Genomic DNA, 72,089 nt, shown 5'->3' on the forward strand with positions numbered 1-72,089 from the left:
GAAATGCTCTGGCAGCCAGGTGGAGAATATAAAGATACTTAGATTTATTATGCGAGAATGAAATCTGTAAAATCAACATTACATCCTTGCAGAAAATAGAGCTTTCTCTAAAAATGTTGCATTCAAAGTATCTACTCTTGAATATGGATAAGAGAGATGTCTATGATAATTTGTGTAGATTTCCTGGTTATTAAGAAATGATATATGTAATTGCATATTCTGGAATGATAGCTGTGGCACTAACATTTTTTCTTTTTGCAACTGCTGCTGTTTGCAACCAGTTGGGAGGGAGTCTTCATGCTCTGCGAAGTTTTACATGGCGTCTTGATTGTAGGAGCTGGCAGTGGTAGTTGGAGGGGCAACCTTTGTGATGAGAGGCTGGGGCTGCCCCGCACCATACACAAATTGTGCCAAATGGCTACAACCAACTTACTGCAGGGAACAACTGAGCCCCTTAGCCAAAATGTTGGCACATCAGAACAATTTTTTATCACTGTTAGTTTAATTGGCAATAAATGAAATTAATTTTCCCCAAGCTGAGACTGTCTTGCCCATGATGACAGCAGTTAAAAGATCTCCTCATTTTTTTCTTGATCTACAAGCTTTGTAGGCTCCTTTCCCTTTGCTTTTCTGTTGAGGAGAGAGAGTGTGTGAGTAGCTGGGCAGGATCTGGCTGCTGGCCAGCCTAACTCACCATGTCTGTACATGTGGAATTCAGAATTTATTTGAACCAGCCTATTTATTTTGGTTTGTCCCTTTCATTTTGAAGTTTGAATTACTATAATCTTGAAAAACTGAATCTATAGATGTTTCCTCTTCTCTGTGTCTGGCTATCATTCTGAGAAGTACTTGCCATTTAAATATATGCAGGAATAAAAAAGAGAAGGAACATCAAAAAAAGAAAAGTCTTGTTTCCAGATTGGGAGACTTATATTTCCAAGCTGGTCTAGGACCAAGTCTCTCTTATATGGGATAGAAATCCACCCTTTATTTATGGCAATAATGATGTCACTGTAAAGACAATTATTAATGATAGAAAGGTCAAATGTGTCTCCAAGATCCATGAGTTTTAATGAAAGAAAGTAACTTCCATAAGCACTTGGTTCTTAAAGGACTCTGCACCAGCTTTCAGTTGATACTATGGTTGGTGAAACTTTGCAATCAGTTCCTGACTGGACACTCATTGTGTGAGCACCATGGGACATCCAGCATATCTGTGGGAATTTGTCTTCCCTGGACTTGAGTAGAGGGGAGACACCACTCTTTACTGAAGCTGATGTTCATGGGGCCAGAAAGTCATTATTTCTTCAGTATTGCATCAATACCTTCAAAAGACAGTAAGTCCAAATTTCTCTCGTCTCAGTATCTCAGTGTCAACAGATCTGTGTCCTGCAGGTCTTCTGGCTTCCTCCCAGGCTGAAGAGCTTCTACCTCTCTTTGCTTTTCAGGTCAGAGAGCCAGCTGCAGTACTCACACAGGATCCCTCTTACTACAAGAACACTCAATTTGTACATATAACTTGTGGACTCTCATTGATTTCTCTCAGACATTATGGTTGTATGAGCTAATACTAAGACCACAGCTTCTTTAATCTGTTTTGAAACTCTCTCAGTCTTGAGACTTCGGATTTATCCTTGTTTCAGTTCCTTTACTGGAACAACCATAAACCTTGGTTGGCTACCACTGTACCTCACTGTTGGGCAGAATGGGAGCAAGTTGTACCTGATCTGACCTGAGCTTCACATATCCCAAAGGTTTTTTTTGACCTCCTCAGCGCTTGTTGGTTACGTTTAATTCAACAAGGAGCAATGGAAGTGGATCTGTGGTGAGAAATGGTACCAAGAGCCACTTGTCCACAAGTGGCTTTTCAAGAGTTTTCCTTTTGGCTGGCTCTAGCCTGGTACTGTGGACTAAAAGCTCATTTGTGGCTAGGGTACATTAAATATTCTCCTGGAGAGTGTCTCTGAGAATACCTCACTTCAAAGGAATCTTGATCTTGTGCTCTGTTGCTGCATCAGTGTGTGGCAGTGATTTTTGAGCAATTCTTGTCTTGAACTAAAATGCTGATGCAAATGTACCACAGGCTGTACATGAACAACTTCTCTAAGTTGTAATGAACTTCTGTGTTTACTGTGAACGTAGCTATGACTCAGAACTGCTTTAATTTTGTGCGTCTTACTTTTCTGACATTCATCCTCGCAGACAAGAAGGCTGTATTTATTTGCTTCCAGAAACAACACAGACTGAAAAGGAAAGCACATGATAGCTCAATTTTGATTCCCTTTTTAAAGCCTGAGAAAAGTTGAGTGCTTGTTCGGTGTGGAGGAAAACAAAATGTTTAGTAATCAAACAGAAGATAGCAAGAAATGTTATAAGAAGGGCTTTGTTGCCCTGGCAAAGTTCCCTTTATTAAAGCATCCCCTTTCCAAATATTTATTAAGATCTGAGCAGGTTAGGAATTGTAACAAGTTAATGCTACTGTTTCTAGGAGAAGATAGGTATGTGGGGAAAAAAAAGATGAAGATTTTCTGCTATTCAATGGATTCACATTTTAAAAAGGAGATCTCCTATAGATTACAGAAACATTTCCAGAACAAAATTTAACTGTAGAGATTTCACTGCTCCTGAACCATTTGCCATATTTAAAAATCAACCCATCTCCCCCTAAAAACATTCTAGGTTCTTGTGTCTTATGTCCTGGATGTACTGCTGTAAACTGTAAACCATCTAACATGTTTGGAAGTCAGGTCAGCAGCATCTTTGCACCATGGAGCTCTGTCATCCATCACTAACTCAGGCAGTAAGGAGAATTTGCAAGACTCAGATGCTTCTCTTTGAGCTGCTGTGCTGGGTGTCTGTCACATGGCTCATTAATGGCAAGATGTTGACACACTGTCATTTTTCACAAAGTTGTAGGTGAGCTATGAGCCAAAAGCAGATAAAGAGACGAATTAACTCACGAAGCATGCAGCACTCTGCCCATGATCATCCTTCCTTGCCTAGAAAGGGACAAGACTAGAGCAATGTTTCCAAAAAGGACTCATTATCGTTCAAATTTCTCAATGCAGCAGTGTTGAAGTGTGGTTGCATAATATTTATGCAATGTTGTGTTAAGAGAAGTGCTTATCACAGACCTGGAACCTCAGTTTGGAAAAATAATGGTATTGCATGTTTGATTAATGCTCTTCTCTGATACTGATCAATGGCAGTGCAGTAGGAGAAGCGTGGGCTTTCTCAATCTGCCAACAAGAAGGTCTTTCAAGCTTGCCAAAAGAATTGCTACTGTTTGTGCCCAGGCCCCAGCCTCGCAAGCTGTTCTGTGCGGGTGGACCTCAGTGCTTCAGAGAATCCTGATGACTTTGTTGACTACAGCAAAATGGAGAATTTCACAGCAGGATTACAATAAATTGCTGATTGCTTGGGAATGGGCTTCAGATCCCTTTGAAGGACAGCACAGCCCACTTGTAAAATGGACTTGTTGCAACAGGAATTGGATTTGACAATCTTTTAAAAAGGGCATCTCTGCAGACCTAGAATACATGCTTGATACATATTTGCATTGTAAGCTGAAATTCAAGAAGGGATGTGATGGAAAGACGAATTTCTTAGCAGATTCTGCCATGTCAGAATCATACAATATGTGTGTCCTGCTTAATAGACAAAGCTTAAACTGGCAAGACGAGCACAACTCAGTATGTCTTCTATACAATTATTATTTTTATGACCAGAATAAATTGTCTCTGTGTATGAGGAGCCTGGACCACAGGTCAGGAGCCCTGTATACTACTTAACACCATGTGGACACACAAGGAAGAATTAAGAGCTGTACTGAGGCTGTCTTTTGGTTTGTTAAAACTAAGATTTCTGAGAAAGACAGAAACAGAGTTTGACTCTGTCATCTGGCATTTGGGTACATGTTGGTGTTTGGGTGTATGCTGGAGTCTGGATAAGCACTGGCACATCCACAGGCTTCAGACAGCCTCGCAGGCTCAGGGATGGTGTGAAGCCTCTGAGGATTCTGAGGAACCTTGGTACCCCATTTCCCATGGGATGGTGTTTGGACTGGATAAATACCAGAGGGTTAAAGACACAGACACTTCTGTCTCTTGGTATGTCTCACTTCTGCCTCCCAGGGTCAGCCAGAAACCACGCAAGCAGCAAAGCAGATGAAGCACCTAAGACTGTTAACAAGCTGCATTATCCAATTTTTGTTAAATCTGTATAGAGCATCCAGAAGAATCACAGTAAAATAACAAACCCCAACTTGCTTCGGACTGGGTTTCAGAGGGATTTTTCTTCCATTCTTATATGGATTGTATGTTTAATTATTATTTTTTTCCATATTACCTAGTGTAATAAACTCATGATTCTTCTATATAGACAGTGAAAATAGTGGATGGAAGGTGATGGCCATGTTTGCTATGAAATAGCTTTTTTTAAAACTAAGATTTGAGAAAATAGAAGAAGTATTCACAGAACCAAGGAAAAGAACAGGTTTTTGTGCCTGCAAACATTTACATTACTCTGGCCTATTTGCCAACCAATTATTACAAGAAAGTGTGGAAAATTTAATTGCTACAAATACACTACGAACAGCTGTGAAAACAACTTAGGTTTATTTCCACAAGCCATAACTAGAAAAATATGTATTTAAACATGGATTAGTCTCCATCTATAGAGTTCTAAAATTAATTCCCTCCAGATTTATTTTACTTTTTTAATATATATTTCCCATTTGTATTAGTCAGATTTAATTATTTAGAACTAAGTATTTAAGTTCTGTTAATATAAATTTACCAGTCCCTGTGCTGTAAATTAAATTTTTATTTTATTTCCATATATGGTCTCTCTCTTATTTTAATGCCAAAGGTTTCTGTGTTATCTAATGGCTATAATGAAAGCTTTTACTGCTAAATTAAAATAAAATGAGTTAATGGGTACCCAGTGCCTTGTTCTAGTTAAAATGTGCATCAATTTGCAATGACCACTGCTTTGGGATTGTAGCATGTGTTTTGTCTTAGGCAAAGTGTAGCGAGAAGTGTGAAATTTTACTTTGAAAGTGCCTTATCTGCTCTTCTGTGAGTGTATGTATAGTTTATTTCACTTACTAACAACCTTACCACACATTATCAAGTCACACAGAAATTTTCCATGGTAGATGATAGCTTCAGATTGACTTCTTACAGTGCTATTGAAAATGGTTTAGACATTCATAAAAGAGGAATAAGTGATTTAATATAATTAATTTTTTAAAAAATTGCTTATGTATGTTGTGAAACAGCAGTAGATTTTTCAAAAGGACTGCACCTATGTCAAGTGACTTTCACTATGTCCATAAATATCCACTCAGATATGAAGGAAATAGGATCCTTAGACAGAGGAGAACAAATTTAATTTGAAGTGTGTTCGTTTAAAGATAATGATGATTTCCAGATTTTTTGCTGTTTCTGAATCCCTGTTTCTCCTTATTATAACATTTAGTGTGAAACTGTAGTGTGGATGGGATTTTGTATAATACATGTAAGCAATTGAATGGATGAATTCACCTTTCTAGCTTGGTATCACTTTCAGCAGGAACAGGTTTGAACCCACTTATTCTCAATCAGATTTAAAAAGACAGCACCATATATTGCCACTAATATTCCATGAGCACTATCTGCAAGTAAAATAATGCACCTCTAGGAAATCTTGGACTTGGTTTGGGGTTTTTTTGGTGGGTTTTTTTTGTTTTCTTTTGTTTTTTGTTTTTTTTTTTTTTGGTAGGAAACGTGTATAGTAACTTCTCTGAAGCTTCTTGACATCTAAAATAACTGTCCACAAATCATTGCTATTCTTTGCAAGACTTGGAGGTTTGATGAAGAAGGATTGATGAGATTTGTGAACTGTACATTTGTGTACAGCAACTTCATCTTTGGGCAAAGGAGACAGAGAGCACAGTGCATGTCTGCACTAATCTCAGGATGGGCCCTGAAGCAGTCTATGACTCCACACTAGAGCAAGAGTCCCTGCACTTAAATTCTTGAGAAGCAAAATAGCAGCTCCAGGAGAAAGTAGTAAAAGTGCAATGGCTCTGGACTGGGTCTTATCATTTTTACCTGCAAACTTGTAGTTAATCAAGTCAGATGCTCCTTCCAGACAATTTAGGAGGCCTTGGTTTCAGAACATCTTGCACCTCATCTAATCATGCCAGATCTTCCAGATGTCACTGTAATGTCACAGAATCACAGAATTGTTAGGGTTGGAAAGGACCTTTGGAGGTCATCCAGCCCAACCCCCTGACAAGGAAGGGTTACCTAGTGCAGGTGACACAGGAACGTGTCCAGATCAGTTTGAATGTCTCCAGAGAAGGAGACTCCATGACCTCCCTGGGTAACTGTTCCAGTGCTCAACATAAAAAAGTTTTTCTCATGTTGAGGTAGAATTTCTTGTGTTTTTTTTAATGGCACTTACTCCCTGTCCTGTGTCTGAGCACCACAGAAAAGCGTCTGTCACTATTCTCGTGGCACCCACCTTTATATTGTTAGTGAGATCTTCTCTCAGTCTTTCCTCTAGACTAAGAAGGGCCATCTCCCACAGTCTCCCCTCATAATAGAATTGCTCCAGACTGCTCATCATCTTAGTGGCCCTCCACTGGACCCCCTCCAGTAGTTTCTTTCTTGTCTTTCTTGAACTGTGGTGACCAGAATTGAACATAATACTTCAGATGTTGCCTCACCCTTGACCTGCTGGTCACATTCTTCCTGAATCACCCCAGGATGCCACTGGCCCTCCTGGCAGCAAGGGCACACTGCTGACTCATTATCAATTTGTCATCCACCAAGATTACCAGGTCCTTCTCACCAGAGCTGCTCTCTAGTAGATCAGTCCCCAGTCTGTACTTGGACTTAGGGTTATTCCTCCTCAGGTGCAGGACCCTACACTTTCCTTTGTTGAACTTTATTAGGTTTCTCTCCACCCAACTCCCCAGCCTATCAAGGTCCCACTGAATGGCAGCACAACCTTCAGGTGTATCAGCCACTCCCTGCAGTTTTATGTCATCAGCAAACTTGCTGAGGTTACATTCTATCCCTTCAAGGTAGCTGATAAATAAGTTGAATAAAGTTGGATGGACCCAGTGTTCATGATCCCTGGGAAATGTCACTGATTCCAGGCCTTCAAATGGGTTCTCTTCTACTGATCACGACCCTCTGATCTCTGCCATTCAGGAAGTTCTTGATCCATTTCACTGTCCATTAATCTAACCCACATTTCCTGAGCTTATCTATGAGGGTGTTATGTGAGACTGTGTAAAAAGCCTTGTTGAAGTCAAGGTAGACAACATTCACTACCCTGTCCCTGATGATGGTGACCCATCCTGCCATGCCATCATAGAAAGCTATCAGATTGGTCAAGCATGATTTCCCCTTGAAGAATCTATACTGGCTACACCCAGTGATCTTCTTTTCTTCTGCATGCTTGGTAATGACCTCCAGAATGATCTGTTCCACCACCTTTCCAGGAAGGAAGGTGAGATGGACTATCCGGTAGTTTCCTAGGTCCTCCTTGCCCTTTTTGAGGATGGGAGTAACTCTCGGGACCAGGTAGGAGCGACTCCCAGAATAATCCAGACACACGCAGGGGTCGTGAATCACACCAAAAGCCTTTATTTCTGGTCGGACCAGAGTCTTAAGGGTATGGATAGGGGTGCGGTTTGGAGGGGATTGGCTGAGGACAGGATTATGCTTGTGTACTGGGAGGAACCATATGGGGATGTCCTGCAGGGGGAGAAACCATAGGGCTGCAAGCAGGAGGCAGGTGGGACTCAGGAAAAAATCTCAGGGAAAAAACACAGAGATGGAAAGAACATGAGGGGTATGAGTTTTGGGTGTTGAACCCCGACAAGTAACATTGGCTTTTCTCCAATCATCAGGCACTGCTCCTATCCTTCATGATTTTTCAAAAATGATAGAGAGTGGCTTAGAAGCAACATCTTCCAGCTCCCTCAGCACCCATGGGTGCTTTGCTTCAGGGCCTATGGATTTATGGGTGTTAAGTCTGCTTGGCTGATCTCTAACCCAGCTCTCTATGATGAAGAGAAACTCTTCCTTTCTCCAGCCTTCCTTTCTTACCTCCAAGGTCTGGGATTCCTGTGGGCCAATCTCAGTAGTAATGACTGAACAAAGAAGGAATTCAGTAATTCTGCCTTCTCTCTGTCCTCCATTACCAGGACACCCATCTGATTCAGCAGTAGCCCCACACTCCCTAATTTTAATTTTGCTGCTGATGTACTTGTAGAAACCCCTTTTAGTTGTACTTGATATGCCTTGCCAGACGCAATTCCGACATACACCTTGCTCAACTGAGCTGTCTAGTTTTACGCAACACCATGTTCTGCTCTGGTCTCCACTTGGATCAGATGCATTTGCCAAAAGCTGAAGCTTATATTTTATAAGGAAAACATTGGCAAATGTTCAAATGAGCTCAAATAAAGGTTTGCAACAGTTTATTCAAATTTGGACTCTTATTGACAGACACTGGGGTTTGTTACGGGGCTGAATCTTAGAAACTTTTTGTGAGGAAATACCAAGCTGATTGTTTATACTTCAACTTATGGAAACATATGAGCACATAGATAAGTTTGTAATTTGTGGTCATTTTTCCCATAAAAAAGATGTGTTGGCAGATCTAAAGAGCCTCAGTTCAAATGCAGTAGAAAGATCTTGTTCACTTGGACCTTAAGATATTTGTATTAGCTAAAAAATGCTTCTCTGCTAACAAGAACATCTAGAGGAATAATTTATTTAAATTTGTGAAATAAGGCATATTCTTTGAGTAAATTATATATGACCTATCGTATTCATTAGTCTACCAATTATGTGGTTGGCTGACACATTATCTAATGATGTATTAGATGATTATTGTCCATCAGCGGGTCAATACATTATTTAAAAGATGGGACTTTTCTGCATTATTTAGTCATAACTTTTAGCAAATATATTGTTTAATGAAGTCACAGGACAATTTATGCTAAATGATATTTGACTGATTATGTTGTGATTTCCAGGCTGCTTTCCGCAGCAGTATTGCAGAAAAAAAAGTCCTTAAATGCTTAGTCTGCATTAATTTATTGTTATCCTTTTCCTCCTCAGTTCATAAGACACACTTCCATTTATGTTTACCCTTCTCTATATTTCCATACGAAAACAGAAGAATATGGCACCACTTGGGGAAAACAGACCAATCAATGAAGCTCTCAAGATGTTATGCATAACCTTCTGCATTCCAGGACATACAACCTTTCCTTTTTCACACTGGAAGCAAATGAAATATTAATTAAAACCCAACTAAGAAGATTACCCTCAAACAAATCAAATCTGCCAGATACCTTGGAATGCCCTTTTGACTTACCATGGAGATTGAATTTCGATTCCTCTGGCAGTTCAGAGGGGGAAAATGACAGACAGTGTCAAAAGAATATCACACTTTTTCACTTTTGAAGAGTTTTATATAGTGTAATAATATTTTTTTCTTTTCATTATACACAGGAGACAAGAGTGAGACTTGGCCTCTTGCTGAATTCCCTGCTGGCATTCAACTCTGCTCCCAGCAATTTGTAACTCCACTCCTGGTGCCCTGTGCTCAAAAGAGAAAGTCATTAGACTTGGCCATTTATCCAGTTTCAGTAACTTCCTCTTTTCTCCACAGTGCCAATGTGGCTCTGAGGCAGCAAGGTGAGGATCTGGATCCAGTTCATACTGAGGGATGAAGTCTGGGGATGTGTCTTTCAGGACAGTCTCTTTATGTCCTGAGGGGCAGTGGCACTTCAAAGTGACAAAATCCGTGGGCCCATTCTCAGGAAGGAAATTTGCTGACCAAGTTGGCCAAAGTCTTATTAACATGTTCAGAAGTTTTTCAAGCATATTGCTGCCCACAAAATGCAGTGCTTCCTCAGTTTTAATGGGGTCATGAGGTGGACTTGTTGGGGACACACACACTGCAATCCATTAAAGACATTCTGCTGGCAAATGTCCAGGCTGTCATTTCTTCTTTGCAGCAGAACAGCAGAGTCTGAGGATAAAAAGCTCCTCTGAGATTCTCCTTTGCAGATGTAGCTTTCCCTTTCAGGGATGAGGGCCATAAAAGGCATGGTGTGATGATCTCTCCAGCTTTGCTACCCACACTGTGCTGCACTGCATATCAAGAAATACAAGGGGTTAATTCCCCTCTTGGCCTGACCTGGAGGAGTAGTGGAAACCAAGAAAGCATTGAAGAGACAGAGAGCATCAAGGCAGTGAGGCATACTTACTTACAGTGGTCCGGGCTAGAGGGAAGAAGGGAAATACATACAAGAAATGGGAGAGGATTCTGAGATAGGCAAGGATCACATTAATAGCTTGCATTTTTTGACCCCTTTTGGTGAAATAATCAAAATTACTCGGTGCACTCCAAAGTGTCAAGTTAACTGGACAAATTCCTCTCCTGAGACTATCTTCTGCAGCCTGCATCTGTACAGTAGGGGTCACAGTGTTTTCCCGCCTCACTCTGGGACAGAAAAATCCCATTCCCTTAGAAGTGCTAAAGCATACTAAAAACTGGTCAGGGTTGCTTGTAACCGGTTTTTCTTCTGTTCCAAATAGTGCTGTGAAAACCACTGCTATATTCTATACAAAGAACCCCCGGGTGATGAGGTAGTTACTATGAAAAAGTAAAAATCCTAGAAACACAGTATTACAGAATCGCAGAATGATAGTGGCTGGAAGGCCTCTTTGGAGATCATCTAGTCTAACCACACTGCTCAAAGCTGGGTCAGTGAAAGAAGGTTTCTCAAGGCCACATGTGGTCAAATTTTGAGATTCCACAACCTCTCTGGGCCATCTCTTCCAGTGTTCAACCACTTTCATAACTAGAATGCATTATTTTTCTGTTTAAATTGAATTTCCTATATCCAGTGCCTCTTGTCTTGCCTTGTCACTGGACAATACTGAAAGGAGCCTGGCTCCATGTTATTTACCTCCCTGTCAGATACTCATACACATGGATAAGATCACCCTCAAGTCTTCTCTTCTCCAGCCTGAATGGTCCCAGCTCTTTTATGCTCCCCTCATATGTCCAGTCACTTAATCACCTTCACAGTTCTTCACTGGACTCTCTACAGGTAGTCCACATCTCTCTCATTCTTGCAAACCCAGAACTGGACACAACACTCCAGGTGTGGTCTCACCAGTGCTGAAAGGATCACCTCTCTTGGTCTGCTGGAAATATTTTGTTTAATTCAGCTGAGGATGGGGCTAACCTTCTTTGCAGCAAGGGCATGTTGCCAGCTCATGTTCACTTTATTGTCCATCAAGACCCAAAGGTCCTTTTCTGCAATCTGTTTTTTGTCCAGTTAAGTCCCAGTGTGGGTTGTTGCCTGGGGTTATTTCCCCTTTGGGGTAGGACTTGACATTTCATATTATCACCCCAAGGGAAGGAGTCCATGGCATGCATGCTCATCCATTTCTTTCACAGGTATGAGTGTGCACAGCCTAGATAGTGTCAGTGTCACTAGTTTGGTGCATGGAACAGTGGGCAGCATGAAAATAATCCATCTCTTTTTAGCCTCCAACCACTTGTTACATAGCTTGATCCTTTCTTGTGCATCTACTGCAAATACTTGGCCTTGGGGAGTCTAGTGAGCCTGCCACAAGCTGTTAAGGATCACTAAAAGAGATGCTGGTGGATGGCTCTGCATTGAGAAAGCTTTCTCTTCCTCCCTGCCTCCATCTGTCTGAGCAGTTGAAGAACTTCAGTAAACCAAATTGCTTGTGGGGAACCCCACTTGAGAGTGAGAGACTCATTACCCCACAGCTCTGAAACAAGTCCTAATGGTCCAATATTTCACAAAGAACTCCTGTTCACTATGGACTTCTAGGTATTGATTTAAATTTGTATGGATGGGTTACTGTCCTCTAAGCTGTTTTACTGGACTTTATTCCAGAGTGGCTAGATAAGAATATAGTGTGTACTTCATTTAAGATTCAGGTAAACCCAGTCTTGCTCTTAGCAGTAAGAGACTAAAAATCAGTGCCAAAGTCTGAGAGGCTGGCTCAGGAGACAAGACTGTTGACAGAAATTGCCCTGAAGATTTGGAAATTACATAGCAGAGCTATTTCACCAGTTTTCACCAGTTTGTTTGTTTTAAGGAGCAGCATGATCAACTGATGCATAGATGTTTCATATCCTTAGGCATCTGACCTGGACCTTTTTAGGTTGTTCTTACCTTCTGGCTCCCAAGCCCTTGGGCACCCAGCCACTCTCAGCCCTCCCCTGGGCAGGCTCTGCTGTAATTCTGCTCTGTTATCTTTATCCTGGTGCTCAACCCTGCAAAGTTTCCTGCCAGTCCCTGACAAACTGTTACCTTTTGGTAGCAATTTTCAGTAAATTCAGCCACAGCTGACTTAGCTGCTTATGCTTCTCACTCTGAAACCCAAGCCAGGGAGACTGGCAGTTTACCATCATGGTACTCATGCCAAAGTCATGGTGTTTCTAACTCTGTTAGCAGTGATAATAGGAAATTGGATTCAGTAACTCAGGAGGTCCCTTCCAGTATTACATTTCAGATGAAATCTGCTAGAAAAATTTCAGACAAAAATCCGTTCCAGACATCTCTGGTATTCCCATAATTGTTCATCTGCCTGTATTGGGATTATAACTTCCTTTTGAGTAAATGCTATGAAGGGCTGCCAGTCATTTCAAGGTAGCTTATGGCAAATCACTCAAATACTTTGCAATTACCTCGAGGTATGTCTGTAAATTTGAAAACAGTAACAGCTGTATTCTCAAATGTAGCATCTTTTCAACTCACTGTAAGTGCATGCTCTGACTGGGTCAACAATGTGCACTGAAAGCAGAATGGATTTTCCAGCTGCTGTGGTTTCACAGAACTGATGGCCAACTCAGTTATAAGGTAAATTTGTAAGATGATTTTTTTTAAAGAAGTTAACTATCAGAATTCCCTATTTTACCTTTGGATATTTTTGTTTTTCATTTGGCCTCTGTCTAAGGGCTGAGCTGGCAAAACACCAGCTGTTTAAGACAGAGAGAAAGGGTTCTCCCCGCCCCTAACCAGCCAAGGGAAAAAGAGGGAGAGGAAAAAAACCCTCCAAATTCTGTTTGTGCTTAAACTAGCTACATATATTTATACAGAAAAAAGAAGAGTAAAACTACAATATAACATATACTTACACAAGCTAAGAATAACAACAATTTTCTACTTCCCCACTCACTAGTGAAAACAGATTTTACCACTGTAGTTTTATAAGTACTTCAAAAGACACCTAGCAAAGAACAGAAAGAGTAACAACAAAATGTTTCTACTTCCCTGAAACTCAAACAAAATGCAAGTAGCAGCAGCAGGAGTAAGGCCTAGCACAATAGAAGAGCTGCAGCACGTCCTTCTTCTACTTCAGCCATGATGGAACTGACTGAGCAGCTCCTACTCCTGCACACATATTTTAGGTTTGCGTCATCCGGTATGAAATATTTCCTTGGTTACCTAGTCAGGTGATGGCTGTCTCCCAATCTACATAGATTCTCTGAGTCTGCTAATTTGAGGCTTAGCTAAAACCACTACGGCCTCATTCGTGTTTTCTTAGTTAAAAATATTGATTCTAGTTTTGCAAAGAAGGCCAAACAGTGGGCAGCTTATTTTTATCCTTTGATCAAATAGAGTTGGACAGGAATCAAATAATTTAGTCACGATATTAACACAAGTTTGGGATGTAAAGTTGTGCATTCCATTTTGATGATCTGTTTATGAAGATAGCTAAACTCAGTCTACTCTCTAATAAGCTCCAAGACTGCACAGATGCCCAGACTATGGTCCTTGTTGGATGGTTGCCGTTTTTCTAAATCAGCAGCAAGAGACAACATCAAGAGGCACCATCTGAACAGCAGTCCCACCCTAACCCACTGGCTCAGGAGCCTTGGTGCTTGGCCCTAGCATGAGCTTCATTGTGACTGTGGTGTGCCTGGTCTTGTTTACTTGACTTTGTTGCTTGCTGTTGGACATGCTCTTGTCACTGGGAATGTGCCTGGTGGCAACTGGGGACTGAAACAGGGACTGCTGGTGGATCTGCTCCACTTGCCTTGTTTTGGCACTTGTAGGACTGCACTTTTGCTGGAGGGGCTGTTGTCCCTCCCTGTCTCCAGGGAGCTGTCCCATTACACAGTTTAGTGCAATGATCAAATACGGAGCAATTATGTACTTGAATAATCAAATCTTTTCCTTCCTAAACTTTTTTTAGGTCCATAGAAATGAATAAGAAAGGTGTTAACCCACTGCTATGAATATCAGCTACAGATATATGTGATACACAAGCTGGTGCATGGGGCTGTTGATGAGCTTGTGGAAGTACATTGGCCTCAACAGCAAAAAAATAAGGGAGCTCAGTTTTGTGATTTTTTCTGTAAAATTCACTGCTTTTTACCTTGCAGGACATAGATGCTTAGTGTGCTGACTGCTTACTAATTGAGTGATTTAATTGCAGAAATGTCTTCTTTATAGCATCTCTAATTATTTTGCCTTTTCATAGAGGTAGTTTGTCTGGTCGTGAAGCTAGTGACAGTGGTATTGGTAGCATAAGATACTTAATGTCAGCTAAATTCTGACTTTTTCTCTGGCTGTGGTTCATAATTTGTGGATCACCATCCATTTGAATTTGTTTATCCATCTGTTGTATTTGTTCTCGTTTGAACTCTAAAAATTATAAAAACACCTTTAACCACATGAATATTGATATTGCTAGAATTATCTTTTTTCCCTCGATTTGTCTGTTCTAATTCAAATGCTAGATAGAGAGCTTTGGGATAAATGGCACTTTGTTTGCAGTCTCAGTGCGTGCTAACAATTGTGTTGGAGTTGCCATAACACTGTTGTCACATTTATAATAGATCATTAGTGGGTAAGCATGGAGTTAGCTTAGCTTTAAATGTTACCCTTGTTATTACATATTCATTTTTAAAATTAAAATCTGAATAAAATTGACGTCCTTATTAGACTCTAACTAAGCAAGTTTCAGTGCTCACTGAAGTCTGCCAACCAAGTTAACACTAGAGAAACAATAGGACTTTGTTTTCTAATTTATGTTTGGGTTTCTTTTATGATATTTCTTGGAACTATTTGGTCTATTGCCCTAATTTAGATCTATTCTGAGTATCTTGAAGCCATGAAATTATATGATAGGTTTCGTTCTTTAATAAAAAGTAAATTTAGGATAGACAACACTAAGTGCTAAAGAAAGGAGATACATCTAGGTTTTCCAATGATTCATAAACTCAGTTCTTTGTTTGCTGCTGGCAAATATTTGAACATAAGAAAAATGCAGAAGTAGTCTGACTGGGTGACAAAAAGGCAGGAAATACATTTATGGGAAAAAGGAAAGAAAAGGAACAAGGGTAAAATGTGCAGGATAAGACAAACCCCAAATTGTGCCTGGAATGCCTTCAATTTTTTAAGATAAATTCAGAAATAAATGGTTCAGATGGGAATCTGTGATTAGAGTGCTGCTCTGTATTACTGCACTAGTAAAGGGTGACTCATTCTACACACTATAAAATTTCAGCTCCCAGAAATGAATACATTTTTGCTATAAAAGTTCTCAGTAGGCTGATGGTTGTCAGACTTTTCAGCCCAGGAGAAGAGTGTTTAGTATTTAGTTTCTGTATCAAAAGCAAAGTTTGGCTGGAACAATTGCAGGTGTGTGTTGGTTCCAGTCAGTGCTCAAGCTTCTGTGTGAAAACTTCTGTGGAAGTTCTGCCAGTGCAGCACCAGCTGTGCAGTGAGAAGCTCTGTGATGAATTGTTCTCCCTCAGGCTCTGCAGGAGTAGTTTAGAGGCTGTAATGAAGTCACATACAGACAACCAATGCTATTAGTGGATACACTTCTCATGTGAGCACACTTTCTGTGTTGTTGTCCTGTCTCCTAGTTTCAGCAGAAAAGGACCTTCTGTCCATAAATGACTGAAGACCTTCACCACTGGAGTGTCAGAAATGTTTTCTGCCCCTCTTCCAGAAAGCAACATAACACTAATGGCTCATGGCTTGCCCCTTAGGACCCAGAAGTCAGAGAATAACAACTGGGTTGAGGTCTATTGGTTCATTTCATCACTTGCCATCCAAAGCCCCCACAGTAATCCTCACTGGGCAAGATAGTGCCATAGAGTTTGTCTTTCTCCTCTGAATGCTGTAAATATCACAGTCTGAGTTCATGCTCCTAATTCCACTGGCTAAGAACTGCATAGATAAGAAATTAATTTTTATGGCTTGATATTCAATAAGTATCCCTGAAAATAAAGCTTCAGCTCCTTTTCATGCACGGTTTCTATTCTCTCCCACTCAAATGATGTGTAGCAGCTTTCCTGACTTTCTTGCAAACTGTCAGTACCAAACTGATCTTGATTCTTGTAAGTTGGTGCCAAAATATAACATCAGTATCAAGGGAAAGCAGAACTGGGCATAGACAGAGCAAGTTTTATGCAGGGAGTAGCCACTGTATAATAGTTACATTGTCATATTCTACAGAAGGTTTTAGTCTGCTTCAAAATGCAAAATTTTGCCTTCAAAAGAATAACTGGACTGTGCTTTTTGTTTGTACTTCTTCAGATTCTGTATAAACATTCATTGATCTTAGCAGGGCATTTTTACTGCTAAAAATGGATATATTAGCATGTAGGAAAGCCACACTAGACCCTTTTTGGTTTTGTTTTTGGAATAAGTTTGAAAGGAACCCAAGAATGGAAATATGCTATATTTAAACTAAAGACAATATTAAAATGATTTCTTTTCATCCTTGTACTAATTTTGTATTCCAGTGTGTACCAGTACCTCTATTTTTTGGTTGCCTGTGATACTAAGATTTGCAACTTTGGCATCTGATTTCTAGTAAAGAGATCCTAATTAATAAACATTGTCTTTTACTACCGGGAATATCCTCATTTTTTATGAGATAAACAGTAGTTTAATGTCAAATTCCTTATCAATTCAAATTCAATTTTAAAAACTCCAGTGAATTTCATAAGACATTTGTGGTTTTTTTTGACAGTCTGACTGTGCAATTAAAAACAATCAAAGATAATTCATGTGAGATTAATTACTGTAAATACAGAAAGTTGCATGGGGTGTTGCACCAACAAAAAAAGTTTTAGTTCTATCTTCAATTGCCACAACTTTGCAAAGAGTTGATTTTCATTAAACTCTAAAATAGGTAGTACACGTCTGTAAGCACACAGCATGCTCTGCCTTCCTCCTGCTTTTCTACCCTGTAAGGTCTTTATGGGAAGCTTGCACACTACTCATAAAAAATCAACTGAGATGAACCTTTTGATATCTTGAATGACTGTCATAGTCATGTCTGAGCTGTGGTTGTAGGTTCGCTGTCTTCAGGGTCCATGAGCCTGCCCTTGAAGGTGGAGTTACAGAGATATAAACTAAGCCTTGATGACCTAGATGATGGGCAATGCACAAAAGGATCTCAGTCTGAAATTTAGATTCTCAAAATTCTTATCAACTATCACCTATCCAAGATGTTCTCAGAGATCATTGTTCTGTTTCACAGTTATATTTCTGTGGGTAGCATGGGTTTTGTCTCTGGTCGCACTGAGAAGTCTGTTTTCTTGGCATTGTTCAGTAGATCCCAGCGGCTTCTTATACTTGACTTTGTCAGGTTTCAGACTCATCTTCCATGGCTCATCATACAGTCCATTGAAACACTCTGACTGCTTAGAAAGCACCTTTCCATCTATAGCTGTACTCAGCAGCCCACAGGACACTGAGAAATCCATGGATGCCTGTATAGGGGTATATTTGGCATAAGCCACAGTTTATGACTGTAACAGGCACTCTCCTAGGAGGGATGAGATCTAAATCTCACTGTTATCCCATTTTTCCCTAGCCATCTGGGATCAAAATTAGGTTTCACTTGTATGTCAACTGCCATGGAAACCTCCAGAAAATGAGAACTGTTAATTAGAATCCAGTCTAAAGTGACTCTTGAGTTCATGTCCTGCTATGATCATGTCATATGAAGTGAGATTTGATCAGATCATAGACTGCTGCCACAGACTGATCCAGGTTCTGATACTGCTTCTCAAGTGCTTCCTGTTGGTGATGTTAGGTCAGGATCACCTTTTCTGTAATTACCTTTTCTCTGTCAGAAACTGTATGAGCTCATGGGTGCTACGCATAATGAATTTATTTTGTACAGTTAGGACTTTATGATGACCACTGCAAAAAACCCCACTTCACATTCCCTACTGTTTCCTGTGTCTTCTGAACTATCTCCAATTAGTTCCATATCACTGAGGCTCAGTACAAGGTGCCCATTCTCTGTTATCATGTTGCCTTCTAATTAATTTCTTATTTTCCAGGCTAAATATTAGTTCTTGGATCTCCAATATCACACATTTCTCCCTGATTTTGTTCAGCTCACTTGTGACTTCAGATGTTCTGTAAAACTGTAGTTGTGCTTACAGTACCTCCACAACCTCAGGAATATTGCACAAAAATTACCTTTGTCCAACATCTTGGATTTTTTTTTTGTATGGTTCTTTTCAGCATAGTAGTTATAATCTGGGGCAGAAAAAATATTTTTGTTTCATTGTTATTGTTTTTTATTTCAGTCTGCTTCTACCTAAAGGTCCAAAAGTAATTTTAGACACTACTGTAAATCTCATCAGATGACAAAGTGGTTCTTTTAGCTGCCTAAACACCTTTTAAAATCTGATTAGGTATTAATTGTTTGTCCTTTCTGCTAAAAGAGTCAAAAGGTTTTATCTATTGCCAGCTTCTCTTGATTAGTTTGTAGACCTCATTTTATTTTCAGGAATCATATACCTATAAATCAGGAAGACAAATTAGTGCAAGTTCCTAATTATCCTGCTTCTGCTACCCTATTTGTCCACAAAGACATTCACAAAATAATAACCCACCATTTAAATTTAATTCCTGTCTTCACAGCTGTAATGGATGGTGCTTGGTTGCCCCAAATCAATAATATCTATTCAGAAGTCTCATATCACCAAATAACTACATGGAATAACAATCAGAATAATTTAATTTAAATGGATACAATTAGTACTGGAGAGGAAGCTATTATATAAAGTCCATTGATTGTTTATCAGGCACTGAGGAGAGATAATTTAAGCATGCTCACTGATAAAAGTGATAGATAAATTGCTAGCATGTTAGTATGCAGATACTACATCTAATATTAATTAACAATTTAGCTTATTTTTAAATTTCAGTGACAAAGGTAAGGAGTAAAACTTATCTGAGATTTTTACCTCAAAACTAACTCAAGGACCCTGCAGATGCTTAACTGACAGACACAGGAGTGCTAACAGAGTAAAAATTTGTTCTTTCAGAGGTTATAGTCTGCTTTGGATGGATTCAATATATAAAGAAACTTTTCAGTAAATATCCCCTATAAGCAGAAATGCTTCAAATGTGTGTTTTATGTATCAAAATACATATATTTTTTCCCTTGTCAAAAAATTTTCTTATAGAATCATTAAGGTTGGAAAAGACCTTTAAGATCATCAAGTCCAACCATCAGTGTAGCCCCACCATGTTCACTGTAAAACTATGTCCTCAAACGCCATATCCACAATTTTTTGAACACTTTCAGGGATGGTGATTCCACCACTCCCCAGGCAGTCTGTTTCAAAGCTTTACAACAACTCTTTCCATGAAAAAAATTTCCTGATATATAATCTAGACATTCCCTGGTACAACTCAAGGCCATTTCCTCTCATCCTGTAGAAGGAACTTTGATTATTAAAATGAACGAGTATTTAAAGTTCAGGATTCTTCTAACCCAAAACTAATGAAAACTGATAAAAATCCTTTCATTTGTTCTAAAACACCTCCAAATTCTGGAAATATGAAGACAGAGCTAAGCTCATTATAGAATTCTTTACTGAACATTGACAAAACCTTCAATGCTTTTGTCCCGTAAAACTTTATTCTTTATACTAGCACTGGTTCTCTGAAGAGCTTGTGAGATCAGACTCTTGGCTGCCACACTTTTTTCCCTCAAATTAACTCACACTTAAGGACATTTGCTTGCAAAGCAATTCAGTTTTCCTTTTTACTCTCACAAGGCAAAGAAGATCAGGAAGGATCTGGATCTTGTTCAGATTCTGCTCAAGTGTCCTAGTTACAGGAACCAGGACCAGCTTATCACTGTGTGAGTGTAACCAAAACTGTATATTTTACACCCTCTATGTAATTTCTGGTGAACTGTTAATAATGAATGATTTGCAGCAGCTGCCCAGGGCACACCTGACCCCTCAGGCTACTAGTTGAGTGTTAAGCCTGTGAAGCATGTGACTGTTCCTGTCTTCACACTGTGTTAACATCCCTCCATGGAGTTATTAGCACCTTCACACCCAACCTGAGGGGTCATGTCTGCTAATGGGCCATTATAGGTTCCAAAAATATCCCGAGATAAATCACCCACTGTGAAAGTCCTGCCCCTAGGGGAGGTACTGGGCATTTCCACCTGAACTTGAGCATATATAATCTTGGAGTTTGGGGACTTCTGGTACCACTCGTTGGATCCAGAGGAGGATCAGAACCTCAACAGAGCTGCAACTGCCACTCTTGACCAGATTGTGGCCATCATCCTCACCAACAGGTTTTCCTTTCCTTTTACTTTGGACTCAGGGATACCCTGTGGTGCTCAGCACGGGGGCGAATGATCACCATTCTGTTTGTGCTTCAGGGTGCTGGGTTATACACCTGTTCTTCTGTGGGTTAAAAGCAGCTTTTCTCAGTATCATTGTATTGAAGCCAAAAAAGACTCAAAGTAAATAACTGCTAAGAGACTTTTCAATTTTTTTTAGCAGCAAAAGTATTTATTAGCAATGTTCAAGGCAAGTCAGTTCATACTGGGCAAAACCTGCCTGGCCAGTATGTGTAAAATAATCCATTTTTACAGTTTTGGGTTTATAGTTACACCTTCTAATTTCCATATTAATGACTAGGTGGAAACTCGGGAAGAGCTTTCCTTTGGCCTGAATTTTGGGTAGTAGTCTCCTGAATTCATCTCTCTGGTGGTCTTGAAGCATCTTCATCACTGTTGGACTTCTGCCTTTTCTTTGTTCAATGACGTGACCCATCAAACTTGCAAAATCTTGGCTTTAACTCTACAAAATCTTGACTCTGGGCTCCCATACCTATTTTAAACATCTAAGTTTACTTAATTTGTGGCCCAGAAGTCTATTGTGTTAGACTTTGGATAGCACAGAACTACCTTGGTAACATAGACAGAACATGCCTTGAGTAATTTTCTTCTCTTAGCAGAACTAGGCACTTTAACTCTTTTAGGCCTTGATCGGCCTTCAGTATTTATTGTAATCTTTTTATTAAATTGTAACTCTGACTTGTAATCTCTTTTTGAGTTAGGTTAATTTCTCCTGACAGGTTACCTTTAAACCAGCACATTAAGTTATTAGAAAAATTCCCAGTAACTCAGACAGTAGAGGAAAAAAAACAACAGGAGAAAATTTGGCAGCTTTTTCATGGGTTCTGGAGTGGGCCATGGGTCAGGTGGTGGGACTGGGGGAGAAAGCTGCTGTCTCTTACCAGCACGGCTCTGTGGCAGGCACTTCTTACAGGAATGCTGAGAATTTTGAGGTCATCGAATAAATTATTTATAGAAAATCATTTGCTGTGTCTAGTCATTCCCTAAAACACTCAAATGCATGTCTCTAATGGGGTTATAAAGTTGTGATGAGGACAGCTGTTGGAAAAAGTCATCAGTGTATAAAAGGGCAGATGATTTGAGCTGGCTGAAGACTGATTTGCAAGGTTCTTTTGAGGAATACCTCTGCAGAAGAATACCCTGTTCTCTTGCACTTGATGTTGGAAATAAGAATTCCCAGAAGCTAAAATAACCCCTGTTTAATTTCTTTGTTTCAGTTTCCTTCACTCTCCATTTTCTCTTTGCCATAAAAGAAGAAAAAGGGGTGGGAAATAAAATATAAATAATCTTTGCCTCTTATGTTTGTTAGTATATTGATTTTTTTTATTTTTATTTCAGGATCACATTCCTCTGACAATTTGAATTTAACTGGAAAGAAACAGCTGAAATAAGCTGAGAGGGTAAGATCCTTTCTATGTGCAACTTCCTGCAGTTCTGTTTTCTAATTAAAGAATAAGCTAACACGAGTGAAGCCACATGCTCACGGTGCATAATTTTTGGAAAGGCAGCAGCAATTTAAAAGTAAATTTCACACCAGCTCTGAGGCTCATGTCAGATGCTGCCTGCTCACTCTAGTTCATGAAGGCCATTTATATTCTAAATTTAAAAATAACTTGGTGCTGGCACATTCCATTAATAAATTAGGACTAGAATTTTATGTTTTCAAAGGATATGGTGAGGTATAAATAGACTTGCTAAAAACAGCTGAAACTGTTTGAGTGTTTCTCTTTCACCTGCATTTATTTCAATCTCATATTCCACTCTCTGCCTTCCCATTTCTGATTGAGAGTCTAAGTCTGAAATCCCTTCTACATGGTGATAGAAATTTTGAAGACAATATCACCTGGGAGAAGATATTGGGTGAAAAGGACTACCAATAAACCCACTGTCCACCTCAATCAAGGATGAAAAGGAGAAGGTGAGGTCTCCAGATGATTGATAATTAGTTGGCATGTGCAGTCATGGTGTCTAAATGTCCAGCTAGAGCAGCTTTGCACACTTCTGCTTGCAGTGTTTTTAATCAATGCAGCTCCTTGCTTCTTGGACATGTGCCTATACCACAGCGAACATTTCAGAGCTCTGCTTTCTATTTTTAGGTGAAAAATAATAGATATCTGCTATAACCTGACAGATGCCAGAACTTTTCTGTGCTTAGAGGATGGGTTTCAATTTCATTCATTTTGGTCATGAGAACTGGAGATGTAAAGCTGGGACAAAACCCAAAGTCCTCAAAAACTCAAAAGAAATACCAAATTAACTATTTGTGCCCCAAACAAAAAACAGACAAAACAATCCTAAACAAACAAAAAGGGATTTTCTTTTCAACAAACCACCCAATTTAGAATTTTGAAACATTTAGTTTGAATTTTGACTTTTGAAAAAGAGATCCGATTTGTTTTCCTGTTGGAATTAAAATATTGTAGAAAGTTTCTTTAGACCAGAAATTCCATAACAAAGTCCAATATTCTGACAATTTCTAAATACTGCAAACTGTGAACAGAGAATTTTTCCACAAGCAACTTATTTTCACAAAATATATTTCCTGTTTGAGTCATACTCCTCCACCCATCACAAGATGCTTTTGTTCAGACTTGTGGTAGTGCACACTAGTTTTATGGACATGGGTATGACTTCTTGGGCCTTGCAGATCTACCTGGTCTGAGAAGTGTGAGAAGCTTGTATACTTCTGAGTGAATGAAACTAATAGTTCCACAACACCTTCCTGTTGGTATCATTTATCAGACTGATGACTTTCTGTTCTTGACAGTTCCAAAATTTTCCTTTAGAGACCAATTTCTTTGGAAAGTACCCACTTACATCTCAAAACCTACAGAGAAGAGGTTAAAGTCAGCACAGAGGTATTAATAAAAGAATAATCATGGATCAAAATAAAATAAATCAGTTAATATAGATGATTTTTCAAAAACAATTACTTCACTCAAAATTTCTCCCATTCTTTCCAAGAAAACATGATAAATTGGATGCCTGTGTTTTGGTCTTTTTGCCAATCTTTCCCTTTCATAATCTGAAGAAATGTGACTACTTTCAGTGAACAGGATAGGAGAAAGCATAGGGTCAGGGAAAAATGAGTCTTTGTTTTTTGTTTTGTACTTCCTGGGCAGTGCCAAGATCCCAGGAGGATTTCTAGCAATGTAGGTTGTAGGAAAAGTCATAAATACTTTATCTGCACACATTTGTGACTGGAAGCATTTTTAGTGAGTACCTAGCAAAGAAAATATCCTGCATTGGCTGACATAAGTAAGCGAGGTATAAGCAAGCTGAAATGGCCTCCTCCTTCTTCATAGGAAAGTGAAATTTTGTTCTGCACATTCTTGAAAAACAGAAAAGACCCATAGCCTTACCAATATGCTATTCATGGAGTCACTGAGCAGAAATACATGTGAATGAAAATTATAGATTCTACATGGCAGTGAGTCAACACAGCTTGTACGTCACCTGACAGACATTACTTTCCCCTTTAGTTTTCTCTAGACATTAGTTGGGATTTAATGAGTACTAGTTAGGTTGACATTCTGACATTTTGAATGTCTACATGCTGGTAAATCCCAGAGTTGCTTATTCTATGCTCATGATTTAAACTTCACATCAAATGCCCCTTTCCTTCTAAAAAAGGGTTACAATTGAGGTGTCCAAGTTGTTTTAGGATCTATTTAGGAAGTACTAATATGTGGCCTTTATACAACCCATTTATCGTAGGCCACTCATTTTCCTGCAAGTAAAAACGTAGAAGTCTCTATGGAGCAAGTAATTACTTTGAAAGCAGTCAACATGAGATGTTTAAATGCATCTATTTGTGTATCTAGGCCATATGTGGAGCTCTCTAATCTCCAACTTGCTCATGTTTGTTTTGCAGATGCAGCAATACAGTGAGACTGCAGTTGTGGATGGGATGCTGGGACTCTGGTCTTACTCCCTGCTTGGGTTTAATTGCAAGTGTTTGATGATTTGCTTGCACTTTTGCAGTTTTATGCTTTGCTACCACTGAATGTCTTGCTAAGTAATACGCAGGAAGAATCTAATCAGCCACTGTCTTGGTTTGAGATAAGCAACTGCCAACCCCCCCAAGCACAGAGAGAAAAGCCTCCCTCCTAACACCAGGGAAAGGGCGGAAAAGAGAGGGGAAAGAAAAAAAACACTTCAAACTGCATTTATACTAAATCTACATATATTTTTCACAGAAAGAAAGAGATAATTAGAAGAGAGTACAAATATACACTCACACAAGTCTGCAACAACAAGTTCCCCACCTCAACTTCTTAATGAACACACAAATTCTACTGTCCTAACTACACATTACTTAAGAAGAAGCTTATTCCCTAGGGAGACAAACCCAAGCAGAAAGGAGAGACCCAGAACAACACATTTTACTTTCCTGAGGTACCCTGTGAGCCAGTGGTGGGCCTGGTCCTCTCCATCCCCCCTGGGACAGCATCGTGCGTCCTCTCAAGAGGAGGGCTGAGAAGCGACTGCCTTAACCACTCCCACACTGGTTCCTGCTTCCCTGGAGATGATGTCATAATGTGGTATGGAATACAAAGTTACTGGCTAGAAGAGGTCAGCTGTTAGCTCAGCCCAGCTCAAGTCAGCTGACAGCTTCGGCCTAGTCCAGACTTTAGAGCCCAAATCTAGGCCCACCTAGGTGAACCCATAACATTATCCACCCCTTATTCCATACCATATTATGTCACTCATATCTTAGGTTCTCATGCTTAAACACTCTTTGCTTTTCCAGGGCTGTTTTCCACCCCTCCATAATGTGGCTAAGAGTCCATTAGGATGGGGTAGATATTTCAGATGGAAAAAAACAGGTCAACTCAGGTCATCTTATCTGATGGTTCATGTCTTTCAGTAGGGTTACCATCCTCTCTTCAGGAGTCTCTAGTTTCCCACTGGGGTTAAACTAGTGTTCACAGTCAGATCCACCCCTTGGCCTCATCCACCTACAGGTGGTCTGAGGCATCATAGGCCCACTGAGCCAGGAACAACCCTCCCCCAGCCAGTCCAGGGTGTGATGTTCTTCATTGGCTCGGCTCTTGGGCACATCAACACTCACACGATGGGTTTCAAAGATTCAACTCAAATGGCAGTGTCCCACCACACATCAACAGCTTACACAGGCTTCTCTTCATGTCTTTCTCCTCGGTCACACAGAAGTACTACAGTTCACCATGTGAGCCATCCCCCTTAGCAGCAGTCCTAACAGCTTTGGCAGCCTCAGAAGCAGCCCCGACAGCAGCACAAGCAAGCAGCAGAGGCAGCAGCAGCCCCAGCGGCTCGCCAGCCCTGGCTCGGCTTGCAGCCTCTCACGGCTCGCGGCCTCTCATGGCTCGCAGCCTCTCAGGGCTCACAGCCTCTCACGGCTCGTGGCCTCTCATGGCTTGTGGCCTCTCACAGCTCACAACCTCTCACGGCTCGTGGCCTCTCACAGCTCACAGCCTCTTACGGCTCGCAGCCTCCCCCGGCTCGCTCGCAGCCCTGGTGGCAGCCCCGCCAGCGACAGCTCTGGCTCCTGCGGGTTGCTCAGCACTGCGGGCGCTGGTTCCGGGCGCCGCATCTGTAGGGTTCTCTGCAGGGGGTTCCGCAGCTCCTCTTTTCCCTGTTCACTGGGGTCTCACAATGGCAAGCACGCTTCACAACTGTGGATAACCTTAAGAATAGTGTTCACGGTTAAATCCACCCCTTGACTTTATCCACCTACAGGTGGCCTGAGGCACGATGGGCCCATCGAGCCAGGAACACCTCCTCCCCATGCCAGTCCAGGTGAGATGCTCCTCATCAGCTCCTGGGCACATCAGCATTCACATGATGAGTCCTCAGGGATTCAACTCAAACAGCCGTGTCTTGCCACACACGAACAGCTTACATGGGCCTCTCTTTTCTGCAGTGGCTGCATTCACAGCAGGCACCAGTCAAGCTGTTTGAACTCACAAAGACAGGGAAACAGTGAAAACGAGCATTCAACAGCAAGGGAGAGTTGTTTACATTTTCTGTTCTGGATGTACTTAAACAAGGCACTTATCAATCTATGTTTCTACAACAATCCTCCCGGGAAGTCTGCCAAGATTCTGGGACACCTGCCAAGGTCCTCCGTCGCTCCCGGGTTTCGGCACCATTAACTGTCTTGGTTTGAGATAAGCAACTGCCAACCCCCCCAAGCACAGAGAGAAAAGCCTCCCTCCTAACACCAGGGAAAGGGAGGAAAAGAGAGGGGAAAGAAAAAAAACACTTCAAACTGCATTTATACTAAATCTACATATATTTTTCACAGAAAGAAAGAGATAATTAGAAGAGAGTACAAATATACACTTACACAAGTCTGCAACAACAAGTTCCCCACCTCAACTTCTTAACGAACACACAAATTCTACTGTCCTAACTACACATTACTTAAGAAGAAGCTTATTCCCTAGGGAGACAAACCCAAGCAGAAAGGAGAGACCCAGAACAACACATTTTACTTTCCTGAGGTACCCTGTGAGCCAGTGGTGGGCCTGGTCCTCTCCATCCCCCCTGGGACAGCATCGTGCGTCCTCTCAAGAGGAGGGCTGAGAAGCGACTGCCTTAACCACTCCCACACTGGTTCCTGCTTCCCTGGAGATGATGTCATAATGTGGTATGGAATACAAAGTTACTGGCTAGAAGAGGTCAGCTGTTAGCTCAGCCCAGCTCAAGTCAGCTGACAGCTTCGGCCTAGTCCAGACTTCAGAGCCCAAATCTAGGCCCACCTAGGTGAACCCATAACAGCCACTGCAGTGGTTCCTCTGTTTAAATTTAGCTTGGAGCTCTTACATGCAGATTGTATCCCAGATACTCAGTGTCTGGTTTTTGTTACAGCAGTTTGGGCTCTAAACAGCTTCCTTTACTCTCTGTGATGTCAAGAAGAGAGTTGAAGGTTGTGAGAGGAAGGCAAAATCTGCCTTGAGCGACTTTGTGTACTGTAAGTTTGTCCTAAATAATAGTAGAGGGCTGACCAAGTCATATCTGTAAAGTTTTGTAAAGTGTTACTTTTTATTTGCACCAGGAAAAAAGGTTGAGTTCAGCAGTATAGCACAGCGTGTGCCCATTTAGCAGTAAAGATAAACAAATAGTGGAAATTTTCTATGTTTCTTTTATACAGGAAATGAAAGTTGAATGAGGGGATGTCATCTTCATATGAAAAAAGTCAGTTTAAATTCATATTATGGCCCATTTAATGTGTCTGGTAAAATGTCTTTTTAGGTAAGATAGCTCCTTTAATGTGTTCCTGAAACCCACCCCTTTAACAGCAGATGAAAGTTACCTGAATTCTGACTGGTGGTCACTCGACCTTTCCTGTGCATGCAACCTGTTGCTAGTAGCTGCAGAAAAAGAAAACTGAAAAACTGACAATAAAATACCCCTAACAAAATAGTTAGGATCTCTGTAGATTATGAATTTTTAAAGGTGTAGGTAAGAGGAGAGGAAGATAAAAGAACAAAATGAAGGCACATTTTTATTCTGTAAGAAGTAAAGGAAATCATTACTATTTTCTTTATCTCAAAAGCTGATCCATAGGTCCTTAAATCTCTAAATTGGGGAAAACATCAACCTCTAATCAAAATACTTCTGTATCTACATGGAGAGTTTACGTTATATGCAAAAAAAGAAATCAGCAAAACAGGAACCTGAAAGTTTGTCATACATTCCTTTTTGCTTGTTTATTGAGGAAAACAAACAGGGGTGAAAAAAATCAGAAGAAAACTTTAAATTTTGTCAAACATTTCAGGGCAAAAGTCATGAGGTCAATTTATTTGAATTTGTCTTCTTTACAGGAAAATGCATGGTATTTTATTTCATATCTAAGTAGTGTGGAAATCTATGAGTTTAAACATTATGCATGACTTTCAGAACTAAACATGGCATCTCTTTAAATCCTGCCCTTTTGATTTTTGGATTTCTCTCTTGTTCCCAGGCCCTTTTTCAAAAAAAAAATTCAACGTGTTTTAAAGGAGCATCACCAGAAGCTGGAGAACAAGCCAAATGGATGGCTTTTTTTTTCCTCCTTCACATTGTTTAGCAGATGTCATGGTCTGAAACTGGGTCTACACAATATTTACACAAAATCACCCAGGTCAAGTATATGCTTACCTCAGTCGAAAGCATATGTAACAGCAGTTGTGTTGTAGCTAAATAACTATGATGTAACAGGCATCATCAGCTTGTCACCTTATTTGGGATGCAGGCTCAGTGCATAGAACATGCTTTATTTCAGAGGTACCTATTGAATTCAATCTTGATAAGCTCCTGCTTAGGGTTGCCTACTGGTTTTACCAGCAAATGTGTGTCATTTTCTTATCAGCTGAAAACTCACCTCTGGAACAGAGCTGAAGAGTCTGAGCCAAAAGAATCTCATCAAATTAATAAAGACAGCGTTAATAATGCACTAATACTTCTAATAGTAATACAATAGTGTAGTAGTAGTGGTGGTGGTAATAGCAACACTGGCAATAATCTATAACAATAAAAAGAGCCTTTTTCAGAATCATAGTGATGTGGACTATTTTAAAAATTAAATTTGAATAATTTTTTACAAGATTCTACAAAATTCCCATGAATTATGTCTAGAAGCCATTGTGGTTTAGGTGGAGATGTGGCTCCCTCCTTTGTGTGCTTTTAGAGGGAGGCATATTAGTAGATTTTAAAAGAAGTGCATTTTTCACTGCTCCCCCTCTTCTCCTCTCTCTGCAGTAACAAACTGAACTAGTTCAACCAGGCAAACTATTTCCTTTCTCTTTCAAAAACTGTGAGGGTGCTACACATGCCTTCTGTATGAGAAATGTAGCTTGACTCAGAATCAATGTGCTTGCCAGCTCTTTGCAAGGTATTGTTCCCTTTCTATCACCTAGTCCAGCACCCTGAGTGGTTCTCTAACTGCTGGAGGGAATGGGCACATTGTTTGCTGCAGAAGTGGATGCTAGATGATGGGGGAAAAGGAAACTGAGCAATTTATTCATTTTTATTGAAAATACATTGCTTCAGTTTTCCCAGAGAAGATGTTCTGCCAATTCAGTGGTGACCAGCCTCTCTATAAATAAACCCTAAACAGTATAATGACAATGTCATTAAGGAGAATACAGTCCAAAATATGCATAGCAATTTCTTCATTGTTACTTTTGCTTAAAAAGGAGAGTGGCTGAAGGCATATTAGATAGAGCCACATCCTTCTATGTCCTTATATTCCATGTTGAAATCAATGGTCCCCTTTGCCAGACATAGGACTCCAGAATAACGCTCTATGCAGCTTTGTCAGTGTCTTAGTTTGAGGGAAAAACCAAAATGTTAACCAAAAAAAGAGGAGAGGATTCCTCTACAATAATCACGTCACTCCTTATTAAATTTAAGAAAAGGGAACTTTAATTAGAAAATGGATATAAGAAGGATAGCTGTTCTTAACTACTATATATATACATATATATGTAGATATAGATATAACTGTAAACAGACTAGAGCAAACTACTCCCGCAGCACCAAAAGTAAAAACAACAGAGAACAACCCCCAAATGGTGGGTTCCTCCTGGACCAGTTATATTTATGGACAGTGTCACACCTCAGCTGGCTGTGAGGTGAATTCTCAGTCTTTCCCAGCGAGGCAGAGACAAGGAGTGGGCATTCACGTGGACTCTCTCTCTCCTTGTCCTTTGTTCCAAATGAAGAAGGAAAGGCTGGGAGTGGAGGGGTGGTGATAATTCCCAGGAATCTCCTTGCAGTTTAAGTTGGTGAAAGAAAAAGAAGTCTGCAGTGTGTTTCGAAGCAGCTGTGACACTCTCTCTCTCTCTCTCTCTCTATCTCTCTCTCTCTCTCTCTCTCTCTCTCTCTCTCTGTCTCTCTCTCTCTCTGAAGCTCAGAGTGCCCAGAGATGGAGGGGGAAAAGCAAAGAGCAGAGCCAGAAAAAAAGCCCAGCAAGCAGTGGCTCTTTTTCAGCAGCTGCCCAAAGAAAAGCCCCAAAAGTCAAGCCAGCACACAGGGCAAAATAAATCTTTACCCACCCCCAGGTGCTGGGATTCTGTTTTCTCACCTCCATCCCACCATTCAGCTGGAATCTGAAAGAAAAGTGCAATTCAGAGCCATTCTTTGACCTCAGTCCTGGCCCTCCAAGCCCAAATCTTCGTTGGTAATGTGAGAAAAGTTCTCTGAGGGACTCCTCCCAACACCACCTTCCTGTATTTGAACCTTTAACTGTCAGCTTTTCATTCTTTGTTTGATACTGTATTTGTGTGTCTGGAGAGCTGGCTTACTCTGTGCCATTGCTACAAAGTTTTAACACCAGTCAACTTGCTGTTCACAGCCCTTACCTGTTCAGGGAAAACCTGAAAACCCTCTCTGTAATGTCTCGGATTTCTAAGAAGGAATATTCAGGTGGTTGGAAGTACATAGCGTAGTAAGTGAATTTTTCACCTGAAGAAATTTGAAAACCAGCAGGGATTTTTCTAGCTTAAAGGTGCATTATCTTTTTGTAAAACCAAACAAGTCTTCCATTAACTTGCACACAGAACCAAAAGAGCATATGTTTATCCATTTTCACATGTAAATAAGGTACTTTGAAGAGAAAGATTGCTCAGTATTGCAATATTTTTAAACTTTATGTTGCCTTCAATATTGTCCCTAGGTTATATACTACATGAAGAAACAATATGTTTCATTAGAGAAAATAATATGACATAGCTGGAAAAATATTGGCAAACCTTTTGTATTTAGTTGTTCTTCAGGTCCATGAGGCACCTGAAGAATTTTGAAGGACTGTAGAAACAGCTCTTCTCAATCAGCCATTTCAATGGTCTTTGTTACAATTTGCTTATGTGTTCTTAACAACTGATCAAAATCTTAGAGAAAAACATTTGGAATAGGACAAAAAACATCAAAAACTATTATCCATGTTCCCATATCACATTGGTCTTTCTGCCTCTATTTTCTTAGGCTTTACTGTTCCTGTTTTCTATATGGTCCTCGTTATGCACTGATCATATGATTCCAATGTGCACACATGCAGAGCAGAAGGCCATGTATCATTTATAGCCAAAGAAAGAGATTTAATAAGAATATTCCTTATCAGACAAAATGCCTCTTCTGTTGAGGAAACAAGCTTTACCATGGTCTACAGCTGAAGAGTTGGAGCTTACAGGTATATTCTGCTATATGGAGGAATGGCTAATGAGTATTTTGTTTCTTAGAGTAATGGGGAACTTGCAACATGTGTTGAAAATTGCCCAGGGCATAAATGAGTGCTTGGAAATAAGGCAAGAGACCTAAAGCTGCTCCCTTGTGAACATCAAATTATGCTTCAAGCAAAGTAGTCTGTCTGTTTAAGGTGCGAGGTTGTTTGCAAAGGGAGCAAGTGTAAAAGTTTGAAATCCCATAACCATACTCTTTCTAGTAATATAGAAAAACAGGTGAAATGTCTAGTGATTTAAACATTATATCTGGACAAAATTCCTGGGGTGGACAAAATAAATCAGTGCAAGAGGTGGAGTGGCTGTGAAAGTGTCATGCACAGGTGCTCTTACACAGGCATATCTACTCCTGCAGCTACTTGCACTCCCCATCATCAGGAAAAAAGAATTCTTATTAGTTCTGACAAAAAGGGTACTTAAGGGGTTCAGATTATCACCTGCTGTGAGTGAGGTGAGGCTGTTTCTGTAGGCCCCTTTTACAGTTTCTTGAAGCTACGTTTCTCCTACTATGGACTACAGTGATACTGGGCTAGTGATTCTCCAGTAACATCCACAGGACTACATATACTGTTTACTGAGTGTTAAATTTCAGTCAAGAAATGTAGTTTGAATATGTTAACTTCTGATGAAGTAGCACCTATTGGTGATTGGTGCAAATTGAAAAAAATATTTCTTACGTGTAACTGGTTACTATACACCAGAATTTTCCATTTTATAGGTTTCAGGAGGAAAAGGATGATTATTGTTTTTATCACTAGTAAATGCATGTTTCTGAGGATTTCCTGGTGCTATGTGCCACACTTTTAAGTAAAACAGGGTTGGACTATAAATCATGGTGCTAAAAACAGTCATTAAAACTAGGTCTTTAAGTAGTTGAGAACTAAAAGAGAAAACATTCTTAAGACATAAAAGAAAGGAAACCTATGAGATGCAATGCCTCCATTATTCCCGACATTTTGCCTTCTATGATAAGGTCTAGTGTATTTCTTAATGCTTCAGCTGCTGAAATTGTAACTGAAATAGCAAATATCCATTTATTTAGTAAAGAGGCTATACTTCATTTTAATTTTAAAAGAATTGTTTCTGAACTCTGCCCTTGAGGAGGAAAAGTGCAATTCAGAGGCATCTTGCAAGTTCAAAAGCAGAGGACAAGTTGATAATTTGATATGATAATTTGATATAATATTTTGAAATGCTTGAAGCATTGTGAAATTGTTGAATTAAAATGAGTTTTGTTTCCCTACTCTGTGAGTTCTGAAGTTGATAAAATGGGATTTTGGTTGATATCCTAACTTACCCACATATAACCTTTGGACTTTCAGTATCTCACATCATTGCCCTACACCTCAGGTATCTGTAGAACTGGATTATGCTTCTTTACTTCATAGCAGAATTGTGAGATCAAATTGTACACACACACACCTACACCCCACCCACCCTCCTTCCCCCCCATGGCTTGTTTGGTAGAGAGGTATTGCAGTGTAAGTGGCTCAAGAATAATCCAGAGAGATCATGCTGGATATTACATTTAAAGTTTAAAAGCATGTTCTAATATTCTCTCATATGAATATAACGAGTTTTGTCAGCTTCTTTTAATGAATTTTCTCTCCTTTGCTGCCTGCTAAGATCTCGTTTCATTTTGTATTGCATTTATGCTAAGAAAATTGTTATACATTCAAAGCCAAATATCCAAGGCTAAGGAAAGTCTTTTTCATATTGTGTATGAACAATAATGCCACTTTGACTTGTCCAGCAGGCTTTTGTGGTGTCTCATACCTGATAATCACATTGGAAATGTTTTCTTCAGTAGTTGTCCTTTAGATTTGTATTTCCAGTAATCTAGTAAGCACCTAATTTAGAGACTTTTCACATACTCCAGGAATAAGGTTGATTACAAGTTGTTCTGTATTTGCATGAAAGAATTCTGTAGTTTTGATAATTGTGTGGAAGAGCATTAACTTTTGGAATTTCACATTGAGAGAATACAGAATCTAATCACTGTTACATGGTTGTTTGCTCCTCTGTATGCTTTAAATGTAGTAGAACAACTCTAATTGTTCAGTCATAATTGAAATGGTAATTGTAAAATGCTAATTTGTAAAGATTGAAAATTATGTTACAATGCTAGTTGAAGCTCAATTTTATGAGTCCACTTCTAGTATCTGCTAGAGCTTGGAGTTTCCAATAAATTCATCATGATTTGCCTGCTTGTGACTTCCCTTCAATTCTGCTCCATTACTGTTGTTCATACTAATGATGCATTCCTAAATAATTAATTCCCACTCTCACTTATTGCACTGTATATCTGTCTTGGAGAGAGCTCTGTATATTTAGTCCTGTTAGCCTTTCCTTGGGCATACAGCCACATTGTGTCAGCCAGCACCAGGACTTATGGGTTCAACTTCAGAAAAAATCATGTTGGATTGACTGACGCCAGGGTTTCCTTCCTAGCTATCAATTTCTATTCCTCCTAACAGCTCTTTCCACCCTCTGAAACAGAAATGCTAAACCAATATACATCTCTAAGTTGTTCCAGCAATTTTTGGATGTCAGGCTGCCACCTTCCCCTCTTCTCCCTTGTCTTCTTGAAGGGCAAATCAGCTGACTTTCTAACTTTATTTCCCTAGGACCAGCTATAATGCTCCATCTCTTCTACAAGTTTTGAGGAGACAGGCAGATCTTCCTCTGAAAGTAAAATAAAGAGGAGTCGAACAAAACTCCTAATGCAGAGACAGAGCAGTTACTGGCTTTATTTCTCAGTAGTGCATTTCCTAGCACTGCTGATCAAATCAGTAAGTGGGCTATATTCTTAATACGAAATAGATTCCATTTTTGAAAACTATTTTTTGGATACTTCAATAACATAAATATGAATATTTTCAATAACATAAATAAATAAAGATCTTCTGTTGTCAGTATTGGCTCAGTTTGAACACTATTTGAAGACGTAATTGAAAAACTCCAGGATCAATTTTCATTGTTTAAGAGCTGCTTAGTAGTCTTAATTCCTTAGTAGGTTTAATCCTTATTTAAACCCTGAACTTTTTAGTACTCATGCACAATACTTGACAGAACAAGATAACAACATTTTAAAAATCTGCCTAACAGAATAACATACAAGTGCAGAAGATTTTATGCTAGTAAACCTTTTATTTTTTTAAAGCTATTGAGCTGATATTTTACACTAAATTCTGCCAAACATTTTTCTCCCTGGTAGATGACCATTTCAATTAATTAGAAAAAATTGGCTGTCACCTCTAAAAAGTGTTTTGTTGAAGGCTACTGTTTTTCCTTTTGTTTCTAAAGAAAGCTGGAAGGCAGAATTTAATCCTGCTGTATTATTGCCATTCTTTTCAGTTCTTCTCAGATAATGGTGTGTCTTTAGCAGAAAAAGAAGTAATCAAGGTCTGTTATTTTACATTCTCTAATGTGTAGAAAGTGCTCCACGGAAAGTCAAAATTTAATTAAAACTGCAAATAAATCTAAGCACATTTAATACCTGAACTAAATAATTGCATTATGCTGTTATTTTAATAGCTTCTTTTCCACTTTTCCTGTACCAGATGTAGATGAACATTTATGGAACAGTCTGTAGATCTGATGCGAATTTGCTTAGCAGCTTGTGAAATCCCATTTGTTATGTTTTTAAACAGATATTCACATATTTGATGTGAAAGATCCCTACTTGAAATATTATTACCTGTTCATGTAAATGTGATCTTTGTATTCGTGAAATAATTTCTGTGATTTCAAAGTTTTGATGCTTTTATTATTTATGTTATCATTTGAAAGCCAAGGCTCCATATTACTTATTCAAGGATATAATTAAACCTTAAGTCAGCCTGGTGGTCACAGAAAGAGTATGAAAATAAAGCTTGTTGCAACAGTTGAATGAATATGGAATAATATGTGAAAATTTATGTACCAGTCAGTGCTTTCTGATATTGTTGTTCTAGGTTTTTTAAAATATTTCTGAAACTGTAATTCAATCATAATTCCTATGTAATTAATATTTGTGCTATGTTTAGATGGAACATAAACATATAGTATATATATGTATGTGTGCATAAATATGTAAATTCGAAAGAAGGTATTTGCTTGCTATTTAAGCCAATTTTGCTTATACTTAATTTTACTGGACTTTAGTGGAGTTCATAGCATTTACACATGTCCAAATTGTAGCCATATAATGGCTACTATAGGCTGTTAAATGCCACCCTGACACCCGATCCCATCAGATTTCGGGAGCTAAGCAGGGTCAGCCCTGGTTAGTACTTGGATGGGAGACCTCCTGGGAATACCGGGGGGCTGTAGGTTCTAGTCCTGAGGACTTCACTGTTACTGTCCAAGCTCGCTCGGCCGTGACAGATGAACCTCAGGACTTAAATGGTGGGGCCAGTTCTGTGCACGCTGTGCCTCACCTAAAAAATCCACTGCGCAGGCTGGAAGGGCACACCCACGTGGGGAGAGGGTCTTCTCCTGTTACTTCAGAATGGATTACCTTTCTGTTTCCAGCTGATACTAGGATGCTTGAGGCTTTATCTGACAGTGAAGTGCATTGGGAAGTGGAAATGCTGTCTTGGCTGGTGAGGGAGAAAAGCCCCAGAGGTGAGACAGCATGGTCTGTTCTGCAGGAAAGGTCTTTCACACAGCTACTAACTAAATGCTGAGCATACAAGTCCCTAAACTCAAATCCACCTCTGTTTGCTGAACCATGTTTTTCTAATAATTACAATGCTGATTGAGTTGATTGCCTGTATTGGAGCTGCTCCAGTTTGTCTTTCCTGGCTTTGATCCAGGATTATCTCTTGGCTTTAGTGGCCTTTCAGGCTTAATTTTGTAATTAAAACAGACAGTCCCAAAGGCCTTCTGAAATTGCTGTTGGACCCCAAAGATCATCCACCTGCCACACTGTGTTGGTGGGGCTCAGGAGTGCTCCTTTGTCAGCAGTCCATATGCCAGGTATGGAGTGTAGCATGCTTGGCACAGACACAGGGCTGCCATCCCTGGAGCCTGGGGCATCTGCAGGGATGGGGATTGGCCCAGCTGGGCTGTGCTCACCACCATGCTCTGTAACAGGGTGCTGCCAGCTCCTCACCCCCAGCTGCACCGCCGGCACAGCTAACCAGCTCCCTGCTGTGCATGGCAGAGACCCTTCTAGAGAGCCATACTCCTTGTGAAATCCTATGTTATAGCTCTCTTGCTAGACAGGGCCTTGGCTTTTAAAGGTTAGCATTTGTAGAAACCCAAGTATGGCTTGTGATGAGTTTGTAATAGTTTAACAGCAGCTTTGAATAACTTCACTTAATATCTGTTGTACTGAAGGTTTCACCTAATTGGCAACACTGGTAGATCTGTAGCTGGTTCAACTAAGTGGTCATAAAGTGTCATGAAGATAAGAGAGATAATATTGTTATGAATAAAAATATCAGAGTAGAAATGCCTCAGTGTGTGTAATCTATTATGCCTCTTATTTTTTCTCATAATCTTTACTTGGATACACTCTGTGTTAAAAGACCACAGTGGAGAATTTCATCACCTAGTGAAAGCATTAGTTTTCACTGTCCAGCTGCATCCTCAGTATGTGTAATTCAATAACTGCCTTGATCAAGAAGCTGTCCTAGCCACTCACTATTACTGTGCAATATCTTCTCCTTGTTAGATGTTGCAATAGAATCACCATCTAAATGAAGGATAACGTAATTAAGTGGAGTGTTGGGTAGCAGCAGAAGCAGAAGCATTATTTTCTGGAGAGAGAGCTACTCTACCAGAGCTGTACATTTTAGTTGTCAGTAATCATTACAGCAATCAAAAGGTTATAACTTTATTCAAGGCTATTAAGAAACTATAACACCTATTAAAAAGGGTTTCTTAGCACAAAAGAAATGTGTTAGTGACCAGCTGCTCAGTGGCCTTTTTATTCTCTTTGAACTTGTAGGGAAGAGGATCTTATGTGTTAAAAAAAAACATAAAAGAAAAGCTCCTAAATTTCACTTAAGCAAATGGACTAAAATGTTTTTAGTCTACTTAGACTGTCTCTAAGCAGTGCTAGGTATCAGGGCTTCTACCTTAACATGTTGCAGGTACACATTAAACCCTCATAACCAAAAAAGAAAGTAGTGGCAGGGCTTTAATTAGAGCACAAATGGACCTTTTATTCACTGAGAGACCTTGACCCACTACTATGCCTTCCTATTATAAGCTTCATACCTTGGCCCTCTTGAGGGCTCCTGGAGTGTTCAACAGCCTCACATCTGCTGGTGGTCTCTTAAGAACTGCTGCTACTGTGACTTGAATGTGAATCAAAGCAGAGATCTTTCTCAAGAAAAGCTTTATATATGCATTAAAACTTCAACATTTTAATTAGGGTGAATTCCTATTAACTCAATCTGTTGGAAAAAAATAGTTATTCTATTGTTGGCATGTGCAATATCTAGCTACCCAATTATGTTCCTTGAAAAGATGGAGTTGCTTTTTGATACTATAGTGCTGGTAGCTAGCTGGCAGTATGCTAACTTTGAGTAACTAACAATCTCACATAAAAAATTTAGCAAAAAAAAAAATTGGCAATAGAATATATTGGATTGTCAGATCTGTAAGCTAATATCCAGAAAGTAATAGTGAGTAAATTGGTATGACATGGGAAATATAGGAGTGAAATGATAAAGAAGCTTGAAAACTGAATTAAAACCAAAACATACCATGGCACTCTGGAGGGAAAGGGGAGGAAGAGTACCTGGAGTTTTAATATATTTTTTGTATTATTTCACTGTTCAAGTATTATGTTTAAGATTACATAATATATATACTGTATATTGTAGTATAACATATTGTCTCTGAACTAAGGACCTTGCACCTTATGGCCAAACTTCTTGGGGTCCTCTCTTTGCCCTTAGAGACACTGTGTTCTTGCCCAATGTAGTGACTCACCTTCAAAAAGAAGAGTAGGGGCTCTTAGTGAGTCCAGTCTCGGTTTCCAACAGTGCAATTTGGACATTTGGACATTCTTGTGGGGAATGGGTACTGTGGGTTCCATACTTCTGAGATTTAGGAATGCATGAAATACCAATTTCCAATTTTCTGGACAAATGCCCCAACAACTATACTATGGTATTAAAAGCAAAGCATCCTCTAGTCCTGACATTCATATCTCCCTAATAATTTGCAAGAAGGACACCTCACTTTAGCAAACAAAGGTGTAAGATGTTAAAGTTTAAAGCTTGTGGCACAAAAATATTTGCTGGGGTTCTTTTTTATTAATTTTCCTGTTTTGTTGGGGTTTTTGTTTGTTTGTGGAGGTTTTTTTTTTTGTTTTTTTTTTTTTTTTTAAGACAGTGAGTAGAATCAGACAGTAGAATAACTAGATGAGAATTTTAGTGGATTTCCATTATTGGAAACCTGAAAATTGACATTGGATATTTTACTAAAAAACGCACGTGAGGTCTATCACAGCTATTGAGATTTGAAGCAATAATCAATTCAGGGAAGTCCCATGACCTGTCAGACTAGATGATCACAATAGTCATTTCTGGCTTTAAAGTCTGTGGAGTTCTTGGCTTCTGTGCTCTGAATACCAATGAGACTGCCAATTAGTGTGGGGTATTTTTTTTGATGTGGACACGTGTTCACTAGGAGCTAGGCTGAAACTACTAAATTAATTTTAAGGTCATTAAAATGCTTCATTCCCTGAATAATGATTGCCACAAAACACAATCAGAATATAAAAGAGAAAACATCTTATTCCTGGGAAAAAAAAGTAAGCAAAAGGTAATAGTATAAATATAATAAAGCATTTTTTACTGTCTCATTCTTTCCCATCACCAAGTGCCAAATATAACATGTCTAATCATTTATTTAATTGTTATTTTTATTCCTTAAAATAGAAAGAACATTACTAAGACGGTGCTTGACAGGGAAGGTTTTAACGCCAAAGGCGAGGATGAAATATCTAAGTAGTGGTTGATCCTTGATCTCATGGGAGAGATGTCTATTCAAAAGGCAGAGTCAAATATGAATAGTGAATCATCTTTACTCTGGAAGTTTTCTCCATTTCAAGTACATGGCTTTGCTTTCACTGAAATCAGTGTATCTATAATTTCTTTCTATATTATTAGCAAGTTTGTCATTTAAAGAAAAAGGCATGAAATACTGCTACATGTTTGAAATTAAAGAAGACAAAAAAGGGAAATGGGTTCTGAGTAACTGGAGGCTTTACACATTAATTAATTTACATGTTTAGAAACATCAGATCAGTGACTGTATTACATGTCTCTGGTGGGGCCAGCATGGCTCTGTTGCAAGCAGTGAAGGTGGCATCATACCTCAGCTGCAGCACAGGACTATGAGCTTTATTTACACATTTGTTTTTGTTTTAGTTATATCAGAGAGTGCTTGAGTGCTTGATACCAGCAGGGGTTCATAGTAGCATTTCATCTATAATAGGATGGAGTTTCATACAAAATGTCCTGAGATGCTAAGATGAAAAGTCCAATCCTGTGCAAAACTGAAATAAGTTAATACTATTCTTTTAGTGGTAAGATGATATGAGCATCTAGATCAGGAGCCATCAACATAAGGACATGGACCTGCCATATTGCACCCAGAGGAGGACCAGGAAGATGCTCAGAGTGCTGGAGCACCTTTCCTGTGGAGACAGATGGACAGAGTTGGGGTTGTTCTGCTTGCAGAACAGAAGGCTGTGGAGAGATCTTATATAGCACTATCCAATATCTAAAGGGGGCCCACAACAGAGCTGGAGTGGGGCTTTTTACAAGAGCATAAAGTGACAGGACGAGGGGAAATGTCTCTAAACCAGAAGAGGGTGGGTTTGGATTAGGTATTAGGAAGAAATTTTTTTACTGTAAGGGTGGAACAGATTGCTCAGAGGTTGTGTATGCCCCATCCCTGTAAGTGTTCAAGGCCAGGCTGGATGGGGTTTTGAGCAACTTGGTCTGGTGGAGGGTGTCCCTGCTTATGGCAGTGGGGTTGGAACTAGATGTTGTTTAAGGTCCCTTCAACACAAAATAGTCTATGATCTTTGAATTAGATCTTATAATCTTACTATTATTGCAAAGTCTACTTTTACAATTCTTCTTTAGACTACTAATTTTACTCTGCCTCTCTTTGTTTGGTATACAGTAAGGAACACAGTAGGAAGGCCATACTAAATTAGAAAACCAGGTTTTCTGTATTTGATGGCAGTCTATACCCTGATACGGCAGGTTGTAAGTTTAGTTTTTCTATTTGTAAGTGGATACTATCTCTGGGACTCGATTTCTGCAATGCAATCTCTCCTCTTTAATGAAGTCTAATATTATTGAGTGACCAGAGAAATAAAGAGCACTTGTGATTGTCTTGAACTTGGCAAACTCCAGCTTGCGATATGCTTGCTCCTCGAAGCCTGTTGACATTTAGTGTACTAAAATTGAATTTGCAATTACTGGCTAAGAAAAGCATCCCTGGTATTTTTAAAATTATACTCCCTTAGCATAATAGGGCCATTCACTTTTGTTTCATGCTGGACTGGTTTCTGAGGGACCTTCAAGAAATGAGACAGCTACTTCCCTGTTACCAAGGATCTGAATGGGGAGTAAGAAAGGGGAAAAGTCCATGCTTTCAGACAAAGAGATTTCCAAATATAACATCAGCAGCTTGTCTTTTCTCTGTGCTAGATTCTAAAAATGCAGAGAAGAAGAAGGCCAGCAATCTAGACAGTGCTGGGATGCTACTTGGAAAAACCTTGGCTGCTTCAGTTTGGTAAGTCTCTGCTGTGTAGTAACTGTGTGCCACTGATCTCACTTCAGAAATCTCAACATGAAATCCTACTGCATGTCTTAAGAGGGCTACCTTAGTCCAAGCTTCTCAGTGTTTTCATTTGATGGCTACCTGTGTTGTCTAGGGAAAATGGGATGATCTTGTGCAGTATTCATGCAATATGACTCATTTTCATTTGATTTGAGCTATTTTAAATCTTCACTACTTCCAATATTAACTGTTTTCTTTACCTGTCCCTTTGGGGGTTCTTTCTGCCTTGTTGGTGCTCTGTGTTGTAGGGATGCAATCTGCAATGGTATGTTGATTCTCCTGGTCTTGGAGGTTATTCCATTACCTAGGAGAAAATGTACTCCCTGCTTTCCCATACCACATGGTCCCTGAGAGCCCCTGAGGAGAACACACAAAGGCCACCAGAGAGGGAGAAGAAGAGAGTTTATTGCTAGTCAGGGGTTTATATGGACCTTGGAGGGATTCAAAACCCACAAATTGAAAACAAGAGGGGGTTTGGCTCTGGGTCAGTGGGAGTAAGGGGATTTACATCCAATAGGAGGGGTTTCAGGTAGCAGGCATGTCGCAACCTTCCTCCAGAGCCCTGAGATAACAGGGTATTCTGGGAAGAAGAAGCAGTGACTTTGCAAAAAGACATTTTAACAGACAGTTTGTACATTCAAACAACATTAAAAACATCAGTTGTTAAAGCATTATCAGTGGCTTGTTGATCTTCATCAGAAATCCATTTCTGGCAGGATTTTCTCCATTCCAAATACTGTAAACCAATTCCCACAATTACCTGCTCACATATTTGAGAATAGCGCAGGGGAATTTTTCTTTGTTTTCATATTTCTTGAGGATCACTTTGCAGTGTTTTATAGATGATCAGTTGTCTCCATCTTACTTTATTATTAATCAAACTAATAAAATAGCAACAGAAGTAGCTTGGTGGTATGGCTTACCAAAGATGCAACATAGCAAAGTTTGATGGGCTGCATCAAGAAAAACTTAGTAGTGGAATAGATCATAATGAAATATATGAAAAAAACCTCAAGCCCTACTTTCAGTGAAATAACTACTTTTCTATGAATAAAAATAAATTGGTAGGAATATTGTCTAGCAAATGAACACTTTATTTGAACATGGGTTGATATCCTTCACACACTTGACAGGTAAAAATTGTTCATTGGTCTGTTTTACTCATGTACATGCACACTTGAATTGCCAGGGTTGTAGGGATATGTGTGTATAAGTAGACATATATTAAAAAATTAAAAACCAATTTTCCACTGTGGTCAGAAATTCACTTGTGCATGGATCCTGTGAAAAGTTTGGTGTCAGCTCAAAGAATTTTGAAATTTCTGGGTTTTTTCATGTGTTCTTTGGGAAGAAGTGGTTTGATGAAAGAACACTTATGAGATGGTTTTGTTAATGTTGTTTTGGAGAGGTGTGTCTGGTCTATGTCAAAGGATGGAAGACTGCTTATACTGCCTGTATTGATCCTCTATTTCCATTTCAGCTGCTTGTAATTCCTTTTTCTTTGGAGAACTGATCTGTATTTTGAATACTATTTATGTGTTAATTTCAATCTCTTGGGAAGATATGATGATCTTGTTTAAAATCTACATCTGTCAACTAAGCCATTGTCCAAATGCTTGTTTCTTTTGTCTGAAGAGCATGCTATACTAAAACACTCCTACCTGACTTGCCTAGGTTAGACAATTCTAGTGAAAATAAATCAGAATATTTGTCTGCTGACTGCAGATGAAGGAACACCTCATATTATAAAATGCAATTGGTTTTTTTGGCAGTACTCAGTAAATAAGTCTAAAATACAGAAGCAAAACACTATTGTTACCCACAAATAAAAATGGAAATAGGAACAGTCTTTTTCTCTGTACAAACCCGGACCCATTACATGCATAATGGGTTGCAAAGAAAGTGCACTTTAGCAACATTTCAGTCTCTCCCAAAGAAATATCACAACCCCAACTAAAAAAATTGAGAATTGATCTATGGGTGGCTGCTATTTTTCTAACCAATTCAGTTTTCATTGTGGTAAACTGTAAGTGCAATGTCTTTGGCTATGAGTTCCTGTTTAATCAGTCCTGAAGCATCCTGGTGTTCTTGAGCAGCCAGTTATTTGGGCATTGGAGGGAATTTAGGCATTTTATGAACACAATTATTGATATTCCTAAAGAAGGTGTTTAACCCCCCAAAGGCCTAGGAAATTAACTCCACTTGTTCTGCTGCAGCATCAAAGCTGGAAATTTCGATTTTATGTATGCAAAGAAAAAGTGAAAAGTGCAAAGTTTCGCCACCTAATAAAAGTCCTACTCAAATACAAAGTCTGTTAAGGGGAAAAAATAATTTCCTGCTTGTTTCTGGTCTGCACAACCCCACACATCTGAAAACACTTGGACTACTTATGGGATTATCTTTCAACACAAAAGAAACAAAAGTTTGTCTAAGAAGGGAAGATAATACATTTTTGATTAGAGGATACCTGTCAGGTGGTGGTAGGCTAATTTAATAGCACCCATCCAAAGGGCATTAATTTTAATCTGAAATGCATCAGGAAGATGACCTAATGACAATTTACTATTTAAAACAGTATTTACAGTCCCCAAGTAAATATAAGTATTTAAAGGCAATATATAAATACATCCAGGAAAAGCACTTTCCCATGCATACCAATAAACAAACAGCAGAAGTTCTTGATTCCACAAGCAGTGTTTGCTCCCCAGGTACCCACTTATTCTACCGGTATCTTGAAAGAAAATTACAGCAACGTGATTAGTGAATTCATTACATTCAGATGAGAGAACTATTCTGCTTACTGTATTTGCAATGTTCTACTTTATTACTGGGTTGTGGTGCTCTGAGAAGCCTCCAATCATCCTAATGCCACCTCTCAACTTTGCAACATAACCTGATAAAAGGTAATTTGGGTTTATCTTTTACGTCTGTATCTTCTCAGTGGAGCTGGCAGAAAGTATGAGTACATGCTGGTGATGTGATTTAATTCAGCTAAGAGGATCCTCAAGTACACTCTCTTTCCTTACTCAGGAAGCTCCACCTCACTTCCCCTTGTTTCCCCTGATCCCTCCCAGCATCTTTTACAAGCTGTCTTGTCATTCCTGCTTTCTTGTCCAGAAACTGAAGGGGAATCTGATGTAGCAAAAATGGATGAAAAACTTAATTATAAAACCTTCTTGTGCTCACAGTCTATTGGCACAGTGCAGTTTCAGGTTTTTGAGTTCCCTGCCATACTGTCAAGACAAGTTAAAGAATCTTGCAATGGTGTCCTCATTCCTGTGAGGTGGACAAGTTAAAGACATAACCTCCTGTTATGACTTGAGTGGATCTCTTCTTTCTTTAAATGAAATTTTTGGTTTTGCACTCATCTGTCAAAGATACAGAGACAGATAAACTAACTAGGCTGCATTTTAGATCTTGCACTATTTTTCCCTCTGAGACCTCTTCCATAGGAGTAACAATTGATTTCTGTAATAAGGTGGTCAGGCAAACTGGTAGTGGTGTGCTGACAAATCCCTCTCATGGCTATCCCACAGCAGCTCCTCCGAAATAAATAATCAGACTCCTGTTTGCCAGTGGTGGCAGTGGGATAACTAAATTCAGAGTGAGATTTTTTTACTATAGGAAGAGAAAGCAGTAATAAAGTAAAGCCAATCAAAAAATTAGTGAGGTGTTATGAAAGCTCATTTCCATCTTTTACCAGTCAGCTTAGAGATACTTTGGAAAAGCTGTTTATTACCACATTTACAAGAGGAATGGGTTTTGTGCTTTCCTGTAGAGAACTTTAAAATGGTGTCAATAGGCATTGTCCTCCGTGCTGGGTAATGTGCCAAATTTGAGGCCTCTCAGGCATCTCACATAAAGAGATGAAGAGGTCCAGCACTGCAGTTCCTCTTGGATGGGCAGGGATCTTCACACCATGGGTATGACTGCAAGTTGAGAAAGCTGACTGTCAGCTGTCACCTGTCACCCAGTAGCTGCAGTGAACTGGCAGTGTGGAAATTCCTGAATTCAACTGGGTCAGCAGGGCATGTTTCAGGAGGAGAGTACTTTGCAGTATATTCATTGAGGGAAGAGGTCTCTTCTGTACCAAACTGAATTAGGAACTATTTAATAAAGAATACAAATATGGGATAATTCAATCAGTGTGCTAATGGTCCCACCCATCCACAGTGGTGAAATGATCTTTATATTTCATGTTATACAAGAAATTGCTGGTCTAAGTTTAGATTCTAATGGACCTTGTTGACCTGTGCAGATGAGCCAGTGTGTTCAAAAGAGGCCTGTAGCTGTAAAACAAGTGCATCTTGCTGGTCAGGATCCAGAGTCAGTTTATCATTTATCATCAGAGATACCATTTGGTACCTAGGACTGCACTTAAAAAAACTGAAGAGAGGAGCTGTTTGTAAGATAAGATAGATCTTACTCCTGTTGTTAAACAGATATGGATTGTGGAATGACTGGGTATCTTACAAGAATATAGATGAAATCTTTTCATAGAGAGGTTTTTTATATTTTCTAATACAATCTTTTTATAAAGGACTCCTTTTGTGCCTGTGGAAGTCAATGGTGATTTTGCTTGGAGTGGGTTTAGACCCTTTGTATTTGCAAACCTCAGAAGCACTTTCATTGCAGAACATATGGGGAGACAACTCAGTATTTGTTCACAGTATGAAGAGAGCACTAAAGTCAAAACATTATTGTCAGCATGTAATGAGGGCTCTGTAGTGCTGCCACACTTAACTCTTTTTACTGAAGAGCAACGAACTCAACAGTCTGCAGTGCTTTAGAAAATGAGACCAATTTGTAAAATTTGCTATGAAAGTACTTATCAAGATTTCAAAGCACATTTATTGCTTTCACTCCAATAGAGCTTATTTACAACCTCAGCTAGGGAAGAAGAGCATCTATTTCTCTGTAAAATGGTTATTATTGGTTCTGAGAAGAACTGTGACCCTGATGCAGTGTAAAACTTTTCACTTTTTGCCGTTTCAAGCTTTGGCCTGGTCATGTGACCTTTATTCATGTGAGTAATGCATTTCAGAAGAAAAATTGCCTTTAAGTTGAAGTAGATAGAAGAGACATAATTAGGAATGACATTTTGCTGGAACAGACTCCCTGACACCACAGGGTTACAAATCACTCCTGCAGTAAGAGAGAACTCCAGTATCAGGATGGTTGTGTGGAGAAAGTCTGCAGTAGTCAGCTTGGAGAGGGGAAGGAGACATTGAAGAAGTCATATACGCACAGCTGAAGCAGAGGAAATCTCTTCTTTAGAAAACTGCTCTGCTATTTTGCCAGGGCAGCAGTAGATACTTGTGTGCAAGGAGGACCAGGCTGTGTTTGCAGGCTGAATCATTTGGTATGTGCTAGACTTGCTTTACACTTAGTTTCTGAAGTGGAGGAAGACTGAGATAATATGAAAGAGATGGACAATGGGCTGTTGTCCTGCATGGGGAGTAGCAAAAACATCCTGAAATTGCCTGACAGGGAGATGCCAAGATGCTAATGGTTTACCACCAAAGGTTGCCTTCCTAAGGGGCAGGTGTTCGGGTGTTTTAATCTTGTTTTCTACCTTTTAATGACAAATGTTCTTAACACATATTTTGAAAGAACAGATTGGGATTTGTCTGTTCTTTGTGCAAATGGCAGATGTTTTTACCTGAAAAATAATATTCTACTGTTTCTTTTCGTATATTATTTATTTCCTCATGTATTTAATATGTTGAAGCAGTATCAAAAGCAGACTTTTACAAGCCAATTTTTCCTAGAAACATATTTCCATATATTTTCTTATGTATTCTTTTCAAAATATTTCATTCTATTTTTGAAGCATGTGTGATGTACAGGATGGAAAATGGGTGCCTCCAGGAAAACATCACAAAATATTTTTGTTTATGTCACTATAGTTCCATATGCCAATCATGCTGGATCTTTTATTGTCATGATTTCATCACAAGGGAGCACCTGAACGAAAACACTTTGCTTCTTATAGTTGATCAACATCTGTGACTAATTCCCTGTTGTTTACAGCATCAAATGTAGTTTTAGTAAAATGACTATTGTCATGAGAAGTGGAACTTCACCTGGATAATCGTCATCAGAAGAGACAGATGAACTGAGAAGAAAAGATGTTGCTTTTTATACCAAAGTCAAAATGGAAGAAAGAAAAATATAGGCTATTTGGCAGAACTCCTTTGAAATGGAGTGTTTTTCAAGATTTCCTGTGAGCTTTCAGCTGCTCCAGAACAGGTGCATTCATTTCATGAAAAATTTATTGAATTTTAGGCAGATTTTAACAAATCTGAAGACAGCCAGATCTTAACAGCTTCCCTGAAGTGGATTTTCTCCATTAAATCTTGACTTTATTTCCCAGGGATTTCTTAATGTTCCACTTCAAATTTTTTGAAGAATTCCTTTGCAGCTTGCTGCGGGGAACCTTGAATAAACAAATCTGTTAATTTCAAGTTTTGTAGCATGTGATTAAATGAAAAGTTAATAAGCAGAGATTAAGAATTAGCTGATTACTTTATTGTACTTCCACAGTGTGCAGAAATAGATAGGAATAACATATCAGTTTTGCATTCTTACCCTCTGTCCAATTTGTCTCCGCTCTATACTATACACACCAATGGCTTGATTTCCATTGATAAAATTCTTTACTCTTTTTTTTTACTTTCATCTCCGCACTATTCTTTCCTTTGATATCATCAAACCTCTGCTCTCCAGATACTGCGTATGTGTTGATCAAAGCTGCCTTCTTTTTCCAATATGCAAAGTAGAGCCACCACACCAGTGTCTTCCCCTTCTTCCCTCATTGTCTTTAGATGGTGCCTTCCACAGCACTGCCTTCTTTGCCTTGTGTGGCACTGGCTTTCCACCTCTCTTGCAGACTCAATGCCAATGGTTTAGGAATGGGAAGTGCCTCTGAAACAATCCATCTGTCTTCAAACTCTACCAGCCCTCCACTGCTTCTTCATGCCGTCCACAAATGCCTCTGTCTCTTTTCCAGTTGCTTTATTTATCTCTCACAAATAATGTGAGCACAGAGATGAAGGCAGAGTACAACTCCCCAGTTCCACCATACAAAGTCCACGTTGGAGTGCATGCTCTCCCTGGTGTGGGAATGCTCCTTGCTGCTTGTTGATGGCATCTTCCTTCTGCACTGACCTGCAGCTTTGCACAACTATTATTTGTGGTCCCAGCTTGTTCAACTCACAAAGCATCCTGTAGTGCAGAATGTGCAATTATGATTATAATATTACATGAAGGAAGTGATGACCAGGATGATCTGGACTGATAGTGTATGTACTTGATATTTAAATATTTGTCTTGTCGTGATCAGGAAGCTAGTTTAAATTCAACCTTCTTAATAATAGGGATTTGAATGTGGATTATTTTAGGCAAATTATCAACTTAGTACACTTTTAAAAAACCCTTTGTTTTGGTTCAAGAAAGAATAAAAAAGACATTATTTTGGTTCAAGAAGGAATAGACAAAGAGTAATGGCTTTAAACTGAAAGATGGTAGGTTTAGGTTAGATGTTAGGAAGAAATTCTTTACTAAGAAGGTGTTGACACACTGGAACAGGTTGACCAAAGAGGTTGTGGATGCCCCACCTCTTGAGAGGTTCAAGGCTGGGTTGAATGGGACTTTGAGCAACCTGGTTTAGTGGAAGGTGTCCCTGCTCATGGCAGGGAGGTTGGGACTAATGATCTTTAAGGTCCCTTCAAACCCAGACAATTCTATAATTTTATGATTCAATTGATTAAAAATAATCATAATTGCCTTTGTATTAACCTGAGCTCTAGAAAGCTGTCTTAACAGAGGGATGAAATTGCTGTTGCTTCCTCCTTTAGCAGGTTGAACTATGATGATATCGTATACAAGTCTTTCTAACCACTTATATTTAGTCTTGGCCTTAAGTGACAAAAAGTGCTTCAAAAGCGTATCTTCTGGGTATCGTGTACAACAAATGATTTGGAAGGGCCCATGTACTGCTGTGATATGTCCAACTGACCTCAGCCTCTGTACGTTTCCATGTAAATTGCTGAATTTGTCTGTTGACCAGTAAAGATATGTGTTGTTCTACAGGCAGAGCTGACACAAATATGAGCAGGCATTGAGCAAGCATGGGAGATTTCTTTATGCAATATCTTTAAACATATAGGATTCATAGGAAATTCTGTGAATGGGGCTATGACACTATGGAAAGGCTAAAATCCACATGAGGCATCAATGTAATTTATACTGGCAGAAGAAGAATTTGATCACTAAGTGACATGCCAGCCATATGACAGCACTTAAAGTGTTGCTGTCAATCAGCTGCTATGTGTCAGTGCCCTTATTTATCCTTTCAGGGCATATATCAATTTACATTATTGTCATCTGAAAGAGAGCACAGCATTAGTGAAAATAAAAGCCCATCCTGGTAACTAAGAGAAAAGAAATGCCATGTATCACTATAGCATATACATGTCATGGTAGGATTTTCTGGTGTCACTTTACAGAAGAAACTATTTAGGGGAAAAAAACCCTGAAACCCTGAAAATATGTTTAAAAATTTAGATGGGAAACAGCAAGTAACAAGAGAGAGATGTGCCTTGGAACTTGAGGCATCCATGACTGCTTGAATATTCTAACCTTATGTAGCTAATATCCTCAACTATGGAGATATCCTTCCAAACAATTTGCTTGATTTTCAACTGTAGCCCAAATTCAGTGAATCATTTAAAGATATGCATAATTTCAAGCACATATTGTTAAGAGATTAGAAAGCAATTACAGCTTGTCAGACCTGCTCAGACATGGCCAAATCCCTTCTCTTCATCACAGTCCTCTAAAAATAGCTGAATCTAGTCATGGGAGAGATTCAGAATTGCTGAACCCCAATTTTGTACAGGGCAAAGGCCTGCATGGGTACTGGTCTGTACCCTCCACATAATTTTCTTTCCTTGTGAGTGACACCTGCACGTGTAGGCCAGATTGCAGTGGCAGCACACACTGAATAATCAGGATACCAGGGTCTTAAGAAATGTACCTGGAGGTTGGTTAGATCTCTGGGCAAAACTGGCTGAAGGAGACATGCTTCCAAAAAAGATATTACCTGAGTCTTCTTTTCTGGAAGACAGAAAAGTGACATTTCCATGTCGAAAATACTGAACTCTGTATTTTGAAAGATATTGTTAGATGACAGTTTAGACATTTTCTCTGCTCCAAGGACAGTGAAAACAGGGCAGCAACTTGTTTGAAATACTTTCTTCCTCCTATTTTTTTTTTGAGATTTTTCAGAGAAGTCATACCAAGTTAATATGTTGAGTTTAATGTGCCCCCTTTCTCCCTGTTTGCAGTCATGTATATAAAATAATCCAAAAGAAAACAACAAACCCCCTTACCACTCAGCAAAAGCCAGTTCTATACTTTAACAGTGTCTTGTTATATAGAACATTTTTGAGAAGATGGAGATTCTGAGGGACAGACAACTATCTGTGGAACAAACCATCTGGAGGCGTGATAGACACTCAAGTCACTTTATGTATTGCTCCTTATGATGCTGCTAAAGGGCTTCAGCAATGCAAGCCTTCATTCAAATAGTAGATAGGTATCTAAAGTTGCTTACCAGTGGGTCACCAAGTAGATGCAGAACAGTGTAGCCTCATTTATTAATTTCTGGTATAAAAATACAGCAAACAAGCTGCACAACCTTTACTGAGCAATCAACTGAATCACAGGAACAAAGCTGTTGCAAATGAGGAAAGGTCATTTGACTCACTCAAACTCATTAGTCCTGTTGTCCTAATATTGTCCTTATTCAGCACTGAATAGATAGTTGCACTGCCTTGCCTTCAGTACTTCATCTCCCAGACCATACCTTACAACTCAGTTTATCCTCAGTAAGTTCCCTTAGAAAACAAATGACAAGGAATAGAACAAGAGAAATTTGGAAAGCAAAACAAAACCAAATCACCAAACCCCCAAACAGTTACTTATGTTCTCTTCACGTTTGCAGAGTTGTGAAGGTGGTATTATTATTATTCTGAAACACTGTTGTTGAAAACAACAATATGAAAAGCATTTTATGTTAGTCCAGCCAGGGAGAAATCTAGACTAGTATAAGGAAAGGAATCAAGAGACCTGTTCAGAGCAGAAGAGGCATCTGTAGTGAACTGAAGTGTTTCACTGTTAATAGTGGTAAAACATTCCTCAACATCAGAGGGAACAGAGGACAAGAATAATGAACGCTGCTGTCTTACTATCACTTCTCAGCTCACTTATTGTTTGAAATCTGTAACTTCTCATAAGGAATTCTATCAGAAACTAACAGATAAGACAACAACTAAATCACACAGCAATGTGGAAAAAAGGTGAATTACAAAGTGAAAAACCAGTGACTGTGAGGTAGGACAACTGCCTTCAGAATGATAGAGTAGAATCATAGAATCATTAAGGCTTGAAGAGATCTCCAAGATTGAGTCCAGCCTTTGAACACCACTGTATCAACTAGACCACAGCACTAAGTGGCAGGCCTGGTCATTCCTTGAACACTTCTAGGGATGGTGACTCCATCACTTCCCTCGGCAGTCTGTTTCAATGATTGACAACCCTTTCAGTGAGGATATCCTTTCCAATGTCCAACCTGAAACTCCTCTGGAGCAGCTTGAGGCCTTTTCCCCTTGTTCTTTCAGCAAGCCTGCACTGATTCCAGGAAATCTGGCTCTCTGGCGACTACAAAGAACTCAGCTACTATGGACACTCAGGTAATTTATTGATTTTGACTTTTGGTATTCAACTGAAGAGTGTGCTGAACTTTGGAAAGAAGCAAGGTCCATGTCACATGCTGCTTCTGATATGTCAGCTGGCCGCTAAACCTACTGTCTTTTAAGCACTGGCAACTTGAATCCTAAACAACAGTCTACCAATATGAACAGTTAAGGCCGAAATGTCCAAAAGAAGTTAAGAGAGGATAGGCTGCCTCAGCATTTTCTAGTTCACTAGTTTTTACCATTTAGCAGTAAAGGACCAGACACAGTCTCAGAAACAGAGATAGAAAGTGGAATTAAATCACTCGAAGGGAATGGCTGTACTAGATCAAACCAGAGGTCATCTAGTCATCATCCTGTTTTTAATGCTCTATGAATTCTTACAGAAGAGTAGGAAAAGGTCAAGCATATAAGATACTTCTTCATAATGGGTTCCTAGCTTCCCTCTACTTTCAGCTCTGGGACTTTCCCAAGGGAAATCTCATTGTCTTAATCTTTTGTCTTGTCTACTTAGGTTGCAAGCCCTTAGGGTTTTATAACTGTTCAGTTACCAGCTCTATGGGTCACCTGTGGGTACACTAGACATATATGTAGACATACATGTGTGAGGGTGTGTGTACAGATGTACTTTGGAAGAAATACTGATCTCACTTTTCCTGAGATGAAACCTGCAGAATTTCACAGAGCCAGTGAGGTGGCATTGCCAAAAGCAGAACAAAATAATAAAAACCTTGTTCTGGCTCAGACTGTTAGTTTTTTTCTTCTTTCCCTGAAAACCAATAAACAAAGGATCTTTACCCTTGAGTCTCCATTTGCCCTTATGAAATATCAATAATAGTTCTGCCCACTTGCTTTTCCACAGTTATCTCTTTGTTCTTTTTCACTTAGGTCTTTAGGGAACTCATTTAAAGTGCAATAGGTAAGAGGAAGAGAAGATTTTGGTAAAAAAAATATTGAAGGTATTTTGATGTGAATCCTCTTTCCTTTCATTACTGATCTTCACATGGAGAGAAGTCTGAGGAGAACTGTCAATTTATGTAGCAAATATTACTTTAGCTGCTTTGTCAGTGTGTTATTTCATGCTTCTCTTCTCCTTGCCTAATTTTTTCTAATATTTCGCTATTTGTTGTGCTGAAAACTTCTCTTTAACCATGAACTGACTCTAGCAGAGCCCTCCATGGAAAAGCTGCTAAAGAGGGTCTTGTCATAGTGATCCTCCTGTGCGTCTCCTGCTGCTTTCTCAATGAGCTGCAGGGGCTGAGCGGGCAGAAGCTGTGCCCTCCCTCCATATATCCTTTGTCCTCATCTTCCCTGGCAGCCTACACACTCTGCTCTGTGGTTAAACCTAACTGCACCTTGTCCTTCCAGAAGCTTGTCAGAGATCAGGAACATTGTTCTAAGATGACAGTCTCTGCACTGCACTCTTTTTCACACCTTTATGGTCAAGAACCCCATTCAAGAACAGGCAGGTATACAATCATGAGAAAGGAGTTACCAGGAATCTTGCAGCACAAAGAGCTAAACACAGAGAAAGGAAGTGAGACACCTTCGATGAAGCCAGACTGCCTTTTGTAGATGCCCTTAAGCATCAAACTAATTTCTAAAAATATAAGAAGGTAATAGAGTACTTTGGTAGTCCTACTACAAGGTTGATAGATATGTCAGCAAGCAAAGGGTTACCTAACAGATGTTTGGGAACATTAATATTGAATTTTGAATGTCTTGGTATTTTGAAATCAAAATGTCAGGGTTTGGAGAAAATATTTTGCTATTGACCTAGGCATTGCCTAGACATCCATAAACAAACATTCCTGTTCATAAAACAAATGTGTTGAGGTAGACAAAGGTAAATAAAATGAAGCTGACATGAATGGCTGCTGTTGAGAATCTCTTTGTAATTTAAGATATAGATGGGTATTTGGTATACATATATATGATTTCACAGAAAATATTGCTTAAGGAAGAAACCTTACCCTAGAGGTAAGGATAGTAAGGGGAGGCAAGTGAATAAAGGTAGTTGAACTTGTTCAACATGAATGAAAGAGGGGAGACTGTGAGGCTTTTCACTTAAGTAGTTTTAGGTTTTTCTACTGATTACCATGAAATGCTGTGTAAAACATTCTTGAGTGCCAGATCTTAAGTCTCTCCCTGGCAGGCTTTGTTTGCTGCTCCTTCAGCTATCAGCAGGTGACTCAGAGGGGAGTTGGAAGCGGGGCTTGCTCGTTAGCAGGAGAGTGAGAAGGCTTTAAAGGGAGGGAAGGGAGCTGCTTGGCTCATTCCCTGGCAGGCTTTGTTTGCTGCTCCTTCAGCTATCAGCAGGTGACTCAGAGGGGAGTTGGAGGCGGGGCTTGCTCATTAGCAGGAGAGTGAGAAGGCTTTAAGAACATCTCTAGGGAGCGCAAGCGACCCGGAGTGGCGAACAGGAGCGGGCAAACAGGGACGTGGCACGTCTGTTGGTTGTCCAGGTTGGAAGTGATGACATTAATAAAAGGAGTACCAGAGTAATTAAAAAAGATTTCAAGGCACTGACCCGATCTCTTCAGGGGACAGGAGCACAGGTAGTAATTGCCTCAGTTCCTGTGCTAGCTGGGATGAATGAGGAGAGGTTTAGGAAAGCCCAACTTACCAACAGGTGGCTTAGGGGATGGTGCTATCGTCAAAATTTTGGGTTTTTTGATCATGGCACAAACTCCGTGTTGCCCAGTCTCATCAAAGCAGATGGGCTTCATTTATCTAGGGAGGGCAAAAGAACTGTAGCCCATAAGTTGACAGGGTTAGTTAGGAGGGCTTTAAACTAGGTTTGAAGGGGGAAGGGACGGCAACTGGGCTCTCCAGAGACAGGCCTAAGGGCATAGAGCCCGAGTTCAGAATGAAATCAATGGCCCAGCTGAAGTGCATGTACACCAATGCACGCAGTATGGGAAACAAACAAGAAGAGCTGGAAGCCATAGTGCAGCAGGAAAACTATGACATAGTTGCTGTCACAGAAACGTGGTGGGATGAATCACATGACTGGAGTGCTGCTATGGGGGGCTACAAGCTCTTCAGAAAGGACAGGCAGGGAAGGAGAGGTGGAGGGGTGGCTTTATATGTTAGAGAGTCTCTTGACTCTGTTGAAGTTGAGGTCAGCAGTGACAAGGTTGAGTGCCTGTGGGCCAGAATCAGGGGCAAGGCCAACAAGGCTGACACCCTTGTGGGTGTCTGTTACAGACCACCCAACCAGGATGATGAAGGGGATGAATTATTCTACAAGCAGCTGGCAGATGTCTCAAAATCTCCAGCCCTTGTTCTTGTGGGTGACTTTAACCTGCCAGATATCTGCTGGGAGCTTCATACTGCAGAGAAGAGGCAGTCAAGGAGGTTCCTGGAGTGTATAGAGGACAATTTCCTTCATCAACTGGTAAATGAGCCTACCAGGGGGAAGGCCCTGCTAGACCTACTGTTTACAAACAGAGAGGGGCTGGGAGATGATGTAGTGGTTGGAGGCCTCCTGGGGCATAGTGACCATAAAATAATAGAATTTTCAGTCCTCAGGGATGTAAGGAGAGTCACCATTAAAACCTCTACCTTGGACTTTCGGAGAGCAGATTTTGGCCTATTCAAAGAACTGATTCAGAGCATACCCTGGGAAACAACCCTTAAAGGTAAGGGGGTCCAGGAGGGATGGACATGTTTTAAGAGGGAGATTTTGAATGCACAGCAACAGGCTGTCCCAGTGTGCCGAAAGGCCAGCCGGAGGGGAAGACGGCCAGCTTGGTTAAATAGGGAGATTCTGCAAGAAATCAGGGATAAAAAGAAAGTTTACAGACTATGGAAAAAAGGGCTGGCTACTTATGAAGAATTTACAGATAGAGCTAGGTCATGCAGGAAAAAAATTAGGGAAAGAAAAGTGGAATTTGAAGTAAATTTGGCTATTTCAGTTAGGGATAACAAAAAGTCCTTTTATAAATACATTAATAACAAAAAGAGGGGCAAGGAAAACCTCCATTCTCTGTTGGACTTGGAGGGAAATATAGTTAAGGAAGATGAGGAGAAGGCTGAGGTACTTAACACCTACTTTGCCTCAGTTTTCACCAGTAAGACAGGTGGCCCTCAAGACAACTGGCCTCTGGAGCTGGTGGACAGGGAGAGGGAGCTGAATAGCCCTCCTGTATTCCAGGAGGAAATAGTGACTGACTTACTGAGCCAGCTGGATCCTAACAAGTCTATGGGACCAGATGGGATCCATCCAAGGGTGATGAAGGAGCTGGCAGAAGAGCTTGCCAAACCGCTCTCCATCATCTTCCAACAGTCCTGGCTCTCTGGGGAAGTCCCAGATGATTGGAGGTTGGCGAATGTCACCCCAATCCACAAAAAGGGCTGCAAGCAGGACCCTGGCAACTACAGGCCTGTCAGCCTGACCTCTGTGCCTGGCAGGGTTATGGAGCAGTTCATCCTGAGTGCAATCACACAGCACCTTCAGGGTGGACAAGGGATTAGACCCAGCCAGCATGGGTTTAGGAGGGGCAGGTCCTGTCTGACCAACCTGATCTCTTTATACGATCAGGTGACCCACCTGGTGGATGAGGGGAAGGCTGTGGATGTGGTCTATCTGGACTTCAGCAAGGCCTTTGATACTGTCTCCCATAATATACTCCTGAAAAAGCTGGTAGCCCATGGCTTGGACAAGTGTAGCCTCTCCTGGATTAAGAGCTGGCTGGAGGGTCGGGCCCAGAGAATGCTGGTGAACGGAGCTGCATCCAGCTGGCGGCCGGTCACCAGTGGTGTTCCCCAGGGGTCTGTATTGGGTCCAGTCCTGTTTAACATCTTTATTGATGATTTAGATGAGGGGATTGAGTCCATCATCAGCAAATTTGCTGATGACACCAAGGTGGGAGGGAGTGTCGACCTGCTGGAAGGCAGGAGGGCTCTGCAGAGGGATCTGGATAGACTTGAGAGATGGGCTGATTCCAATGGGATGAAGTTCAACAAGGCCACGTGCCGGGTCCTGCACTTTGGCCACAACAACCCCCTGCAGCGCTACAGGCTGGGCACAGAGTGGCTAGAGAGCAGCCAGGCAGAAAAGGACCTTGGAGTACTAATTGACAGGAAGCTCAACATGAGTCAACAGTGTGCCCAGGTGGCCAAGAAGACCAATGGGATCCTGTCCTGTATCAAAAATAGCGTGGCTAGCAGGACCAGGGAAGTGATCCTTCCCCTGTACTCTGCATTGGTGAGGCCACACCTTGAGTACTGTGTTCAGTTCTGGGCCCCTCAGTTCAGAAAGGATATTGAGATGCTGGAGCAGGTCCAGAGAAGAGCAACAAGGCTGGTGAAGGGACTGGAGCACAAGTCCTATGGGGAGAGGCTGAGGGAGCTGGGGTTGTTTAGCCTGGAGAAGAGGAGGCTCAGAGGTGACCTCATCACTGTCTGTAACTACCTGAAGGGAAGTTCTAGCCAGGTGGGGGCTGGTCTCTTCTCCCAGGCACTCAGCAATAGAACAAGGGGGCACGGGCTTAAGCTCTGCCAGGGGAAATTTAAGTTGGATATCAGAAAAAAATTTTTTACAGAGAGAGTAATCAGGCATTGGAATGGGCTGCCTGGAGAGGTGGTGGATTCACCATCCCTAGAGATCTTTAAATGCAGATTGGACGTGGCGCTGGGTGCCATGATCTAGTAAATGAACTAGAGTTGGACCAAGGGTTGGACTCGATGATCTTGGAGGTCTTTTCCAACCCAATCGATTCTATGATTCTATGATTCTATGATTCTATCCAAGCCTCAGTATGTGGGAAGTGCACTGTACAAATCTTATAATAGTCTTCCAGGCTGCTTGGAAAAGGGACTTTTCTACCTTTTCTTTAGCAAGTTATTCTCAGGTGTTTGAATCCATTAGAGGTCATTAAGAGAAAAATTTTGTTTTGCTTTTATTTCACCATGAAACTAAGTGTGACTCTAGTCTGAAGAGTGAATGAATATTATTCCTTTGCTGCTGTTGTATTGTATGAATTACAGTATTGTCTATGTCTTATGCCTTCTGAGTCACATTTTGCTTAGGGGAGATGTCTTTTGCTCTGTGTGGATATGTATTGCGAATGAGAAGTTCCCTATCCTCCTCTGTATACCTCTTGTAACTCAGGAACATTCTGTTCCTACATGCAAGGGCCAGAGGAGCAACTCACAACATCTGAAAGAAATCATCATGTCTCCTTCTATATCTGCTGGCACTGGATTGACGAGCTGGTCTCTTTCCTCTGAGATTGCAGCTGAAAGCAAGTTAGTGGCTGGTATCTGGCATAGAGGAGAAAGAGAGAAATGAAAAAGAGAGACTGCCATGAAGCAAAAAACCCTCATCACAGAGTAGAGGTCATGCACTGGGAACCCAAAGCAAGGCACAAAGACATCAAGTTGGACAGTGATTGTGGAAACAAGTCATCAGTTTGGCCATTTCTGCAGTGGAAACAATGACAACTTAATACTCAAGATATAATACAACATCACTTTTTCAGGTGCAATGTACTTTGAGCTGGCCACATTAACAACATTCTTCCTGCAAAATCCTTAGTCCCTACTGCATAGCCTACTCATTTATCAAGAGCAAGAAAAATTGCCAAGAAATTTACTGGGAAAGCGGAAATGAAGGCTTTACTTCTGATATTCCCAGGAATTAATAAATTTACCATGCAATTAGTTAACTAATTTTCTAGGTGGACAAAGCATGCACTGTGGTGACCCTGCTCGCTGTCCTAGTTCAGCAGGAGGGACCAGTTAACACTGTGTATGGGGTGATCAAAGCTGTGTATTCTACCCCCTCTATTCATTCCCCAAGGACAATGGACCATTAGCAGAAGCTGCCCAGGGAGCCATTATCAGCTTCACACTCAGCCTGAGGGGGTGGAGCTGCTAATGGGCCATCAACAGTTCAATACCCCCTGGCTCCCAGAGTTAATCACCCATTGTGTGAGTCCCCGCCCAGGGGGAGGGACTGGATGCTCCCTGAGGGTACATAAGTGGTGGGTAAGAAGACTTTGGTAACTTCTCTTTGGATCCAGAGGAGCAGCAGGACCTCGACAGGAGGAGATTACCGGTCTCAGCCAGACTACAGCCCTCACCTGCACCAACAGGTTTTTCATTTCCTTTTGCTCTGATTTGGGGGAGCCACAGGGGTCTCAGCACAAGGGCTAACAAATCCCCTTGGGTTTGTGCCCCAGGACACTGGGCTATACTGTTGGGTTTTTGTGAGTGGAAAGCAATTTCCCTTTTGTGTCAGTGTATTTATTGTAATATTATTAATAAATTTTAGCTCTGACTTATAATCTCTCTCGTGGTGAGTTCATTTCCCCTGCTGGTTTGCCTTTAAACCAGCACACTTGCATATTAACTTTGCTCTATACTTATGGAGTTGAAAGCTGGGATGTCCAAGGAAAACATTAGAGGAAAGTCTAGGGATGTAGGAAGTCCTTTTTTTTCTCCTTTTCTGTTAGGGATAACAAAAAGTCCTTCTATAAATACATTAATAACAAAAGGAGGGGCAAGGAAAACCTCCATTCCCTGTTGGACTTCGAGGGAAATATAGTTAAGGAAGATGAGGAGAAGGCTGAGGTACTTAACACCTACTTTGCCTCAGTATTCACCAGTAAGACAGGTGGCCCTCAAGACAACTGGCCTCTGGAGCTGGTAGACAGGGAGAGGGAGCTGAAAAGCCCTCCTGTATTCCAGGAGGATATAGTTACTGACTTACTGAGTCAGCTGGATCCTAACAAGTCTATGGGACCAGACGGAATTCATCCAAGGGTGATGAGGGAGCTGGCAGAAGAGCTTGCTGAACCACTCTCCATCATCTTCCAATAGTCCTGGCTCTCTGGGGAGGTCCCAGATGATTGGAAGTTGACAAATGTCACGCCAATCCACAAAAAGGGCTGCAGGCAGGACCCTGGCAACTACAGGCCTGTCAGCCTGACCTCTGTGCCTGGCAGGGTTATGGAGCAGTTCATCCTGAGTGCAATCACACAGCACCTTCAGGGTGGACAAGGGATTAGACCCAGCCAGCATGGGTTTAGGAGGGGCAGGTCCTGTCTGACCAACCTGATCTCTTTATACGATCAGGTGACCCACCTGGTGGATGAAGGTAGGGCTGTGGATGTGGTCTATCTGGACTTCAGCAAGGCCTTTGATACTGTCTCCCATAATATACTCCTGGAAAATCTGGTAGCCCATGGCCTGGACAAGTGTACTCTCTCCTGGATTAGGAGCTGGCTGGAGGGTCGGGCCCAGAGAATGCTGGTGAATGGAGCTGCATCCAGCTGGCGGCCGGTCACCAGTGGTGTTCCCCAGGGGTCTGTATTGGGTCCAGTCCTGTTTAACATCTTTATTGATGATTTAGATGAGGGGATTGAGTCCATCATAGGCAAATTTGCTGATGACACCAAGGTGGGAGGGAGTGTCGACCTGCTGGAAGGTAGGAGAACTCTGCAGAGGGATCTGGATAGACTTGAGAGATGGGCTGATTCCAATGGGATGAAGTTCAATAAGGCCAAGTGCCGGGTCCTGCACTTTGGCCACAACAACCCCCTGCAGCGCTACAGGCTGGGCACAGAGTGACTGGAGAGCAGCCAGGCAGAAAAGGACCTTGGGGTACTAATTGACAGGAAGCTCAACATGAGCCAACGGTGTGCCCAAGTGGCCAAGAAGACCAATGGGATCCTGTCCTGTATCAAAAATAGCGTGGCTAGCAGGACCAGGGAAGTGATCCTTCCCCTGTACTCTGCATTGGTGAGGCCACACCTTGAGTACTGTGTTCAGTTCTGGGCCCCTCAGTTCAGAAAGGATATTGAGGTGCTGGAGCGAGTCCAGAGAAGAGCAACAAGGCTGGTGAAGAGACTGGAGCACAAGCCCTATGGGGAGAGGCTGAAGGAGCTGGGGTTGTTTAGCCTGGAGAAGAGGAGTCTCAGAGGTGACCTCATGACTGTCTGTAACTACCTGAAGAGAAGTTTTAGCCAGGTGGGAGTTGGTCTCTTCTCCCAGGTACTCAGCAATAGGACAAGGGGGCACAGGCTTAAGCTCTGCCAGGGGAAATTTAAGTTGGAGATCAGAAATAAAATCTTTACAGAGAGAGTAATCAGGCATTGGAATGGGCTGCCCAGAGAGGTGGTGGATTCACCATCCCTGAAGATTTTTAAATGCAGATTGGGCGTGGCACTGAGTGCCATGATCTAGTAAATGAACTGGAGTTGGACCAAGGGTTGGACTTGATGATCTTGGAGGTCTTTTCCAACCCAATCGATTCAATGATTTCTAGTCTATTTTATGAATTGACACAGACATTATGTGAATTGAATAAATGCCTTCAGAGATTGGCTGAGGTTTTGTTCTGAGGAATTAATATTAATACTGATTTCTTTTCAAGTTAGTAATTAGCAAAAAATAATCTTATTTTGTACAAACCATAATTTTTAAAAGGTGATTATATTAGTACATGCATTGTAGTGATGCCTCAGGGGTTTTTAGATTTTTGATTTTTTAATTTTTATAGAATTTTGAAGTACTAGTAACTGTAGTATAATGCAAAGTTAGTGTGTTAATATTTCTGGCAGCTTAAGTTCAATGTTTATGTATTCTAACCCCTATCCCATATCAATGCCTAAAATTCCACTAGTTATTTAGACTTCTTTTCAAGGTAGAAGGCAGGCTGAATAATATGTTAAGGCCTGTGCTACGAGGCATGAACATAAGCCAATGACCTCGAAGACAGAACACTGGAAGACCTCCAAGCATTCCTGGATGCTACAAAGAAGAGAAAGGTGATGGAAAAGGGGTTCCACTGTCCCCCAGACTCAAATCCTGACGGGATATGCCAGAGGCGGGAGGGGGCTGGACCGAGGAGATGTGTAAAGAAGAGATTGGGTGAACAATGTTATAAAAACCATGGAAACCAGGGTTCAGGGTGTGTGTCATCATGTATTCCTGAAGGCCCTAAGCCTAGACATTAAAAAATCTACCTTTTTGTCTTATCCCACACTAACTTGGCTCAGAGTCCAGTTTTCTGCAGTCTCTCAAGTCATCAGCAGAAGGAGCCATTTTGAAAATGAAATATCTTGTAAACAAAAGTGGGTGAAAAATCATACAGTCTCCTTGACTGTGTTTCCTGTTAAATCCAGGGAAACTTTCAATGAGCTAATGCTCTTCCCCCAAAATATTAAAAGAAATTGTGAGGATATTTTATTGGTTCAGAAAATCACTTGCAACATGTTACCTCCTTTCTTTAGCATTTGTAGGCTACTGTACATAGTTCAGTCAATTAGGGCTTCTTTCTCATGGTAAGCACTGTTGCTATGGAAATTATATAGCCTAGAAGTAACTGATTGATGCTGCAAATAAGCTTTTTGGAAAACAGTTTAAGGAGTAAAATGATCATTCTTTTGCAGTGAAAAGGATAATAAATGGGTTTCTCCCTGTCTTCAGAAGGATGCAGATAAGCTATAAAAATAATTATATCTGAGATTTGTTATGAGACAGGCTCTGTAAATTAGAAAAAGAACTAGTAAGTTTACGGGTATTATAAATAGGAGAAAGTGTACTGTATTTTATGCAGCTTTTTGTGCCTGCTATCAATAAAAAATGTTACTGACTTAAAAGTTAGGCCACCATAGGATAATAGTTGCTCAACACAGTGATTTTGGTAGATATTCCTATAAAAATGTTAGCAAAATACTGTTGTTGCAACATTTATCTTTCAAACAGGAAAAACTGTTAATATAGTGTAAGCGATATCCTCACTAAAATTCATATTCAGCTGCACATTTATCAAGTGCAGAAGGTGCTACCTAAAGTTACTTCAAGATCAAATAATGCAAAGTTGATGTGCTTAAGTAAGTCTGTGCTTGTGAGAGCAGAAAACCTTCTATGACAGAAACACCTTGTCCTTGTGATACTTGTTACTGAAGCTTCTTTGTTGCAGTTGGAAAGTCCAGTTTGGACTTGCTTGTTATGTTCAGTCAGGCAACAACCTTGCACATAGGAGCAGGTTTCTCAAGAGCTTTATGGTGGACTAATCCTTTGAATGGATTTTTGCTGCCACCATTAATAATGGAACTGCACTAAAGATGAGAATTTATAGCACTCCTGTCTTTCACATTCATCTGCTGATGATTAAGTGAGTGTGTCCAACTACAGCCTCAGGGAAGGTCACGCCTGGCTGGCGACTGCCCCCAGTCCTCTGCTGTTCATGCTGAGTCCAACAGAAGACATATTAGGGCATTAATGCCACAAGCATTTCCTCATCCCACCCACAAAATTTTGGCAATGAACTCATTATAAGCCATTCTTTAAAACTGTCTTGTTCAACTGATGGATGACCCACCTTAGCTGCCACAGAGCCTGCAGCCATCAGAGCCTCATGTCTCCTCACTCTGATATCAGCTCCTCTGGACTGCTGCCAAGTTCACTTAGTCACACAACTTTATTTCTTTTCTTTTCTCTTACAACCCAGTTACCTCATGTCTTCAGAAACAAAAAGGGGAGGGGAAAAGGCACAGGAAATTAAAGAGTAGCCCACGGGATCCAAAGACCCATGGTGATCCAACCTGCATTTGCTGGGAATTATCTCACTGGCTTACATTTTCATTCTTATGATTATGCTCATACCCAGGAACACGGCTTTGTAGTTTTCCTTCTTATCAAAGTGTCAGCCTCAGTTGTCATGTCAGGTAGTGACAACCTGGAACAACAACTGTTTCAATTCTCTTTCCCAGTCATTTTGCTTTCTTCCTCTATGTATGTTTATCTTAGAGGTCTCTAAAAAGGAGTTATTAGCTTAATAAGAACTGTGAACAGGAGGATTTGTTATGAGGCACACACATCGTGCAAGATCAGGGGCAGCTCATATTCAGAAGACCAACTTGTGCATATGTATTTACTTTCTTTGCCCCACTACTGATAAGTTAGTTCCATGTTGAATGAACTCCTTACCAACCTGCTTTTTTATACATCTGAGATACAGCAATAATATGCTTTTTGCAAAAGTTATTGCCTGCAGAGCTTTGAGAAATCTGGGTGACAAACTTTGGCTGTGAATTGTTCAGGCTGTGCACATGTAATGTGTTGAAAATAAATTTTCCAACAAAAATTTTAAAATGCTGTTGTCTGAAGAGCCTTTATATCATGATGCAATTATTTATCATGGTGAAAGAGAAGGGGAAACTGCATTGGAAAGTGTTTCATTGTTTTCTGCACCTGGACTATAAACATAACATTAGCTTTGTGTTGAAGGTTCAGTGTTTTTCAAGAGGAATAAGATATATTTTCTGAATAACAAAGAAGGAGTGAAAAGATAATGTCAAGATAATGGGTAATGACTTAAAAATAATATTGAAATACAATGGACTGGTCTCCTTGAACACCTCTAGCAGATTGCCAAACTGAATGAAATTTTAAAACCAAACAAAACTAGAGATTATTCCTGACTTGATTCCCTTAGAGACTTTTCCAGAGTGCTAAATCAGGAAAACGGTGTTTGTATATTGTTTTTTAGATTACAGTACCTTTAATACTGTATCTAATGTTGTAATATATTAAACAGGCACTATTGCCTCTGGTGGTTATGCATGTGTACTGGTTAGTTGGCATGTATTTCTATCCCTTCTCTGGAGACACCCCCTTGTCGCGGGGGAGAAGCTTGCGTGCCCTCATGAGGTTGAGAGCTATGCTGGAGGTGGTTTGTGCCGTCGGTAGGGTCTTCCATGCCAGACAGGTCTCAGCTGAAGGGTCAGACAAAGTGTGTCCACAGGCGGGATGGGCTCTCTAGCCATATGGCAACCATCCTAGGAGAAGGACAACTCCAACCCCAAACCCGGGCAGATGGAGCTCGTTTAGCCCTGTAAGGCCATCCATCTAAGAGAAGGATACTCTAACCAAACCTACGTCCTGAGGTATTCGCTCTCACTGTCCAAGCTTGCTAGGCTGTGGCAGAGTAAAGGGTGGGGCCAGTTCTGCGCACGCTGTGCCTCACCTAAAAAATCCATTGCGCAGGCTTGAAGGGTTCACCCACATCGCAAAGCCCTGTAGCGACAGGTGAGGGTCGAAAACGGCAGGTGATAGGAAGCAGCTGAAAGCCGCAGACCCAACCCTGCATGCAGGCGGTTCAGGATATGGGTCGTTAGAGACTTGACCCCGGAGATGACAGTCTCTTCTGGCAGCATCCTGAAATGACCAAGCAGCCTTTTCTAGGGCCAGCACTGCTTGCTCCACACGGAGAGGGGCCTAGCAAAGGTGGCCTAAACAAAGCTCATCTCCACACCCAGTTGGATAACCGCGGCCAACCGGCATCTTCCATGCGGTCAAACAAAAACAAAGAGATTTCAAAGGCATACACCTGCCTGCAAAGGTGTGCTCAAACTAACACTCGCATGTTGGAACATCAGAACCATGCTTGATAATGGGGATAGTGGACGTCCTGAGCGTTGTTCTGCTCTAATTGCCCACGAACTGTCACAGCTCAACATTGACATTGCTGCTCTCAGTGAAGTTCGTCTTCATGAGGAAGGCAGCCTTAAAGAACATGGTGCTGGCTACACACTCTACTGGTCAGGCAAACCCAAAACCGAAAGACACCTTTCAGGAGTTGGCTTCATGATTAAAAACTCCATTGCCTCCAAACTTGAAAATCTGCCGACAGGTCATTCCGATCGCATTATGTCCTTACGCCTCCCTCTACACAACAAGCAACATGTTGTTCTTTTTAGCGTATATGCCCCAACTCTCCAAGTTGACCCAGCGGAAAAAGACAAATTTGACACAGACCTGCGCCGCCTCACCCAAAATTATCCTGCAGATGATAAGATCATAATCCATGGTGATTTCAACGCCAGAGTAGGTAAGAATTCTGAAGCCTGGAAAGGAGTCCTGGGCAAGAATGGCGTTGGAAACTGCAACGACAACGGACGCCTCCTGCTAGAGTTTTGCGCAGAACAGCAGCTCACCATCACCAACACTGTCTTTCAATAGAAAGACAGCCTGAAGACAACCTGGATGCATCCTCGATCCAAGCACTGGCACCTCAGTGACTATATCTTAGTACAACAGAGAAATGACAGTGATGTCCGTCATACTCGAGCGATGCCGAGTGCAGAATGTAAAACAGACCATCGCCTTGTGCGCTGCAAACTTAACCTCCTCTTCAAGCCCAAACCTAAGAGAGGCGGCATTCCAAGGAGGAGGCTCCAAGTCAGCAATCTTCAAACAGCCACAGTGAGAGACAGCTTCCAGGGAAACCTTCAAACTAGATTTAAAGATAATCCCATAGATCCCTCTCCTGAAGCGCTTTGGCAACATATTAAAAGTTGCATCCTGAAGTCCTCTGAAGAGTCCCTAGGGTTCTCCTCCAAGAAAAACAAAGACTGGCTTGATGAGAACAATCAAGAGATCCAGGAATTGCTGAAGAAGAAGAGAACTGCTCACCAAGCACACCTTGCTCAGCCATCTTGCCATATTAAAAAAGCCGCCTTTCGTCTTGCATGCAGTAAGCTCCAACAGAAACTTCGAGACATCCAGAACAAATGGTGGCTCGACCTAGCAGAAAAGACACAACTATGCGCAGATTTGGGTGACCAAAGAGGATTCTATGAGGCCCTGAAAGCAGTGTACGGACCCACACACCAGGTTCAAAGCCCCCTACTCAGTGCAGATGGTCAACTGCTTCTCACAGATAAAACCTCCATCCCGAACCGATGGTCTGAGCACTTTCAGACTCTCCTCAGTGCCAACCGTGTAGTCCAAGGCTCAGCAATTCAGCACATTACACAACAACCGGTGAAACATGAATTGGATGCAGCCCCTACTATGGGAGAGATACTCAAGGCCATACAACAGGTGAAAACTGGCAAGGCAGCTGGGGTTGATGGAATTCCACCTGAAATCAGGAAGCATGGAGGTCAAGCACTCCATGCCAAATTCCACGAGCTTGTTGTCCGTTGCTGGGAACAAGAGGAACTACCACCAGATCTCCATGATGCAGTCATCATGACCCTGTACAAGAAGAAAGGAGAAAAATCAGACTGCTCAAATTACCGAGGTATTACTTTGCTCTCCATTGCTGGTAAAATCCTTGCAAGAATACTTCTGAACAGATTAGTAGCCACTATTGCAGAAGATCTTCTACCTGAAAGCCAGTGTGGTTTCAGAGCCAATAGGAGCACCACAGACATGGTGTTTGTTCTCAGACAACTGCAAGAGAAGTGTAGGGAACAGAACAAAGGTCTCTATGTAACCTGCGTTGACCTCACCAAAGCTTTCGACACTGTGAGCAGAAAAGGCCTGTGGAGGATCTTGAAATGTTTAGGATGTCCCCCCAAGTTCCTCAAAATGATCATCCTGCTACATGGGGATCAGCGTGGACAAGTCAGATATGGTGATGCACTCTCTGAGCCCTTTCCAATAACCAGTGGTGTGAAACAAGGTTGCGTTCTTGCACCAACTCTATTCACAATCTTCTTCAGCATGATGCTCCAAAGAGCCACAGCAGACCTCGATGAAGAAAACGGCATCTACATCCGATATTGTACCGATGGAAGCCTTGTCAACCTAAGGTGACCGAAGGCCCACACCAAGACCCTGAATCACCTTGTCCGTGAGCTGCTTTTTGCTGATGATGCCGCCCTCGTTGCTCACACAGAAGCAGCTCTGCAGCACTTAACATCCTGCTTTGCAGAGGCTGCTGAGCTTTTTGGGCTGGAAGTCAGCCTGAAGAAGACGGAAGTTCTCTACCAACCTGCACCTCAAGAAGTCTTCCATCATCCTCTCATCACCATAGGCAATTCAGAGCTTAAGTCAGTCCAGCAGTTCACCTATCTAGGAAGTATCATTTCCTCAGACAGTAAGATTGACAAAGAGATAGACAACACGCTAGCAAAGGCATACAGAGCCTTCGGAAAACTCCATAAAAGAGTCTGGTCCAATAAACACCTGAAGAAAAGTACAAAGATTAGTGTCTACAGAGCCCTTGTACTGTCTACTCTTTTATATGGGTCTGAATCCTGGGTCATCTACCGCCACCACCTGCGGCTTCTCGAACGCTTCCATCAGCGCTGCCTCCGTTCAATCCTAAACATCCACTGGTCTGATTACGTGACCAATGTGTCTGTTCTTGAACAGGCAGGGGTCAGCAGTATCGAGGCCATGCTGATGAGAACGCAGCTGCGCTGGGCAGGGCACGTCTCCAGGATGGAGGATCACCGCCTTCCGAAGATTGTGCTCTATGGTGAACTTGCCACCGGCTGCCGCAAGAGAGGAGCTGCGAAGAAGAGATACAAGGACTCCCTGAAACAACACCTCAGCCTTGGCCATATTGACTGCCACCAATGGTCCACTCTGGCCTCCAATTGGGATTCATGGAGACACACCATTCACGATGCTGCTGCTTCCTTTGAGAATGCACAGAGAGTCAGTCTTGAGGAGAAAAGACAATGCAGAAAGAACCGTTCCTTGCCAATTTCACCTAGGGAGACGTTCTGCTGTGCCTTTTGTGACCGGACCTGCCTATCCCGTATCGGCCTTTTTAGCCACCAGCACGCTTGCAGCAAGCGTGAGTAGTGCCCTTCTCAAATCTTTGTTCGCGAAGCCTAGCCATAATTTCTATCAATGCTTCCCTGCAAGAACCTAATGAGAAGGGATCCCACAAGCAACATTTTTAATGAAAACCTGGAGAAATGAGTATAGCAGATATGCAGGAGACTTCTTTTTTTTTGTCTAGTACATCTCCTGTTACACCTACATTACCTTTACCAAACACCATGAAATTTAAGTCATCAGTGTCATCATGAAATAAAAATGAGTTATTATGAGTAATAAGGAATAGATTATGGGAAGTCTAAAGAACATGAAATTCATGGCCAAAATTTTCACAATTAATAATGTGTTTCCTAGGTCATAATTTTTATCTAGAGAATTATTAATACAAAATGATTGAAGGTATTTGTCAAGAAAGAATTGACTTGTGTACTAAGGGACAGATCAACATTAGATTGAAGGATATAAGAACATAAACTGCCCTATTAGATACACAAGTGTGAAAACAAAGGAAGAGAGGCTGAAGCATGTAGGTTGAAGCAGGATTATCACCTTCCAAACCAAGGCTTTCTTAGAAAATGAACATCCAGCTGGTATGACATCAAGTTGTTCAGGTAAAGATGATACTTGCAAAAGGAGACTGGGGAGAAAGAGGGATCAATTAATTGCATGAAATTAAATTTATCTCATATAAATAAAGGTTTTCCATCTTTATTGTAAAGCTAACAATCCTTTTCTGCCCAAGAGGTATCATTACAATTGTATAAACTAAAATGAATTTGAGATGCAAATAAATGCAAAACTTGCATGTATATTATCTCTGAAAAATTGTGAAATACCAGGTTTTTGGGGAAGACTAGGTTAGAATTTATTAGAAGCCTCCAACTTTTTTCTTTTTTATTGACACTGAGGAGTCATTTTGTTATATCCCAGTTTGCTGTTCTGAATACAAGAGTGACATGAGGCAGAAGGAGCAAGAAAAACTATAATTGTGATCATGTTATTACTGGGAAAAGCGTGGTGGTATCACTATAAGTAGCATTACTGCTTTTTCATAGGTGACTTTCTGGGAATCTCCAAAGATGCTTGGATTAGTTGTATCTCAGATCTTTTGTCTAGCTGCATTACCTTAGTACTAATTCTGAGTTATTCCAAAAGATTTAGGGAGTAAACAGTCAATACTATAGATATTTTTGAGATCCATTTTTGATATGGATATTTTTGAGTGATTACAACATACCTGTTGAAACTGGTGACAATTCTAATATAAAATATGAAGAAAATAGTCACCTGTGATTTTTGTAGTGTTAGGTCTACTTAATCACTAGGTAACAGTATGCTTTTCATAAGGGTAAGGGTGTCTTAAAATGAATTATTTTTTTTTTTTCAAGAGGGAAAGTGGTTCATGAAATTCAATTTTGGTTCATGTCTTCTCTGTTATTCATTAGAACAATTTGTATAACACCTTATTACAAATATAACTGCTGGGACTGCAATCAAAATAGTAATAAACTCTGTATACCTGAGTAGGTAAATGGCTCATATGGGATATTCAGAAAAAAGTAGTTTAAGTTATTTTTTAAATTTTTCCCTTGTACAGAGGGGAATTTATGATATATCTTTTTAATAACAGTAAATCTTTTTCTCTCAGTGATGTTTTTATGTAACTACTTGTGATTATGTCTGTTAACAACAAAATGGATACCTCAGAAGTGAGGAAGACATACCATCCTAAGTTGGCAAATCCTTTTTGCTAGCACAGTATTAAATCATGCATATTTTACTACTGAAAATGTTTAGAAAGTCATAAACCATTCCTTGTAATAGACATTATTAGCTGACTACCAGCTTACCAGCTTTCTGAAAAAGGTGAACTTTAAAGTGGGATCTGAGTGTGGAAGTTCCTTTGTTTCAATTAACCCTGAGAAAGCAATAATAGAGCAAGCAGTATATGGAAAACACAGAAGAACACTCTGAAGGTGTGAAGAAGGCTTTTTAATCTGTAGAATAGAGATAAACAATGCAGATTGAGCTGTATGCTGGCATAGTTACGAGTATCTGCCACTCTACACCTCTAAAATCACAAATTGTTCACATAGCAGGAGAGAGAAAACCAGTCATTCTAAAGTCAAGGGCCAATTCACAACTGACTTAAAGTGCTAAAAGAAATTGCAAGGATTAAACTAGTGGATGATCTGATGACTCATGGTGGTTGATGCTTCACTATTAACTTGATTTTTAAAGAGAAAATAGAGGATGTACTCATATTGTTTGTTACCCTTCCTTCGTTTTTCTCACCGCCCACCACCTTCTCCCAATAACTTGTTTGCCAAGCCCAAATGTATTTGATAATTTAGTTGGCTATTTCTTGAGGATTGAGGGTAAGAGAGATTCTAAGTGCATACTCTGAGGTTGCACTTTGTACAACAGTCATGCAGGAATCCACACACTCTCATCTCTGTTTACAAACCACATGAAAAATTATAATCAGGCTAAATGCCTTGCCAGGTCACAGGGAATCCACTCACTGTCAAAGCCTTTTCTCCATTCACTAAGGAGTGAAATTAGACTGCAATCTTAATAAATACATAAATTTAACAAACAAACAAACAAACAAACCACACCACCAAACAAACAAAAAAAGAATAGAAAAGAAAAAGCTACAAGGACATAAAAGTGGGTTTTTCTACATTTGACTTAACAACAAAGGTTCTCTGCTGCACTTTAGAGTTAGGTGTGGAGAGGGTTTGATTTCTTAAAATATCAGGATCATGCAGCAGTTGAATTTTACATATATGTTTTTCTCTTTAATGTAACTTTGTCATTCAAATTGTGATCCATCAAACACTGTAATATATAGGTCTAGTGGGCAGGAGTAATATTTTCCCCATTCTACCATTTCAGCAAAAATCCTGTCAGAAATACACACAAATTCATGTTTGAAACAAACTTTTAAATAAGACCTAAACAAACATGTCTCATCAACACCTTCTTTAAATACAACATATATTGCATTTATATTGCTTCAGCTGAAAACCCAGGAGTCTGTGTTTTTA

Source organism: Pithys albifrons, chromosome 4, assembly GCF_047495875.1.
Source record: "Pithys albifrons albifrons isolate INPA30051 chromosome 4, PitAlb_v1, whole genome shotgun sequence".
NCBI classification, from domain to species: domain Eukaryota; kingdom Metazoa; phylum Chordata; class Aves; order Passeriformes; family Thamnophilidae; genus Pithys; species Pithys albifrons.